Below are 72,089 nucleotides of genomic sequence, written 5' to 3' on the forward strand. Positions count from 1 at the left end.
CAGCTAAGATTTTTTGGCTTCTGTTTTGTTTGTTTGTTTGTTTGTTTTTTTATTTTTATTTTTTTATTATTTTTAATTATAAAAATTGTAAGGTTGAGGGATCCGTTGTGTGGGTACGAGTTGTAGTAGTAGAGGAGCATGTTCACTCTTCAAACCTCACTAAGTGCACTTCACCATCTTGTATATTTGATTTCATGTTTTTAATGAAGTTTTTCTTTGTTAATAAAATAAAATAAAATAAAAAGTTGGATTAGAAATGATGATAAATGATAAAAAAGAGAATTCTCTTACCAAAAGTTATAAAATTTGGTAGGAAACAAATTGATTGGTTATAAAATATCTATAATATTAAGGTTATCCCTTAAAATACAAAAATGAAGAAGAAATCTCACATATATCCCTCTCTCAAATATTTTTTTTTTTTTTTTACTCATCCAAACATGATAGTGTGAAAATACAATTATATCTTTTCTTTTTTCACCAAGATGAGAGACCACAGTTATTTATGTTCTTTTCTCACCTGCCAATCCAAACAGAGTGTTAATGAATGAGAAATCTACATGGCACAAAGGCTTCAGGACATTAAGTGAAACCTTTGCTTTATAAATGAATAATGTTACATACATATATATATATATATCAATTGGTGTATTAATTAATGTACTAACAAATGATGTGTCACATTTTTAAAAATTTAAAATTTTTGTAATTTGTATAATGAATGACTTATAGATAGATGTATACACAGAGACAGACCCAATCATACACATATGAACGAACACACACACACTGAGAGAGAGAGAGAGAGAGAGAGAGAGAGAGAGAGAGAGAGAGAGAGAGAGAGAGAGATTGCCTTTGGCCAAGTCGAATCCACGGTTTGTGAGCTCACGGGACTCTTGACACAAGGAGCAGGACTCGAAACAACAATGAACGAAGAAGTCTGCACAAGGACTTTCGCGCAGCTTGTATTGCTTCCTCATCTTTGAACGATAAGTGCATGAGTAGCAACATGCCCACCCTGTCACTATTTGTATTATCCCATATATTACTCCACTTGCTCCACAAGCTGCATGCACCATACAATAAGAGAGGCTTCATTTATTCTGCAAAGTATTTCTGAATAAGTGGTGTTGTTGGATCTTTGGGGTTCCGCTACTACTCTGACGATTAAAGCGTTCTTCTTTTTTTTTTTTTTTTTTTTTTTTGACTGTTCTTTTTGTTTGACTGTTGGTGTAGATAATTTAAAAGAAAATTTAAATTGATTCAATAATTATAACACACAATTTTCTTATTTTGTCTATAATAAAAAAAAATGGATGGTTTAGTTTTAAAATTATCTTCATTGCCTGTATTTTTTTTTGCTCATAAATATCATCAAAATATGTGATTATGATTATTAAATCAAACCGATTTTATTCATAGATAATCTACATGCATAATTAAATAAAATGATTAGTTCAAATTATCGTAATAAAATTTGTATTGAGCCCCACAAAACTCAACAACACTTCTAACAAAAATGCCTCCGTCCAAAAGAAAGTAAATATATACCTATTGATGTGACTATGTTAAAGTTTATTATTTTAAAATAAAGTGCATATTTTTTTTTTTTTTGATCGGCAAAAGAAAAGCTTTATTGATGAAAAACAAAACAAGTGTGATAAGAATACATCAATAAAGAAGAGGGTGCAAAAAGCATCACAGTGAAACATTTGGATCCCAACTAGGTTGGCACCAAAACGCACACCCAATCATCTGCTAGCACACACTCGAGGCTCCAAGATGGTGAGAAACCAACAAACAGAGCAGAACAAAACAAAACAAGACAAAAACAAGAAGACAACAGCCAAACACTAGCAGATCATCCCCAGCCACTGGACATCCATACAAACCCAGATTTCAACACAAAGCAGCTCGGAACAGTTAAGAACATCCTCTGATTTGGCGCCAATTGAGAGTTAAATCATCAACGGAGTAAGGAAGATCTTTAATAGATGCTTTCAGCCAAAGTACAGCTCTAATTTTGATATTTTCACTCAATCCAGAGAGACTAGGTTGAGCCTCTGCAAAGACACATTCATTCCTAAGTTTCCAAAGCGACCAAAGAACGATAAGGGGGATAGCTCTCCAAATTAACCTATCAAAATTTTTGAGCTTGACATTTATCCACCATTGGAGAAGATCATCCACTGATCCTTGAATGCACCAGGAGAACCCCCACTCATTAATTATAGATGACCAAATCAACCAAGAAAATGGGCAATGAAGCAAGATATGGACAGCAGTTTCAGGTTGAGAACGACAAAATGGGCAGATGAGAGAAGCAGAAGCATCTAAGATGCCAATTCTCTGCTATCTAGTTTTGGGTTTGGTAACAAATGGATCTCTTGGATGAAAACTTGTGTGTCTACAGTAAGGATTTCCATTCTTGTGAATGGTGCTCCAACTAAGGAATTCTCACCACAAAGAGGGCTTAGGCAGGGCGATCCGTTATCACCTTTCTTATTCAATATTGTGGCTGAGGGGTTAAACATTCTTTTGGTCAGAGCAATTAATCTTGGCATTCTTAGAGGTGTTCATGTCGGTTCCAAAGATGTCCTCTTGTCTCACCTACAATTTGCAGATGACTCAATTCTTTTTTCTGAGGCAGATTGGGATCAAATGGTACTTATCAAAAGAATCCTTAGGTGCTTTGAAATCCTATCTGGGCTTAGAATTAATTATCACAAAAGCGTGGTGTGTGGCGTCGGTGTGTCTGATTCTTTATTGCTCTCTTTTGCTCATCTCCTTAACTGTAAAGTACATAGCCTCCCTTTGAAATTTCTGGGTCTGCCTCTTGGTGCCAATCCTGGTAAAAAATCCACCTGGAAGCCTGTGATTGACAAGATCAGATCTAAACTCTCAGGGTGGAAGAGGAAACTGCTATCCTTTGCAGGTAGATTAACCCTAATCAAGTCTACTCTATCTAGTTTACCAGTGTACTTTCTTTCTTTGTTTAAGATGCCAGAAGGTGTGGCAAAAGAATTCGAAAAGATTGAGGCAGCTTTTTTATGGGGCAGTAATGATCTTAAAAGGAAAGTGCATTTAGTGAAATGGGGGGAGGTAACCAAAAGCTTGAACCAAGGGGGCCTGGGTATCAGAAGAATAAGAGATATGAATGCCTGTCTATTGCTCAAATGGTGGTGGAAATTTGGTACTCAAGTAAACTTTCTTTGGAGGAGAGCTATCTGTAGCAAATACAATATTGATGAGGCTAGTTGGCATCCGCCTTTAAAGTCCTCCTACAAACATTCTAGAGTATGGAAGGACATATTATCTATTGGGTTTCATAGCACAAATGTTTACAATTTCTACATAGATAACTGCCAAATCCAAGTGGGGGATGGGAGTAGGATTAAATTTTGGCATGACAGATGGTGTGGCAGCTCTAGTCTCAAGTCTTCTTTTCCCCTTCTCTTTAATCTTTCTACAGATAAAGAAGGTTCTCTACAACAGTTCATGGCAAGAAAGTCTAGCCCAAACAATTGGAATTTTCCTAATAGGAGAGTGCTTTTCAGTTGGGAATTGGTAGAAGAAGCTAATTTACTTGGTCTACTATCTTCAGCTCCATCTCTGTCAATTGACAGGGCTGATCGTCTTATCTGGGCTTCAGCATCTACTAGTCCTGGTGTATTTTCCGTGTCCTCTCTTTACTCTGCCTCTAACTCTATCCTAGGGCCTCATTCTATCATTTGCAAGCATATTTGGAATGGGGCTGTCCGAATCAAAAGCCTTTTCAAAATCTAGCTTTAGGATCAAACCATTCTTGTTGGTCTTCTTCCAACCATCTACTACTTCATTGGCAATGAACACCCCATCAAGGATGTTTCTTCCACCGATGAAAGCAGTTTGAGTTTCACCAATAATTGAGGATAGAGCTGGCTTCAGTCTATGTGTTAACACCTTTGCCAAAATTTTGTACAAGGAGCTTACAAGACTAATGGGTCTGTAATCAGAAAGGCCGGAGGGATTTTCCAACTTAGGAATTAAACTAATGAAGGTACTATTAATCCCATAAGTCAGTTTGCTATTTGCGTGGAAGTCTGCAAAGAATTGCATGATCTCAGGCTTCATAGTCTTCCAAAATTTCTGATAACACAACAGATTGAAACCATCGGGGCCAGGGGCTTTGTTAGTATTACAATCCTTAATTGCAGCCAACACCTCAGCTTCACTGAACTCTGCAACAAGATGGTGAGAAACATAGTCTGCCTCAATGGTGTTGAATGGCCCTCCCAAGACGGGTCTGTTGGCCCAATCCTCAGTAAACAACTTCTTGAAGTGTTGGTAGACCTCTAATTGAACCCTGCTAGGATCCTCATAAGACACGTCGTTAACTACTATAGAGCTGATCATGTTTCTACTCTGTCTGGTATTAGCAAAAACATGGAAGAATCTAGTATTCTTATCCCCATTTAGAGTCCAGTTCAATCTGGATTTTTGATGCCAAATCCACTCCACCATTCTGAGCAAATGCCACATTTCTCCTCTGACCACTCTTCTTCTTGACCGCCCAGAATCATCTAATAGTCCATCCTCTGCTAAGATGTCTAATGTATGCAATTCCGCCTCTAGAGCCTTGAGTTTGGATGTGACATGACCAAACACTTCAACATTCCATTTTTTTAACTCTGTCTTTAGCTGCTTTAATTTTTGAACAATTCTGAATCCGGCCCACCCTGTAACAGTAGTGCTGCTCCAAATGTTTACAAAGAACTTAGAGAAACTGGGATGGAGAGTCCAGGCATTGAGAAACTTGAAAGGCTTGGGACCCCAGTCTCTTTCATCTTCCATCAGCAGCAGAGGACAGTGATCAGAAACTAGTCGAGGCAGGCCCCATAACTTCAATCTGAAGCTAATCAACCATTCTGGGCTGAGGAGTACTCTGTCTATGCGGCTCCATTTCTCAGCTTCCTGGGCATTACACCAGGTGTATTTCCTACCATGAAGAGGTAAGTCATGGAGCTCACATTTCTCAATAAACTCATTAAAATGCTTCATCCCCATGTCTCTCCTGGAGCAGCCAATCCTCTCACCTATATGTCTAATTTCATTGAAGTCTCCACCCATACACCAAGGTGCAGGAAAGTGATCCTTAAGCTTGACTATACCCGCCCAAAAAGATGTTCTAGCAGAGGGGTTATTTGGTGCATATATGTTTATCAAAACACAATCAAAGGAATTATACAAAGAGCCAGAAAGTAGTATATACCTCCTATTGCAGCAGCAGCCAGATAATTGGAACACTGAAGGGTCCCAAATGCATAGAAGTCCACCAGCAGAGCCTACAGGATCCACAGACATGAACTCCATACTTCTGCAACCCCAAAGCTTTCTAGCCACATTTTCGGAGTCCACAGCTTGCTTGGTTTCTTGGAAAAAAACAATGTCAACATGCTTGTCCTTTAGCAATCTTTTAATTCTTCCCTTCTTCTCAGGTTTACCTAAACCCCTAATGTTCCAAGATAAGAGCTTCATAGATAAACAAAATGACAGGCTCAAGGCTCCCAAGACCAGAAGCTTATTTTTGATTCTGCCCCTTATCAGAAATTCTGTCCTTGTCTTTAAGCTCTAAATCAATTATCTTGCTCAACACAGTGTCATCTTTCCCATTGTATTTGATGCCTAAGCATTTCCCCAAGTGTAAAGTGGCTTTGGCCTCCTCCAATAGATCATTGTTCGAAGATGAGCTACCATCAGATAGATCAGATTGAGCAAAAGCAGAAGCTGCTGGACTGAAGATAACTGACTTAGAAGAGTGCTTGTGGGCTGCTGTTGCAGTTCTATAGCCGTGTAATCTAGCAAAGCTAGTAAAGCCCTCTACATGAGTCTTCTTCTTCCCTTTTTTCTTTTCAGGCTGCAGAGACTTTGTATTGAGGATGGGGGATTTAGCTTTGACCGAATGAATGAGGTTCATGGGTAATAACCCAGCAGGTCTTGGCTTGGAAAGGGGAGTAACAGAGTGTACATGGGCTGCTATGCCGTTACTTAGAGGATTAAAATTGACAGAGTCAATGGGCTGTGGTGGAATTTCGGAGCCACTAGGAGAGTGGGCCAAGAAGACTTCCAAATTAATGCCAGGCCCTATGCTAGGCCTAAGACTAGTAAGAGGTTCAATAGCCAAGTTTTCGTCCAAATAGTTATCAGGACCAATACCATTATTAAAATCATACCTGCTAATATGATCAGAAGAGAAAGCTTGCTGAGCACACCTCAACTTGCCATCATTACTTTTTGAATTTAGCTCTGACCCATCCATCGAAAATCCCTCAACGCATGCTGCTTTGTCTCTGCTAGAACCACCTTTGCAGGGGGTCTCCTCGACAACAGTTCCCACTTCATCAGCTATGTGACTGTCAGGAAGCTCCTTCCTCGGCACGACCTCATTTGTGCAAGCCAGGTCAGCACCAATCAAGGCTCTCCTTTCTGCCACCTCATCACCATCAATCTTCTCCCCAGCCGCTGCTGCTGGAAGGATCCTGTCCTCATCACTGAAACAGGTTTCTGAGGGGGTGGAGTCATTCAAGCCGAAGGGCTGCAATCTACTAGAGTCGGCTAGATGGTCTTCACAAACAAGTATGGGATGAGGATAGCCCTTACACTCTAGAGTAATAGTTTTGTTAATGAGCTCCATGCATACAGTAGCCACTCTAATCGTAGCATAAGCGAAGGATTTTGGGTGACAAACGTTACCGTCTATGTTGAGTATAGTGCCCCAGATATTGCCAATGCTGTTAAGAGTAGCCCTACTCCAAAGATGCAAGGGAATACCATAGCATCTCAACCACACACATCGCTCTTGTTGCAGATGATAATCTGGCCTCCATTCCATCACAGATTGGCTCCCATCCTTGAACCACTCTTTGAGCTTGCCAATGTTTGATTGCAAATCACTTGTAGATTTAAAGGAGATAATTACATCTCTACCTCCTCCTTTTCTGACTTCTACCTGCTCCATCCCTTTCTCCTCCAGGACTTTGAGGATGTTGTGAGTAGACTGTTCATTGTTGAATCTAACAATAGCACTTTCGTACAGCCAACCATTGCCCTCTGCTTTGGCTTTGATGGTTATGTTTGTGTTTGTGTTACCTTCCACTGCAGAGGTGTCACCCTTTAGGACTTCAGCAAAAGATCTGTGCCCAACCAGTGCGTCTTTACCCTTGAAGTTGATCATATCCGAGAATCTTCTGAGAGGCTGAAGCTTGTCCTTACTCTGTTTACTTCTACTATTTCTGTCGTAAGCAGCCAGTTTGACCTCTAGCATAGAGTCATCCACCAAGAGCCCATTTCCTTTTTGGATTGCGACAGATGCTGCAACGCTACAATTATACCGCACAAACCCGAATCTTGAATTGGTCACTTTCCTTCTTTTGAAAGGAATGTAAGTATCCTTCACAATCCCGAATTTGATGAAGAGTTTGTACAGAGCTTTGGCGTCCATAGTTGACGGGATGTTGTCCACAAAGACAGTGATAAGACCATGCTGTGCTTCCTTATTTTGTGCTCCACCTCCATTCCTTTGCCTCACTACCGGAATCCAGCCACCATCTCTTCCTCTGTTCACCAACATTTTTCCTCAGCTCTTGAGAGAAGCCCAATTTCATTTGTCTAAAATAGCATACAAATAATATCACTCTAAAGTGCATATTTAAATAATGATATATAAGCATATATAATTAGGTTGTTTTTTGTGATTCATTTATTTTGTCTATAACTCGCAATTGTTTTTTTGTGATTCATTTATTTCGTCAATGACTCACAATTTTTAGAGTTGTAAAAATAATCAAACTAACTACTTTAAAATTTAATATTGAATCTTTATATAAACTTGTTAAGCTTTTCTAATATATTAGTCTACTCGATAAGTATATATAAATTATAAAAAAAAAAAAAAAAAAAATCAACCTACTCAAATTATTAGAGATAATGAGTTACAGATTCTACATTGGATTTTTTGCTTTTTGACTAATGCAACTAATTGCCAAACGAGGGCTAAGAATTAATTTTCCCTCTTGTCAGTTTCTACGACGTACAGGTTTTTCCTTCGTCCACAATCTCAGCAATCTGTCCGAAAGTAATGCATGGGCACCAGCACGTCTTGCAACCTGTGAAAAAAAGAAAAGAGTTTATGTCAAATATTTGAGGATAAATTACATCGTTGGTTCTATCGTTGGTTCTTCTAATTTGAGTATGTTTTATTTTATTTCTCACAATTTTAGTTTCATCAGTTTAAGTTCCACACTTTCAATTGCATTTTAATATGGCGACTTCGTCACTTGTTAGCATTTTGGATGAAAAAAAAAAATTGCATGCAACTACCGTGAAAATTTCAACACTTCCCGCAAAAGCAAGAAAAATAAATAATACACTAGTGGTACTATTGTTGGGATCGGGGATCCCGCCCAAGACTTTTTAAAAATTATACCAAGCAGAAAAAACACACCTACACTCAAGGAGATACCATATTTAACATAGTTCGGCCTCAATGCCTACGTCCACGGGAGAATAGTCGGTTATCACTATAACAATGGATAGATTACAGAAATATTACAATAGAGGAGGACCTCACACTCTTCTCACTCACCCACTCATCCATCTTCTTTCCTCACACCAAGAGAGACGGTCTCTCCGCCTCACATCTCTCTCTCTTTGGTTTTCTCTATCTCTCTCATTTCCCTCTGCTCTCACCCTCTCCATTTATACACATGAAGATGGAAGAATGGTGGAGTCATAGCTAGCCTTGCACACGGCTAGCTTATTCCTTCACATGGCCAGCTCACCTTTGTGACTTTGTAGGTTGAAAGAAGCTGCAACACATGGAAAAGAGAATCACCCCTCACATGGGGTGATATCTAACAAATCACTCTCTGAACCCATGTGAGGTGATCCACTGCATACATTGTTGCTAATCTTGTCACACTCAAAAAATTTCAGCATTGTCAACTTCTCCTCACTGAGATGTTTGCACCCCTTGAAACTGAGATAATATACCAGAGATATAAGAAGATGAGGGAATCCTACTTCCTCAACTCAACTCACACTACTCTCTAATTTAGAGAGAGCCTCTGCTCCTATCTTCCACAAATCTCTTCCACGCTTCATGTCTCGGATGCCTTCACTTGCTGTGCTTGAACTTGTATAACCAAGATATTCGACACCCCCTGATTGGATGCCATACACCTCTTACTAGGATGCCCTTGACTGTTATGCATTACCTCGCAGGACCAGTCATTGGATCAATAGAAAACTCGTTGTTTATCCTATCAACGTCCTCTGTCTTCTTTGCTCGAAGCTTTTCCTCTAAACTATCAACATTTGCCATCTACACTTCTGAACAACCTCCTAGTGTTTCCATACGCTCGTCGTCTGTGCCTTTGTAATCCCTGATTTGTTGTCCAGTAGATTGATGGTTAACAGTAGCTCCATCTGTCAAAGCATCGTCAGCTATGCAATTCCTTGCATAGTGCTCGCACCCATGGCTTCTGGTCTCCCTACATCGAACTCGCCTGAGAGATCCGCATCAACTTTGTCCTCTGCTGCCATGGAACTCAAGAAACCACCATAGTGGAAAAAAAAAAGACTTACCACTCCTTGGCGCGCACTCTTGCATTTTATCCGTCTTAATTTATCTGTCTGGAAGTTCCTGTGAACTTTCAACAACCCGTTGCTACACACTCTTCTTGTGTCTTCTCTGCACTATATATCTGCACCTTGTACAACACTCTTAAGTACTCACTTGTGCTTTTGCACGTCTATGCTTGCGCTCAGTATGCTCCTCTACAACTATTGTTCTACACGTCCACGTACTACCAGTACCTACTCGTATACAGTAGCTCCAACAGCCACAACATTTCCCTGAGCCTGAACTGGTTGCCAAATCATCTATCCGTCGAAGAATGGTCTTCTCTTCTAATTGAACTAGATTTTTCGATGAACTTCGGACATAATCATCTCTATAATCCTTTGAACGCCCTTAACCAATCCTGATTTCCTTCAATTCGCCATTTGATCAAGCCTAATCTCCTTTGGTCTTCAACGATCTATCTCAATCTGTATATGGTTATCCAATCCGGTTAGAATCTACCCATTCTAACCTCTTCAGTGAACCCGCAGCGTTCCACAATATCCAGCAACCTTCCTTCGACTATTGAAGATAACAAACTTCCATGTTTTGACAATCTTTAAAAAAAAAAAACCGTTCAGAATTTAACTATTCTGACCTCGCGGCTGCGTCCGGAGCGGTCCATTTAGTTAGGACCAACTTTCGCTACACTTTCGAGGACCTCACTAAAAAACATCCCCGAAAGTTGGGCCACAGTACAATTTTCAAAAAATTCTGGGCCAAATTACAATATTCAGAAGTTTAGGGAATATTTCATGTTCCAGTAGAATATTCTGTCCTGGGAATATTTCGTGTTCTAATAGAATATTCCGTCTACTGCACCTGACGCCGTTTGCCACTTTGATCTTCCTTCTTTTTGCAATAACTCCGACTCAAAAAATCTGACCGTACGGATGTGTTCGGAATACTCTAAATAGTTGAAAAGCACATTGGATTGTCAGAAACGAAGTCCAAATGGCTTAGATCAAGCCAAAACATTTTGTACGCCTCAGATCTGCGGCTACACCTTAGCCGCGAAGCACTGGATCCTTTCTCCTACGGCTACACCTTAGCCGCGCACCACTGGATAGCTCTTCCGTGATGATGTGGCACGACCGTGCTGGCGTGGTGCTGACTGGACTGCCACGTATCGATGACGTGGACAACACGTGTCGATGCCTGGACGGCCACGTGGCGATAATGTGGATGACACGTGTCACTGACGTCTGCTGACGTGGCTCTGACATGGCGCCGCGTGGTGTGGGCATTTCTTACATGCGCTCCCCCCCTCACCTTCTTCCTTTCGCCGCGCGTGGAGCGCGTGCACGCGACTGGACCGACGCTCCGTTTTGTCTTTTGTTTCTGCGTCTGGACTCCTCTTCTCTAGGGCTTCCTCCTGGTATGCTCGAAAGTGGATTTCAGTCACTTCGAAATCTGGGCACTTTCGGAAAAAACTCGATTTTTCACCATCCGGGCTCTGATACCACTTGTTGGGATTGAGGATCTCGCCCAAGACCTTCTAGAAATTATACCAAGCAAAAAAAGCACACCCTCACTCAAGGAGACATCATATTTAACGTGGTTCGGCCTCAATGCCTACGTCCACAGGAGAGTAGCCGATTATCACTATAACAATGGAGAGATTACAGAAAGATTACAATAGAGGGGAAGCTCACACTCTTGTCACTCACCCACTCATCCATCTCCCTTGCTCACACCGAGAGAGACGATCTCTCCGCCTCACATCTCTCACTCTCTTTAGTTTGCTCTATCTCTCTTATTTCCTTTTGCTCTCACCCTCTCCATTTAGACACATGAAGATGGAGGAATGGTGGAGAGACATAGCTGGCCTTGCACATGGCCAGCTAACTCCTTCACATGGCCAGCTCACCTTTGTGACTTTGTAAGTTGGAAGAAGCTGCAACACATGGAGAAGAAAATCACCCCTAACATGGGGTGATATCTAACAACTATAGCTTCTTACAAATTTTATTTTGGTCGGCAATTGATTTAAGGATAACATTGAAATAAAATTAGAGGTGTAGGGTTTCAATTTATGAAACTAAAATTATGAAGACTAAAATAAAAATTTCATTGAAACTAGAAGAACCAACAATGTAATTTACTTATATATTGCATTTTAACCAAAAAAACAAAAAAAAAAAAAATAGTGACAAATATAAGAATAAGAAAAACATAAAAAAGTTGTTGTGATTCCACACATTTAGCTTATGTCCACGGACACAAAATTTGATTAAATACATAAGGAGCGAATTTTATTTTATACCTCTATATTCTATACTTAATTATACTCCTAACTAGTTAATTATTCTAGTCAATCCTCTAAATTTTGAGTCAAATTGTGATTGGTTGTAGTTTCATGACGTCATTTCAAAAACTAACTTAAGTATTAAACTGAAAAGACTAAAGTTGAATTTGGTATAAGTACAAAAATTCTATTTCTACACACTATTTTTTTTTATTAGCAAAAAAAAGGAACCTTTATTGATGAAAAACCATACAAGATATGAGATTACATCAAATAAAGGAGGAGAAGAGCAGCAATCGTCATAGCAAACTAACCCAATCCCAACTAGGTTGGCACCGAGAAGAGAGCCCAATCATCTGCAAGCTCAACCCCACTAATTTTTCTTATTGTACATACTTAATGAATACTTTCTCAGTAGGCACATCAAAAGAATAAAACTTGTCAATGCACATCTCTTTATTCCAATAATGTCCTCATCTTCAATTTTAAAATCTTAATTTTTTTTTTCCATTCATCCACCCACCCTTACTTCGTCGCCATTGCTGCCACTCTCAACCCTCTATCACATTACTATTGCCACTCCCAGCTTATCTTCTTCCATCCTAAACATCAACAGCCAATCTCAAAAGTTGGTGGTTCGCGGCAGAGGACTTGTGAGAGTTTATAGTTCATGGTAGAAGGTAATCGCAAGCGGAGGCAGAAAAAGGCAACATGAGGGGGATGGAGTAAGAAAGAGGTTGCAATAGCAATGGAGGATGGTTGTGTTTTAAGAGGACTTGTGAGAGTTTATAGTTCACGGTAGAAGGTAATCGCAAGTGGAGGCAGAAAAAGGCAACATGAGGGGGATGAAGTAAGAAAGAGGTTGCAATAGCAATGGAGGATGGTTGTGTTTTAAAATTAGGGTTTGGGTAGAAGAAGATAAAGGTGCTATGATAATTTTATTCTTAGACAAAATTGTAATTCTGAAAATTTTTATTAAGTGTATGAATTAAGAAGAATTAATGTGTCAAAATAAAACCATCCTAAGAACTACAAGGAACTAAAGTGGTATTTTAATAAAAGCATAAAAGTGCTAAGCATAACTACTATTATTATGTGGGCGTTTTTTTTTTTTTTTTTTTTTCACTGGAATATTATCATGTGGTTGTTCTTTATTAATTATCAAAATGGTGTTATACAAGACCTAATTGCTTTGACTCAAAGTCTGAAGGGTTGGTTGAAATAATTAAAATGTCAAACGATAAAGTGAGATTGAAGGTAAAATATAAGGGTGCGAAGTGAAATTATTCTAACATAAATCATGCAAGGGTTCATCAATGATTGAACCATAATCATAAGATTTATGTTCAATGATTGGATTGATCGATGGATCATGGTTAAACAGTTTTAGAGTGATGATGTTCTAGTGTACTCACAGTTGGGTACATCATCAAAGCAGCCAAAGAGGCCGGTGGACCAAGGGACCTCCTCGTCGGGTTGAGTTCGAATTGGATCATCAGAGTTTAGTGAAGGAGGAGCTGAGTATTTGTGAATGGTAGTGTAGTTTGTGGAGCTCATGATTCACCAATGGAGTTTTTGGGATATGGAGATGGATGGGCAGCCCACGAAGAATATATATATATATACAGGGATGGATCTAGGGGCCGATGACTGCAGACAAAAGTTTTGGAAAAAATTATAATATTATACTAGTAATTAATTTGTAGAAAATCCCGATAATATAAGATTTTGTAACCTCAAATTTGTATGTGTTATTACCCATAAGGCTATAGGAATTTGCTTCCATAAATTAACTATATTTACGAAAATCTAAAATTAGTTCTACTAATTAAATTTTATTAAATATTAGTTCCTGTTTTTATTTATTTTTTTCCTAGAATAAACTTTTTTGTTTAATATATGTACTATTGATTATATATATATATATATTATCATGAGTTGCTCGACTTTAATAATAATAATAATAACAAAACAGTTCTACTTTGATTAATTTAACAGTCTCACCTTGCATTCATTCAATCTCACCTTTATTTTTAATTTACTAATATTAGAAATCCGAGAAGTGATTCATTGAAGTTTCTATTATCATGAACAAATTTCGGACACAACTTTAAAGGGTAATTACAATTTAGTGAAATCTTTATAAAATAATTACATCTTTATGAAAAACTTGAAGAGTTTAATTAATCAATAACTTTCAATATACCACCTCATGTGTCAATCCATTATTAGTGTAATAGGTTTCACTATTCATATTTATGTCAAATGATATGCTAATATATGAGATGATACATTAAAAGTGATATAATAAGGTGGTAAGTGTAACATTTGTCTATATTGCTATACTTTTCATTCATCAAAAAAGTTTCTTTTTGCCAATGATAATAATTTAAAAAAAAAAAAAAAAAAAGTGTAGCATTTGTGTATAAATTTTACCATTAATTTAAAATTATTTTGTGAAAATTTCACTAATTTATGATTTTTCCAACTTTAAATGTCCAACTTTAATTGATAGAGACACGAAACATTAATTTGTTTTTTCTTTATAACTTAATGCAAACAACAGAATATCTTCAACTATAGGATAATTTTCTTACACTCAAATATGTTGACAAATAATGTTTATTTCATGGTAATATTATTAAATTTTATGATGATAGAAATTAATAGGATATTACAAAAAAAAATTATAAATTTTATTAATTGGGAATTACATATATTTGAGTAATGTTACGTTTAATAAAATAATAATATCACGAAAATCTTCTCCACTCTTTGATTAGTTTATGATATTTTATTATATGTTATATAATTATATACGCTAAGTTACATTCTATCAATTATAGAACACTATAAGGCCCCGTTTGTTTTCAGATGTAGAATAGAAAGAATTGATAGTAATGAGATTAATATTGAGGGAATTGATAGTGAGGAGATTAAGTAAAATTGTATTTGTTTTGATGATAATTATTAGTGTGGAGATTGTTAAATTATTACCCTATAAAAGAAATATAAAATATTAAAACAAATAAAATTATGATTTTTACGTAACCAAAAATACAAAAACATTAAACATTAATATTAAAAAAAAAAAAAAAAAAGCCTAAGCGAAATGACTAATTTCCTAATACAACTCCACCTCCTCCATCCCAATCCCAGCACCAAGGTCCATCTTAATCCCATGGGATTATGAATCCTATCTCCATCTCCCAAAATAAAGGGTAATCTACAAATCAGTTTTGCTTTTTTGAGTTATTACCTATTAGGTACTAGCTTATATTTTTATGTACCATTAAGTCCTATTATAATTTTCTTTCTCATTTTTGGCTGCTTCTTGTTGTTTTTTTTTTTTTTTCTTCTTTCTAGTTTCCCGTTTTGTTTTTGAACTCCAAATTGCGAACCACGATTTGGCCACCAATTGACAGCCAGCGACCACCTCTGACCTTAATTCCGCAACCATTACTGATCTCTGGCAACTACCTCCGACCTCTGACAATATTTTTTTCTGCCATTTTTTATCTCCGACACATCACTATCGCAACCACCTACTCAAATCCGGTGGTGATGAGAGAAAAAAAATAAAAAATTAAGAGAATGAAGGAGAGATATGCGAAGCCATTATCGGAGAATAATTATTATCATTTTACATTGTCACAAATCAAGAAAAAAAATCAAAAGTCAGATTCAGTGATAAATTTGTCATGTAACAAATCTCAGCCAGAGTTGTAGTGATAAATATATCACTGTTGAATTTGCTAAAAAATTTATAAATAGCAAACTTGATTTGAGAGAGAGAGGGGCATCGCAACATTCTATTATGAAGCATTGATAAATTTATTTATTTTGTACATGCTATGTCATTCCATTGATAAAAATATCCACACTTAAACCTACAAATCTTTAATTTGATAAATTTATCATTCATAAATTACTAAGTGATTGAATTAACTAACAAATTTATTAGATTAGTTGCACGTCTGTAGAAGATCAATAATACCTTTCAATGCACTGATTGGATACTTTGCATCCCAAACTAGTGATGGAGGACAATGGTGGCAACAACGATGTCGAAGATGGTAGATCGATAATGGAGACAGATGGTGGCAACAACGATGTCGAAGATAGTAGATCAATGATAGAGGATTGCGGTGTTAAAACTTACAGATGAATGATGGGAGAAGGAGGAGCGATAATGGCAACAAGGGAGAAGGACAGTGGTGTTAGGTGAGGGATGAGGAGAATGATGGCATTAGTTGTGGCGAGTGTTGTTGACAATGATAGATGAAGATGGTGGTTAAGCCGAGCGACATATATGGTGATGAAGGAGGAGGAGATAGTGTGCTAGTAACAAAATTAGGAGGGGAAGAGAGAGAGAGAGAGAGAGAGAGAGAGATGTGTTTGGGTTTATGATAAAATTACTCAATTGAATGCAAGGGATAGAAATGGAAGATGGGCTAAATTATTTTGGGTCTGGACTTCCTAGGAATTAAGTCCAGTCCAAAGGACTAGCCCGTAACTCTCCCAAAACAAACACAACATATAGTGAGTTCCATTTCTATTTTCATCTTAATCTCATTTCCACCTCTATCTTCCAAAACAAACGGGACCTGAAATAAAACTAAGTTTATATTATTTGCAAACTAAGATTTAAAATTAAAACATTTTTATGTTAAGATAAATCATTTTTCGTATTTTGTAACTTACCACATTAGATTATTTTTAAAAAATTCATAAATTTTTTTATAATATTTCTTTCATCAAATCTAACACTACTCTATATATACTTCCGCCCGTGTATAAGCCAAACAAAATTGTTTAGATAAGAATATAATTGCAGTCTTCAAATCAATATGTTATTGGAGAATGTTTGGAAGGAAGGAAAGTTAAAAAATCTGGTGCCAGCTATGCAAGTGTCTAAACGTCCTCGGAATCGTTTATTTCGAGGCAATGGTCCGTTTTGGGGGTAATTTCAAGGCCGGCTGTAGACAAGTATTTGGTATGTATTAAAAAAAGTATATATATATATTTTATATATACATATATATATTTATTTAGATAATATTAATTTATATATTTTTCTATCTATTTTTTTTATTTTTTTGCATAATTTTTTTTTATAAAAATAAAAAAATATACGTATTTAAAACATTTCAAATCACTCCTCTGTCTTTTTGTAGATATTTTAGGAAAGTCTCTTTTTATTTTTATTTTATTTTGTCTCTTTTTATTTTTATTTTTTTATATCTTAAGTTTTTGCTGCTCTCATGGGCTGCGTGGTGGTAATAAGGCTGCTGACGCGTTGGCTTGCATGGCGGGTAGGGTAGCGTGAATGAATGGCTTGCGAGTGTGAATGGAAGATGTGCATTCAGGATTATTCGATCTGAGTATATTTAGTTCTGCTTATTTATCTTCTTTTTTTAAAAAAAAATAAAAATAAGTTGTACAAAAGATTAATTTTATAAAATATTGCTAGGTACATATGAATAAATTAAATTTTATTTTTTAAAATGAATAATAATTATAAGTTTAAATTTAAACTATATATGTTATAAAACAAAATATGATTTAGGGGAAATTACACTGACATCTTTGAAATTTTTGTTTAATATAGATTCTCCCTTCATATTTGAAAAATTATGTTTTTCTTTTTGAAATTTGTAATCTCATTACAAATTACCTCTCAAATTGCTAATGTCATGTATTAAAATTTTCTAAATGACTATTTTCTCATTTTTTTTACTATTTCTTCTTCCTATTATCATAATTACATTCTATAACTTTCTTTCATTAAATTCTACCTGAACATATTCTTATTGAGTGATGATATACAAAATAAATTATATATAAAATTTTCAAACATAATAATATAGCTTAATGGTAACCTTTTACTTTAAAATGAAACACACCATAAACATGATTTACATTTACAACATCACTATCACAACATTGTTGGAAAATTTGGTTTATAAAGCTTATTTTGAGCCAACTTTGAGCCCAAAATTGAATGAGCCCCGAACGTCTTTTGGGACAGGTTCGAAGAGGTGAAGTGTTCCTTGCCGCGTGGCAAGTCACACGGTGAAGACGATTCATCAACACCATTTATAAGTGAATGGGAACATGACGTCGTTTTCGGGTTTGTGGAATGGACATTTAAATGTTTTAATGTGGGTTTCATTGTGAAGCTTGTCCCACATTGAAACTTTAAGAGAGTTTTGTTGAGTATATAAACTTTAGTCTACAACACTTGGGTTGGGCCCCAAGGGGCACCCCAAGTTCGTAGAAGGGAGGAGTTATAGACAAAGTGAACCTTAGCCCAAACCACCACTCGCGCGCGCCGTCGTCCAGCCAAGCCGAGCCGTACCGAGCACGGTTGTGGGTCGGTTCGGTTCTTGTATTAATTTTTTGGACAAAATTCATTTGAATTTTTTTAAAAAATATTGCGGGAATTTAATTCAACACTTGAATTTTTTGTCCAACACTTGAGTCTCCTTCTGTCTGAATTATGTAATAGATTAACTGCCCAACAGTTATAGTCCGAAACTGCACTGTTTGACAGATTCGAACAGTTCAAGCAGATCTACATTTCCAGCAGTTATCTGTTCATTTTGAAACCATATCTGTTCAGTTCAAATTTCTGCACTTGTTCGGCTCTATTTAATCCAGCACTGTCCAACAGTTTTGGGGATCCGAAAAAATAGTCTGAGAACTTCCTTTTGCTGTCCAAACTTTGTTTTGTTTACATTATTCTTCATTCTAGTTTTAGAGAAAAATAAAGAGAGTATTAGAACACAAGGTTCTAGTTCGCCAGACAAATTTGTTTGAAGTGCTACTACAAGTTTGTGAAGATCATTGTATCTTGGGAGATAGACGCCACTCAACGTAAGTACCGTAGCAGGGCGAATTTGTCTTAAGATTGTTGGATCAATCTTCTATGTAAATAAAATAAATTGAAACTAATTCAAACAAAATAAAATAAAACTTACAGAATTTATTTTGTCGAACCAAACGAAAATTAAAGACCAAGTACTACTGTGGTGGCTGCAATGACGCCAACCCTCTCTACTGTTGTAGCAGTACCGGTAAATCACGGTGAAAAGCCAGAGAAGTTCTCAAGAACTGATTTTAAAAGATGACAACAGAAAATGTTGTTCTATCTTACAACTCTGAACCTGTCTTGTTTCCTCCGTGAGGATGCTCCTATTTTGAAAGAGGATGAAACCGACCGGCAAGTGGTTGCTGCGATTGATGCCTGGAAACATGCTGATTTCCTTTGCCGGAACTACATCTTGAACAGACTTGACAACACATTATACAACGTCTACAGTCCTATCAAGACAGCAAAGGAACTTTGGGAGTCTTTGAAGAAAAAATACAAAACGAAAGATGCCGGCTCAAAGAAATTTGTGGTTGGCAGATTCCTAGATTTTGTAATGGTTGATTCAAAAACTGTGATCAGCCAAGTTCAAGATTTTCAACTCATTCTGCATGACATCCACGCATAAGACATGTCTCTCAGTGAATCCTTCCAAGTTGCAGCATTAATTGAAAAATTACCACAAGGCTGGAAGGAATTCAAGAACTACCTCAAACACAAGCGCAAAGAAATTTCTATGGAAGAATTAATTGTGCGTTTGAGGGTTGAGGAGGACAACTGCAATTCTAAAAAGCGGGCTGGTAAGCATCCTATGGAGTCTAAGGCAAATGTGGTGAAACATGCTTCAAAAGTCAAGAAACGAAAGTCTTCTGGAGAAAGTTCATCACAAAGCTTTAAAGGAGGGGGGGAAATAAATGTACAAGTTTAATGGCAAATGTTACATCTGTGACAAAGAGGGACATCAGGCAAAAGATTGCAATAGCAGAGGCAAAAGCAAAAGAAGAACAAGCAAGAAGCCTGCTCAAGCCCATATGACCGAAGTGGACAAAATTTCCAATGGTGTAGATGACATCAATCTTTCTGCAATTGTTTCCGAGGCAAATCTTGTCGGAAATCCTAAAGAATGGTGGGTGGACACTGGTGCTACCCATCATATCTGTGTTGACAAAAAGATGTTCACATCTTATTCTACAGTGAACAATGGTGAACAACTTTTTATGGGCAACTCCTTAACCTCCAAAGAAGTTGAAGGACAAGGAAAGATTGTACTTAAGATGACATCTGGAAAGAAACTCATTCTCAACAATGTGTTGTATGTACCGGACATTCGCAAGAATCTTGTTTCTGGATCTCTGTTGAGTAAGAATGGGTTTAGGCTAGTATTTGAGAGTGATAAATTTGTACTTACTAAGAATATGATGTATGTAGGAAAATGTTACATGTCTGATGGCCTTTTCAAATTAAATGTAATGACCGTTGTACTCTCAGTTATTAATAATAATACATCTTCTTCTTACTTGCTTGAGTCTTCAAATTCATGGCATGGTAGACTAGGACATGTTAATTATGGATCTTTGCATAGATTAATTAATATGGAATGTTTACCTAAATTTGACATTGATTCAAATCATAAATATGAAATTTGTGTTGAGACAAAATTATCTAAAACTCCTTTTCATTCAATTGAAAGAAGTACGGAACCACTTGAATTAATTCATAGTGACATTTGTGATTTTAAATCAATTCAAACTATAGGTGGGAAAAACTATTTAATCACTTTTATAGATGACTATACTAGATATAGTTATGTTTATTTAATTCGAACCAAGGATGAAGCTTTGGAAACTTTCATTCAATATAAGAATGAAGTTGAAAATCAACTTGGTAAGAAAATCAAGAAACTTAGAAGTGATAGAGGTGGTGAATATGAATCACCTTTTGGTGAATTTTGTAAAGAACATGGAATAATTCATCAAACCACCGCTCCTTACTTACCTCAGCAAAATGGAATTGCTGAAAGGAAAAATAGGGCTTTAAAAGAAATGATGAATGCCATGTTAATAAGTTCTGGATTACCTCAGAACTTGTGGGGGGAAGCAATACTTTCTACTAATTATATTTTAAATAAAATACCCCAAAAGAAAGTGAATCAAACACCTTATGAATTGTGGCATGGAAGAGTACCATCCTACAAATACTTAAAAGTGTGGGGGTGTTTGGCTAAAGTGGCTATTCGTAGTCCTAAAAAGACTAAGATAGGTCCTAAGACCATTGATTGCATTTTCATTGGTTATGCCAAGAATAGTAGTGCATATCAGTTTTTGATTCATAAATCAGAACATTCTGAAATGCATGTAAATACTATTATTGAATCTCGAAATGCATCTTTTTTTGAACATGTATTTCCAAATAAAACTGGACAAGAGACTGGTAACAATAAAATATCTCATAATACTATTACTAGTCAGGATCAAGAACATGATCAAGAACAAGAGTTAGATCAAAATGAGGAAGGGGAACTTAGGCGTAGTAAACATGCTAGAACCTCAAAATCTTTTGGTCCAGATTTTCTAACTTATTTGTTAGAAAATGAACCTTTAACTTTTAAAGAGGCTATGTCTAGTCCTGAAGCTCCTTTATGGAAAGAAACAGTCAATAGTGAAGTTGAATCCATCTTGCAAAATCACACTTGGGAATTGGTGGATTTGCCACCAGGTTGTAAACCTCTTGGGTACAAGTGGATTTTCAAAAGAAAAATGAAAGCAGATGGATCAATTGACAAATACAAGGCAAGACTTGTGGTCAAAGGTTTTAGACAAAAAGAACGTCTTGATTATTTTGACATATACTCACCGGTTACTAGAATAACATCCATTAGAATGCTAATTGCCATTACATCTTTATACAATTTAGAAATTCATCAAATGGATGTAAAAACCGCTTTCTTAAATGGTGAGTTAGAGGAAGAAATTTACATGGAACAACTAGAAGGGTTTTCTGTTCCAGGGAAAGAAAAGAAAGTGCGTAAATTGGTTAAATCATTATATGGTTTAAAACAAGCGCCAAAGCAATGGCATGAGAAATTTGACAAGGCAATGATGTCAAATGGATTTAAAATTAATGAGTGTGACAAATGTGTTTATATTAAAAACACAGACAAAGGTTATGTCATTGTATGTCTTATGTAGATGATATGCTCATCATAGGTAGTAATAATGACATGATTAAAACTACCAAGAAAATGTTGAATAAACATTTTGACATGAAGGACATAGGCATTGCTGATGTAATTCTTGGTATGAAAATTATCAAAACATTAGAAGGATATACTTTGTCACAATCTCATTACATTGAAAAAATACTTGACAAATTCAGCAAAGATGATGATCATCTTGCTAGAACACATGTAGATGTTAATTTGTTTTTATCTAAGAATGTACAGGAAAGTATTTCTCAATTAGAGTATGCCCAGATTATTGGAAGCTTAATGTACTTGATGAACTGCACTCGCCCAGATATAGCTTATGCAGTAAGTAAATTAAGTAGATATACGAGTAATCCGGGAGTAGAACACTGGAAAGCAATTATAAGGGTTCTAAGATATCTCCGATTCACTCGTAACATTGGAATGAATTATACAAGATATCCAGCAGTACTTAAAGGATACTGTGATGCAAATTGGATATCGGATACTAGAGACTCGAAGTCCACCAGTGGGTATGTCTTTACTCTTGGTGGAGCGGCTATATCTTGGAAATCTTCCAAACAGACTTATATTGCTAGGTCTACTATGGAATCAGAATTCATAGCTTTAGACAAAGCAGGAAAAGAGGCAGAATGGCTTCGCCACTTCCTTGAAGATATTCCAATATGGCCAAAACTGGTGCCTGCTATATGCACACATTGCGATAGTCAATCAGCAATAGGTAGAGCACAGAGTCATATGTATGACGGTAAGTCACTACACATTCGTCGTCGACATAACACCGTGAGACAACTACTCTCTAATGGAATTATTTTCATTGAATATGTTAAGTCTAAAGGCAACATAGCGGATCCACTAACCAAAGGGTTAGCAAGAGAGTTAGTTGAGAATTCATCGAGGGGAATGGGACTTAAGCCTATTAAATAAGAGTTATCACAACGGCAACCCAACCTAGTTGACTAGAGATCCCAAGATCTAGGTTCAAAGGGACAACCGAGTTGTGAATGACTCAGAAGGATCACTGGAGAGTCTAACTCCTACCGATTTCTATGATGAAATAAGTGATGTCTGCAGCGTTTTAGGTTAAATAAAATTTTAATGATTCTTATATCTAAGTAAATCTAGTGGAGTATGGCAGGATACTCTTCATAAGAATCACCTATATGAGTGTGAACTGGGCCGGTTCTATAAGATTTATAAAGGGCTACAAGTCTTTAGAGCACTCATGAAAGACAAGGTTGTTCAGGGCCAAAATGAACACAATAGTGAGAACTAAACTGTGTCTGGGAATATGCTGTGTGAGTTCTATTGCCTTGGCTTACACAAACGGCTGAACAGTTCAAGACATCATGTTCACTGGCTAGCTAGTAAATCCGATAGTGTCTCACAAAGGAAGGTTCAAAGCCAAAAGCTACCTATCTTTTGCAGAATATTTCTAATCATGTTGTTGCATTTTCTCTCCGTCAAATTCTATTCATGTGGGGGATTGTTGGAAAATTTGGTTTATAAAGCTTATTTTGGGCCAACTTTGAGCCCAAAATTGAGTGGGCCCCGAACGTCTTTTGGGGCGGATCTGAAGACGTGAAGTGTTCCTTGCCGTGTGGCAAGTCACATGGTGAAGATAGTTTGTCAAAACCATTTATGAGTGAATGGGAACACGACGTCGTTTTCGAGTTCGTGGAATGGACATTTAAAGGTTTTAATGTGGGTTTCCTTGTGAAGCTTGTCCCATATTGAAACTTTAAGAGAGTTTTGTTGAGTATATAAATTCTAGCCTACAACATTTTGGTTGGGCCCCAAGGGGTACCCCAAGTTTGTAGAAGGGAGGAGTTATGGACAAAGTGAACCTTAGCCTAAACCACCACACACGCGCGCGCGCCGCCACCGCCGTCCAGCCTAGCCGAGCCGAGCCGTGCCGGGCGCGGGTGTGGGTTGTGGGCCGGGTCGGTTCTTGTATTAATTTTTTGGACAAAATTCATTTGAATTTTTTCAAAAAATATTGCGGGAATTTAATTCAAATTTGAATTCCAATTTTTTGTCCTGCACTTAAGTCTCCTTCTATCCGAATTATGTAACAGATTAACTGCTCATAACTGCTCAGCAGTTATAGTCCGAAACTGCACTGTTTAACAGATTCGAACAGTTCAAACAGATCTACATTTCCAGCAGTTATCTGTTCAGTTCTAGAATGCATCTGTTCATTTTGAAACCATATCTGTTCAGTTCAAATTTCCGCACCTGTTCGGCTCTATTTAATCCAGCACTATCCAACAGTTTTGGGGATCCGAAAAAATAGTCTGAGAACGTCCTTTTGTTGTCCAACCTTTGTTTTGTTTGCATTATTCTTCATTCTAGTTTTAGAGAAAAATAAAGAGAGTATTAGAACACAAGGTTCTAGTTCGCCGGACAAATTTGTTTGAAGTGCTACGACAAGTTTGTGAAGATCATTGTATCCTGGGAGATAGACGCCACTCAACGAAAGTACCATAGCGGGGCGAAGTTGTCTTAAGGACAGAGTGTCACACACTCGACTTGGTCTTTTAATTTTCGTTTGGTTCGACAAAATAAATTCTGTAAGTTTTATTTTATTTTGTTTGAATTAGTTTCAATTTATTTTGTTTACACAGAAGGTTGATCCAACAAACATTTGTATAATATTTTTTGTATAAATTTTTATATATAAATAGAAATTTTCATTTTTATTCCAATCATCGTTTTTCTTTCTTGTCTATTCATTCACATTTATTACAGTATTATCAAACATCATTATTCACATTTATTACAGTATTACTAAATTTTGTATTTTTGTATATTTTTTATTTTTTGCATTTGCCGAATTTAAAAAAAAAAAAATCACAAAATATTATACTTCTTAAGTTTATCTAGATTAGGTATATCTAAAAAATAAAAATAAAAAAATTCCTAAAATATTAAAAATAAAAAACAAGAAAAATAAAAAAATAAAAAATAAAAAACTCAAAATTTTTTATTTTTATTTTTATTTTTTGTGTGAGTTAAACTAAAGAATATGATTGTTTTTTTTCTTGAAATGATATGAAAAAAATATCAATATTATTTTATTATTTTACATGTATAAATGTTATAGAGCAAATATGTCATTTTAATCTGACAAATGGATAAGTGTAATTTTTCAAACGTGAGGAAAGACTTGTATTAAACAAAAATCTCAGGGGTGGAAGTGTAATTTACCCCATGATTTATTTATATATTAATTGATATTCGATATACCTGATTTTTTACACAGACCATCTTCACTACAAGGTTTACGAAATGAATAGTTTGGTTTATCGTTGTGGGCCCAAAATATGACTTATAAAATGAATTAAAGAATATGAATGGTAGTGGTATAAAAATAAGTCATTTCTCATAATATTAATTTTTCACAAATTTAACTTATTTGTTATGTCATTGTGATTGAATTGCAAATTATAAATTATTGACCTCTAACATTTCTTAATTATTTATATTTAATCTTAGGGCTCAGCTTGTCATCTGGACTGCTTAGCCCAACCATGTGGGAAAACTATGGATACTATTTTGACGATCTGATCTAATTAATTTTTTAAGTCTCGATGTGCAAATCATCCACACAAAAAATTCAAATGATCCAATAATTATAGTCACATCATTTCATCACATGTCTTCAAAAAAGTTACTGATAATTATGACAAATGCTAACAAGTGCCTCCTAAGCAAAGCAAGTGTGTAAAAAGTATCATAAAAATATGTGAAAATATTTAAAAAATATATTAATTTCAACAAAAAAAATATTGAATTTAATAAAGTGAGTATTGTGAAACAAATAAAGACCAAAATAGAATTTGAGTAAAAGTTTTTAAAATTTGTTTTCCCGCTTTAATGCTCTTAAAACACGCTCATATATATGACCATTATGTGAGCATTTTATGTCAATGACTACATTAAAATAAAAATTAGAACATTTAATTGTTGTAATTAAAAATTAAAAAATCAAAATAAAATTTGAATGAAAATTAAAAGGTAAAAATTTTAATTTACTCTTTTTTAAAAAATAGTTGTGTTGGCTATTTTGGCTTTCGAAGGTTAATTATGTAATTTAAAATGTGCCAGCACGGATCAATAAGTCTTTACGGAATTTAAATTGATAACCAATTATCAAACGATTGTGTTGAAATTCTTTCAGCTTTAATGAGGATAACTTTTACTGATTGCTTTTTAGGAGAAACTTACAAATGATCACAGATACAAAATAGTTCGGAAACTGAATTTCATTAAATAAATAAGAACTTACAATGAAATGACCCAGCCTTGAAAAGGTTTATAGCAGCGACTGCTTAAGACTACTCCTAGGAAATGAAGCACAATACAGGAATTGAAGAACTGAAAATGTAAAACTGGAAAGAAAATATGAAGAAAATGGCTATTTTCTGGATTTGAGTCTGGGTCATTCATTTTGGGGCCTTTTCTTCTATTTATACTTTCCAATGGTAACCGTCAAAGTGGGCTTCCAACCATCGAAAGGTCCTCCCATGATCCTTGATCATGTTCTCTCACAGTTAGCCTCCATTACGCCATTCTTGCAGTTAGGCTTCCCTCTTGAATTTGAATTTGAATTTGTAAGTAATCGTTGGGCCATATTATCTTACGCATTCTAGCTGCTCTAATGCTACGTGGATTCAGTATTATCAATATGAACTGCCACGTGTCTATTGCTGATTGGAAGCTTACATTAACTCCTCAAATTACCCTTTACGTGCCACGTGTTAAGTTGGGATTGACTTATACAAAATATGTAGCCAACATTACCTCCCGCACTAATATAGCCAATACTTGGTGATATTAGTGAATCAGTGCACTCTATCCACGTCCTAGGATGTGCATGGACTTTGTTTATCTTAGATGTGTAACCGTCTTCTTAGAAATGAAGCACTGAATTTCATTAAATTCTCTTTTACGCTTGAACACTTCCTCTACTATCTGTGTATCCGAAAAGACTGATACATCTTCAATGGCCAATCAAGCCCTCTCCTACATTGATCGAGCATATGAGGAGGTGTTTGATAATGATAACCGACCTTGAAAGAACGTTCATGTATTTATTGGCCACACTTGTCTGCCCCCATTCATACAAGTTATAGAAGTTTTTGTAGCTTACGAACCTCTGGACCAAGTATTTGCACAAATGGATCTTGGAAGATCTTCATCTACTCCAAAACTCTCTACATGGGACGAAGCTGCTTCATCTTCTTCTAGAAATACTGGTTGGGATGCTTGGCCCACACCCACTCAACCTTAAACAAGGTAACAAATCCACCATCGATTTCCTAAATTTGATGACCCCATTGCAATCCATCCCTCTATGCGCAGCTCTGTAGTATATCCATAGTAGATCATCTTTGCAATCTTGAAGACAACTTGCTTTCGACATGGTATACTTCTACCTTGCCATCCAAAGTAGTGCGAAAGACTCGCCCCCATTGAAGCTTTGGGAATCAGCCTTGCATTCTTAGCCAATAAAGCAAAACTTTACTCCTCTGATTGGCTAGAGTGCGTGAACAAGCCCTATTTCCACCCTCATTTGGAGGGGACCCAACTGCTCCTTCTCTACCTCCTAATCCTAATTGGATTGAGGAATTGAAGCTCACCCTCTTTGAGAGCCAACATGTCACTCTCTACCAGCCTCTAGTTCCTCCAATTGCTTATTAGCAGTATAAAGCCCAAACTCTGGTTGTTGTTTTCTCTCACTTATCTTTTGTGGTCCTTCGAGATGACATCTCTCACAAGAACTTTTCATGGGCTTGTGACTTTGTCTCTCAAAGCCACATTCTCAACCCTGTGACCCAGGCAGAACTTCATACTTTCTTGGATATGCTATCTCTCATACTCAACTGGCACAAAAATGTTTCCGCCATTAGTGTGTCCCTAAAGAAGTTCTTTCCTGCTCATATTCACACTCAGTATGAAGCAGAGAATCTTCTAGAAAAGTATGAAGACTTCAAGAATCATGACTCAGAGTATGCAGAAGACAAAGATACCAACAAGGATAGTACGCATGAGAGAGAGGAGATGGACGAAGTGGAGAGAGCTTTTAAGCAAACAGAATTTGAAATGAAGGCTCAGCAACTCTTCTTCCAAATAAGGGCTCCTCAATTAGATAAACCGAATTTAGATTGGATAGATGATAGGCTAGAAAAGGAATATGTATTTATTGAATTTTGTTGGACAAATTTTCACAATCTTTTGAGTTTCTCCATCCCATACTTTTACAAAATTGAAAATGTAACCAAATAGGTTTTCCCAATGCGAATATTTATATACTAATAAAACTAGGATTCCCTTATTTTAATTTCCATGATCTGGTTTTATATTCCAATTGTATGGCTAATATGACTTTATTCCTTACTCTATGTAATCTATGAATAACAGCTTCGAAGGAACCAATTTGCTTTGATGCCTGGTTTTAAAGGTTTCGAAGCATGGAGCTTTTTTTTTAGACAACATCTGTTATTTATTTTTTTATTTTTATTTTTATTTTTATTCCAGTTAGATGGTCAATTCAATATGTGCAAGAAACTGTTTTGACTTAACCAATCTTGCTTTGAAGCCTGGTTTAGGTGTTTCGAAGCATGAAATTTCTCTTAAGAACGACAACATTTGCCTTCGAAGGGTCCTATCTAAGAAAAAAAGGTGCAAGAAAGTGGTTTTATGCATAGATAAGTCCTTTGGTCTTTGAACTTTCCATATTGCTTGACCAAGAACTGGTTTCACAGTGCTTATTTATGCTGAAAGACTAGGCAAGAACCATATTCTAATTACAGAACAGTACAAAGACCCCTTCGAAGTAAATTTCCTTTGATGGAAAGTCTAAAAAGCATACCTCCAAGACTTTCAGAGTGAACAAATCCCAGCTATGCTTGAATTTAAGGTAAAAGACTGGCTTCGAAGCCAGCTACCTGTTTTTAAAGCTAAGCTAAGTATTTGAAAACTAGCTTTGAAGCCAACTAACTGTAGACACCCCATTTTTGACCACCTTGAGACTCAGACGTCACCAGTTGAGCACTCGGTGATATTTCATATTGTGCTTGCTCAGAAGTTTCAGAGTCTCGACTGCGAGCCTTGCCTCCGGACTTTCGGGCTCTTTTGTGCTTTGCATCGGTTTGCGAACCAGGCTCTGTTTTCTCTATTTTCTCTTACCGAAGGGAGGGAGAGGTCTCGTAGATCATCTCTTAGTGGCCGTAGGCTACGTTTCGTGGTCGTAGGCCATTTTGCCCGTTTGGAGCCTGGTTTCCGGTTTTTCGGAGCCGTTGGCCGTGTGCCTCGGTTCGGGACCGCTTAACCACCTCCGTTTGCCCCGATTTTTGGCATACATCTTATTTGCTCCCTTTTGAGGGACACTGTGGTCTGAGAGACCAACTTCATGGTCGAATACCACTCCCGGTGCTCAACAGTCAGTTTTCGGGGCCCCGAACTGCGCGTTCCGGCCCCCGAACCTTCATTTTGCATCGGTTTTGGTTCATTTTTGGCAGGGACCTCTGTTTCATTACTAGGAAGGCCGTAGGAGGGTGGGAGGCCAGTAATTGTTCTGTCAGCCGACTTTATCCCTTCATCGCCCTCCGTTGCCCGTTTTTCCTCACTTCAAAGCTAATGTTGACCACCATTGGGCTATTTTCTTGAACCCTAAACCCCATATTTGTGATGTACACATCTGGGAGGCCACCAATATTTGGTGGCCGGCTAGTAATTGTTGTTGACCCTTTTGAACCCCTTTGAAAAGTGGGTTGTTCTCTCTCCTGGTTCGGTATTTCCAGTGTTTAACCACAGGGTTGTGTTGTGCACACATCAGAGGCTCTCTTTCTGTGGTGGCCAGCCATTAATTCTCATTGACCCTTTTGACCCCTAGCCGGCCGGCCATGGGAAGTAGCCGGCCGGCCACCTAAACCCTAGATAACTGGCCGGCCAGAATCCTTACATCATCTACAGTGTAGATACAACCTCTTTTTCCCCCCAGATTCTGCATCCGGGGGGCTGCATTTTGGAGGGAAACTTGGTTGGTTTTCCCTCCATTTTTTCCCCCATTTTCCCCCCCATTTTTTCCTATATAACAGGAGCTCCAGCTCTATTATTAGGGTTACAAAAATCCCCCTCAAGCCCTTTGCATTATATCTCTCTCTCTCTCTATTCCAAGCTCAAAACCTTCCAAGTCCTATACCCCTTTCCACACCACCACCAAGCTCCACTCTTCCATCCTTCATTCCAGCAGCTGGAGGTTCTTCTTCAAGGCCTAGGAGTTTTGCATCTCAAGCCAAAAGGGTGCCAAAGTTTAGTCTACAAGGGTAAGCTCTATTTCCCTCTTTTTGGTCCATATCTTGCATCCTTTCTAAGCCATACTTTCTTGTTGTTTTGGGCTCCGACCCTAACTGGAACTAAACTTATTTTGAGCTCATTTTCACTTTTTTTTAATGGCCTCTCACTGTTTGAGGCCTTCTTGTTGCACTTGCTTCATTATCCCTCTTGTATGCCATTTTCTTGTGTAGTATTTTTGGCCTATGTATAAATTGTTTTGAGGCATGTCATAAACTGTAAAAGGGCTTATTTTGAGACCTTATTCAACATTTTTGAAGGGATAATTTCTGTTTGAGGCTTCTATCTTCCACTTGCCTTTATACCTCTCTTTTGGCCCCATTTTTGCATGATTTATTAGCCTCTTGTGCTTCTGTTTTTGGACTTTGGTCCGAACTTAAAACAGCCTTAGTTTGACCCCCTCTTCATGTTTCATTAAGGGTAATTTGTTTTTTGAGGCATCCTTTATATACTTTGTGTTATATCTCTCTTTTTGGCCTTATTTTGCGAAGTATTTTAGGCTTGCATGCATACTGTTTTGGGTCCGGACATCAACTTTAAAGTGTAATATTTTGGACCCCTCTTCAACATTGTTGAAGGGACCCTTTGTGTTTAAGGCCAGAAACCACCGCTTGCTCCTTTGTCCCTCTTTTGGCCCTTTTCTTGCATGAGAGCTTAGCCTTACCTGTGTTGGTTTTTGTGGTTTGTTGTAAACTGAAAAAGGTCATATTTTGGGCCCCTCTTAAACATTGTTGAAGGGCCCTCATCTTTTTGAGGCCAGCAGCTGTGACTTGCTTCATTACCTCACATTTGGGGCCATTTTTGCATGCTAGTTTAGCCTCATTCATGTTCATTGTTTGGCTTTGCTATAAACTGGAAACATGCTTTTTTTGGGACTGCCTTGAACCTGTCTTTACATTTCATGTTCAAATAATGCATGCTTGATGTAGCTACAAGTCATTTCATGTGCTTAATCTTGCATTTCGGGACCATTTCATGCATCGGGTGCTATATTGTCATGATTCGCGACTGTTTCGGGTCATATTTTAGCACTGAAATTTGCATGTTTGCATATCATATTTCATGCCTTGCCATGTCTTGTTAGAGTGGCATTTGGTGCCTTAGTATCGGTCCTCGATTTGCGTGCATGCGTGTACGCATCTCGAGTGTCTCATTTTCATCTCATGGCCTCTTATGTGAGTGTGGCTGAGGTCCACTCAAGTTGGTGTAAGTCCATTATGCATTGTGTATGCCATTTCATTTCATAGCATTGCATATGCTAGGTTGTATGTTAGCGCATTGTGTATACCATGTTACCTCGTGCATTGTGTATGCCATCTCATAGTATTGTGCATGCTAGGTTGTATATTAGTTGCATTCATGCATGTCATGCATATTGCATCGTGCTTGGGATAGGAGTTAGCCCGAGCACGGGAAACGAGGTACGTTTCGTACTCCGAGTGACGGAACGTATCTCAATTCCCAGTCGCCAACACTCCGGATTATCCATGATGGAGTCTAGGTTTTGTTTTGTTTTCATGTGCATTCATTCTATATTGAGCTGCACAATTCGACTCCTCGGCCATCATGCATCGAGATGCGTGATTGGTGGCACGAGGATCGAGGCATGCATACATTTGTGAAAATACATTGCCATGCCCTTTTCCTGCTCTCTGTTGCAGCAAATCAAGAATCAGCAGTCTTCCGGGGCTTGGCGCGCTTTCCAAGAAATCAATCGCAAACAGAGGCCAATTAGGGCATCGCAATGGATTTCCGCGCAAGGCAGCCCAAACATACATCATTCATCAGAGTCAAGGCAGTCCCTGGCTTGCATGCCAGTTTATAGCTTTCCTAGATTAATTTGTAAATTAATTAGAATTTTTGTAATTATTTGGACTATAATATTTATTTGGGACTGTATATTATTTTATTCGGACCCTCTGCGCGAGGGCACAATTGTAATAAGTGTGCGTGTGTGTGATGTATGTCTTCCAACCCCACGTCTTTCTCCCTTTTATTTACCCGCTTATGATGGTTAGATTAGGCATGTTTCAATTAGCATACAGTATGATAGCATGTTTGCATTCATTCATCTGTATTGCATGCACCGGGCTCGACGCATCATACTTACTGCATCGTATTTTCAATTCCAAGTTGAATACATGCTAGCTGTAGCATTTCATATGCCATGTCTAGAATAGCCGAGCTTGCTATAGTTGCATTTTGCATGTGTTGCATTAAGCATTTCTGTATAATTAGGATCATGCATGGATTTCTAATTAGCTTCTGTTTTGGCTTGGAGTACTCGGTAAGTTTTATGCTTCAGCATCCTTGCATGCGTGTGAGTGAATGCCATGATAGCATACTTGCCATGAGGCTATTTGCTTATGTGATATAACTGCCTGAATGCTTGTGGGTGAAGGTTGGGTTATTTGGATTGGAACAATTCATTCACTGTGTGTTTTAAGCCCACTAGATAGTGGCAAAATCATGTTTTCTAAGCCCATCTGAGGGTGGCAAATCCATGTCTTAGCCTACTTGCGGGTAGCACCATCAAACCATTTTCAAATAAACAAACATGAAATGTTTTGTTCCAATTCAGGTGATCCAATCTATACTTGTATGCTGTGCGCATCACATAGTAAATCTAGGCTAATAACCGGAATAAGAACGCATAATGTTTTAAAAAATAGACATCATGGTTAGTAGAGGCCGATCTTTGATCGGGCGAGCGGGGGTGCTCACGAAGTGACCTTCCCCAATCGTACCCAAGTTCCCGAGCCGAGGCAACTTTGGTGATGACGGACACGTGGCCTTAGGCAAACGAGTCAGGATTTCCTAAATTTCCCCAAAATAAAACATTTAGGTGGCGACTCTGTATCTGGCAAAGCAGTCCATGTTTGGCACTTCTTTCAAAAATCTGTTTTCTCAAAACGATTTGCCGGATTTGGACTCTTTGTTTCAGACTTAGAACCGTGACAATTTGAGAGTCCTGAGCTGTAGTGACCCCAAATAAACAGAACGGGATTTCCCTCCTGGGGCGTTCGGGGACGTCTACAGTTTCTGGCGACTCTGCTGGGGATTTAGAGAACTTGACTCGAACTCATGATATCTTGTTTTGCCTACACTTGTGTGTTTCTTTGCATTGCATTTGCATTGGTGCGCCTAAGACACCGTGTTTGCCATCTGCTATTCCTGAACGGTTTGTCGGAGGCTTGTCTTGTCAAGGCATGACCATAAGGCTGACCGGTTGTGGGCTCTGCCAATATGGGAACACAAACCCTGGTTTTACCGGGGCACTCTTTTGACCATTCGACCTAGTGCATATTCGGAATCCGTAGTGACCATTCCAAACTAGGACAGGTTGCTTACCCGTTTATAGGTTGTTTGAAACCGCTGCGTGCGTAGTGAAACCGTAGCTCCTGACAAAATAGGACAGGGAAACCCTACCCCAACATAGGGGTGTTTTGGCTCTCACTTATCTGTTATGTGCTTTTAGAGTGCGTCTCTACAGGGAATGCATGTATCAGTGTATGAGTTTGGGCATCAGGCCTGTGGGCATCAATCAGTGATTGAGAATCAGTTATCTGCGGGTATCAGAGATTCAGTTTTTGGGGACAGTGATTCAGGGATAATAATCAGTGATTGAGGACAGTGTGTATTCAGCTTATCGACTATGTGTTGTTATGCCCGGCTGTGTGTTATGCATTTACTTTACGCTGTTATGTTGTCCGTTTATCTGTTTATTTATTTCCTTATTGCTTTATTTATCTTTTTACTAGGGCAGTTTTGGCACAATTGCTTCCAACCCATCAGATATTCCCCAAGCACTTTGGACACGAGGTCGTCGACTCAATCGATCCGAGGATCTAATTGATGGACAGCCAGTGTTCCATTCTCTACCCCCCGTTGTCAGAAGAAGGCCAAGAAAGCGCAGTGTGTCAGAACAGAGGTTGTCAGAACAGTGGGTTACTCCATCAAAGGGCAATAGGACTGAGGTCTCGATTGTTGCTATAGAAATAGACATACCAGTTAGTCGGATGGATCAGTAAAATACCTCAGGGATGGAAGCCCTGATGCGCCAAATGCAGGAGAGCATGAGACAAATGCAGGAGGATGCCGCCCGACAAGCAGAGTTCTCCAAACAGCAGGCCGCGATCATGGCCCAGCAGGCCGAGCTAATCACTAGACTGCAACAGCAGAATGCGGCATCTGCTACACATCAAATTCCTCCTCCGCCAGGGGCTTCGTTACCCGAGCAAACACCTACTGTCCAAAATGCTCTGCCAAACACCCAGAACACTGTGCCAAATATCCAGAACATACAAGAGGACACGAACCTTCCAACGGGGCCAGCTCCGCCCCCGCTTCCGCCTCAACTGTCCAAGACCCATACACCCAACCACCCGGACTCTCCCTTCGAGTTCAAAATAGACCATACAGCTCTGAAGCTGAGCAAGCTCGAGAAGCTTTTCAGGAAATCACAAGGGGTAAAGGCTATTCCGGATATCGAGGATGGATATACCAACGTGGCCGTGACATTACCCGATAGGTTCAAGATGCCGCAAATTGATCGTTTCGACGGGTCCGGGGACCCCATGGTCCATCTTCGGCTATTCTCAGATATACTGCGGCCAATGGGCCTAACCCGACCACAAAAACTTTCGCTGTTCGGCCGAACCCTGTCGGGTGTAGCCGCCATCTGGTACGCGAAGTTAGAGGATGAGGTGAAAAGAAGCTGGGATGAAATGGCTGAGGCCTTTGTCGCACAGTACTTGTACAACACCCAGATCGAGATTACAACTCGTGATCTCGAAACGACAAGGCAGGAGCCCAAGGAAACTTTCTTAGATTTTGTAACTCGGTGGAGGGCAAAGGCGTCGATGATGACTTTGAGGCCCACTGATAAGGACCAAATCCGGATGATTGTGCGCAATCTCCAACCAAAATTGATGCAGAAGATGATTGTACTCCCCTTTCCCACCTTCTCAGATTTACACGAGATGGGGGTACAAATCGAGGATGCGATGAAACAAGGTCTGATTGACCAGGATAGGGAACAACCGAGGAGGACTTTCAACCGTAACAATAATGCAGGCCCGAGTGGCGCTACAACTGCAAGAGTTTTGGAGGTCAGCATGGTCACCACCATTCCCCCTCCCCTTCCAAGGCCCATGGCAGCCACACCCTTCTCCAGTGCATCTGGAAGCAATACTCAAACCTCGAAATACCAGCCCAGAGGCCAAAGAACCTTCACCCCACTATACATGCCTTTGTCTAAGGCTCTGGGGGTCTTGACCAGAAAGGGGCATCTCAAACCCCTAGAGTCGAGGCCATTGCCGAATCCACTCCCTCCCTCTCACAACCCAGCTAAGTACTATGCATACCACCAGCAGCACGGTCATGATACTGACCAATGTTTCAGGCTGCATCACGAGATTCAAGACCTCGTTGACAAAAATGTGATTCTACCTCCAGAGAAACCTAACGTCACAACCAATCCACTCCCTACACACAACCAAACTCCACCTCCCAAAAGAGTTAATCTTATCCTGACCGGGGTCGTGTCTTACGATCCTAGCATCTATATTACTCCTACCCACCTACCTAAGCCGGAGGTGCTCCTTCCTGACTGCACTGACTCTTTGTGCATGTTGGACATCTCCACAACCCAACCAGAGCTGACGGTGGTGACCATCGAAGATGGGGCAAGGCAGACTTCAGAAAAGGATGGAATTGTTGAGTCTGGGATTGAACAGAGTTTTGCTGGGGAAGCCTATGATCCGAGTGAGTACATCTTGTCAACAGGCCAGATTGGGCTGGGTATAGAATTACCAGAGAAGGGAGAGCTGTGTATGATCCGGGGGGATGGATTTGAGCAAGGGGTAAATGATCTGACAGCCGTAGAGGAGGACTTCGCCAACCTACAGTTTTTCGATGACCAAGAATCAGCGGGCGCAGCAGTCAACTGGTTTGATTATGAGGAATCGGCAGAGGCCACTGGATGGCTGGATGATCAGCCAGATGTAGTGGAAGAATCCCAACCAGAACAGGGCCCGGTAGGGGCGAGAGTATCAACTGTGGCCGGAAGGGCTAGAAGTCAAGTTACATTGCCGGAGAGCGCCGGTACGAAGAATTTCGCTCAGGACGGAAGCATTGTGAATGCAGGGAAAGTTGAACAACAAACTGCACGGACGCAGGTAGAACAACAGGGTTCTGAGGGAACCGGGAAAGCCAAAATTCATGAGGGAATCGAAAGTGCTGTGGGCACAAGAACAGAGGATGCTGAGGGCATGCAGACTGAAAGTGCTGTGAGTACAAACATGTCCGAGCCAGACAGGTGCCTTTTGAATGCCAACGGAATGTGGTGGGAAGACGATGACTTATGTCTTGCCCACACAGACGAAGACTGGGGAAGCAATCAACCGGATGACACCTGGTACCTCGATGAGGTGGATCACATGACAAGGAGCGGGCGGTACTTCAAGCCCCCACACCTAGACCAACCCGAGACATCTAGGAAAGACAAAGAAGCCGAGAGGCAAAAAGAGAAACAGATCGAAGAGGAAGCTGTACTGAAACAGCTAAAGAAGATACAAACAGACATCTCCATCTGGGGACTGCTTATGGCGTCGCGAGTACATAGACAAGCTGTCTTATCTGCTATGGACAGGGCCAAACTCTCTATAGATACTACACCAGAACAGTTGGTTGGGCTGGTTTTTCCGGGAGGAGGTTCCCCGGCATTAACCTTTTCAGACAAAGAACTGCCGCCTGAGGGCACAAATCATAACAAACCCCTCTACGTTTCTGTGGAATGTAGAGACAAGTGGATACCGGTGGTACATGTTGATACCGGGTCTGCCATCAATGTCTGCCCAGCCAGAACAGCATATGCAATCGGTTTAAAACCCGCGGACTTCGTGCCGACTACTCAGGTGATTAGAGCATATGACAATACTAGCAGGGAAGTGATGGGGACTGTCAAAATTCAGACTCAGGTTGGTCCAGGGCAACACAACATTGAATTCCATGTCTTGGACGTTCCCGCAACCTTTAACCTACTTTTGGGGCGACCGTGGTTGCACCAGGTCAAGGCAGTCTCTTCCACTTTGCATCAGATGCTGAAGTACCCCCACGGGAAAGGGGTAACTATTGTCTTTGGGAATTCATCAATCCATCCGCCGCCGGAAGTGTCCACACCAGTCTTAGAAATCGAGCATGGCACTGAGGATGTGTTCTTATCAGGGTTCATTTTGGCTGAGGCTCGAGTGGTGCAGAATATTATGGCTGTGAATGAGGGGATGTACGTCAGTGCTCAATCCGTCTACCTCATTAACAAATTGCAACACATCCCCGGGATGGGATTGGGAAGGAGCGGCCGGAAGGGCGTCTCAGCATTGGCCGAAATGCCACACAACCCTCATACCTTTGGCTTGGGTTATCTGCCCACCAAAGAGGACTGAGTGAGGAAGGGAAAGGAAATGGCCGGAAGGGCCAGAGCAAAGCAGGCTGGGAAGCCTTTCGAATTGATGCATAGACCCATTTGGGGTACCCTGAACGGACGCTTCGTCCGGGAGGGGGAGGACTTTCCGTTTTGTGGTTTCCCAGAGCTGTGGCTAAACGCGGAGAAGAAGCGCGTGCCAGGTTTCGAGATCTTCTTCGACCTGTAACTACCCGGGGATGACGTTGCCGAAAAGCAGACAGACCCATCAGCAGAAGTTGAATAGAGTAAAAAAGTACAGTCTGAGGACACCGAACTTGAAATGGGGGTAGCACTGGCGAGTCTACTCTCAGATCCTCCGATCGACCATAAGTGCTTGGGGGATAACTTCTCGGTATGTGTGATCGGAGATGAAACGGCTGTGGGCCTAGCAGCAACTATTTTGGATGTATCTATCGCACCCTCTCTTACTTGGCAATACGAAGAGGGATTCTTGTCCAGCAGCACCGGGTCAGGTAGTGAGCCGGAATCTGATTCCACCGAGTCCTGTGAGTCAGAATCAGGTTCCAGCTCGACTGAGCCTGAGTCTGGTAATCCTGGGGATGATAACCCAGATACCACAGTTATGTCCAGGTCGTCTTTCTCTTTTTCATTTGAGTCTGTTGTAACCGAGATTTCGGACGATTTGGATGAGCTTAATGAGAATCAAGTGACTGTGGTTTCTGAGTACTTTTCTGTGCCCTTAATTTATTGCATAAACTCAGACTTTCAAAATTTTGATGAAAACGACGAGGAAGAAATTCCTCCGGTTTTGCAACGTTTAATTGAGCAGGAGTAGGAGAGATTTGTCAAACCCCTAACTGATGAAATCATTACCGTGAATATTGGTACTGAGGAAGACCCGCGGCTGGTCCAGATCGGGTCCACGTTGTCTTCGGAGGAACGCGAGCGCTTAGTCGCTTTATTAAAAGATTTTAAAGATGTTTTCGCGTGGTCCTACGAAGATATGCCTGGGATCGATCCTGAGATTGTACGGCACCGGATTCCCCTTGACCCCGAGGCCCGACCTGTCAAACAGAAACTCAGAAGGATCCGCCCCGACTGGGTTCTCAAGATTAAAGAAGAGGTCACCAAGCAAATCGATGTAGGCTTCCTGCTGGTTTCCGAATACCCGACTTGGTTGGCCAACATCGTTCCAGTGCCGAAGAAGGATGGCAGGATCCGTGTATGCGTGGATTTCAGGGATTTAAACAGAGCTAGTCCGAAGGATGACTTTCCCTTACCGCATATTGACGAGTTGGTGGATTTCACAGCAGGGCATGCTTTGCTCTCATTCATGGATGGCTTCTCGGGGTACAATCAGATAGTAATGGCACCAGAAGACAGAGAAAAGACTGCTTTCACCACCCCGTGGAGGACTTACTGCTACAGAGTAATGCCGTTTGGGTTGAAGAATGCCGGAGCTACTTATCAACGGGCCGCGACCACAATATTGCACGACATGATCCACAAAGAGGTTGAGGTGTATGCGGACGACATGATTGTCAAGTCCAAAGAAAGAGAGGGCCACTACACCGCCTTGCAAAAGTTCTTCCAAAGGATCAGGGAATTCCGGTTGCGGCTGAATCCTCAGAAATGTACGTTTGGTGTTACAGCGGGAAAAATGTTGGGATTTCTGATTACACAAAGGGGCATCGAGGTCGACCCTTCAAAAATCAAGGCCATCTTAGAAATGCCACCACCAAGGACTGAAAAGGAGGTGCGAGGCTTTCTGGGCAAAGTGCAATTCATAAGACGGTTTATCTCAAAATTAACCTTGACTTGTGAACCACTTTTTGGTCTCCTGAAGAAAGGCAAGAAGTTCCAATGGGACGGCCGATACCAAGCTGCTTTTGAACAAATCAAAGAATACTTGCAGAACCCGCCCGTGTTGTCGCCGCCAGAGCCGGGGAAACCGTTGATATTGTACCTCTCAGTGACTGAGACCACCATGGGCTGCATGCTCGCACAAGAATCAGAGGATAAGGTGGAGAGGGCCATCTACTATCTGAGCAAGAAGATGTTAGAGTATGAGACTCGCTACACACCATTAGAGAAGGCTTGCTTAGCTTTGGTATGGGCTACCAGGAAGCTGCGGCACTACCTGTTAGCTCACTCCGTAATGTTGGTTTCACAACTGGATCCCATCAAATATCTTTTTGAGAAACCGGCACTTACGGGTAGGCTAGCTCGTTGGCTGCTGTTGCTCTCCGAATTCGACCTGAGATATGTAACACGCAAGTCAGTCAAGGGAAGAGCAGTGGCAGAGTTCTTAGCCGATCATCCAGTGGAAGGAGGTGAAGCCGTTGAGTATTTATTCCCAGATGAAGCCATTTTGCACATCGGCGACGAATATTGGACGATGTACTTTGACGGAGAGTCAAATCAATACGGGTATGGGATAGGAGTGTTGCTGATAGCACCCGACAATTCCCGTATCCCTCTAGCCTTCAAACTCCGGTTCAAAGTCTCGAACAACGAAGCAGAATATGAGGCATGCATTGCCAGTCTAGAAGCAGCCTTGGAACTAGGGGCAAGACGGTTGGACGTCATTGGGGATTCAAACTTGGTTGTATTGCAAGCAAACGGAGACTGGAAAGTCAAAGAAGAAAAGATGATGATGTACCACCAGACCTTGGACTTGTTAATTCCTAGGTTCGAAAAGCTAAACTTTGCTCATCTTCCAAGAGAGAACAACAGGTTCGCAGATTCTTTAGCAACTCTATCTTCTATGATAGACATCCCGTTTGGAATCCGGATGCGTCCAGTCGTCATTGACCAGAAATTTGCACCAGCCTACGAGTCGATTGCTGCTATAGATGAGGTTCAGGACGAAAACCCCTGGTATTATGACATTTGGAATTTCTTAGAGAATGAAGCATACCCACCAGGGGTAAATGCCAAGGATAAAAGGGCAATCAGAAGAATGGCCGTTCAGTTCATCATCTGTGGGGGTAAGCTGTATAAGAGAGGTCATCTGGGAATGCATAAGCTGTGTGTCGAAGCCGAGGAATCGAAGCGCCTGATGGAGGCCATCCATGGAGGAGAATGTGGTGCACACATGAACGGAGTAATGCTAGCACGGAAGATCCTCAGACAGGGATACTACTGGTCCACCATGGAGGAGGATTGTATCGGTTTTGTCCGGCGATGCCACAAGTGTCAAATTCATGCAAATCGCATGAACATCCCATCGTCGAAGCTGTACAACATGACTTCGCCATGGCCGTTTTCAGTTTGGGGAATTGATGTGATCGGGGCTGTCACTCCGAAGGGGTCGAATGGGCATGAGTTCATCCTGGTCGCGATAGATTATTTCACGAAGTGGGTCGAGGCCCAATCGTATGCGGTGTTGAAGGCGTCACACGTTGCAAAGTTTATCAGAAACAACATCATTTGTCGCTATGGGGTCCCAAACGAGATAATTTCAGATAACAGTTCCCACTTCAAGAAGGAAGTGATTGACTTGTTGGAAAAATACAACGTGGCTTTTCATAAGTCATCCATATACCGACCGCAAACCAACGGAGCGGTCGAGGCCGCCAACAAGAATATCAAACACATACTGCAAAAGATGGTGGAAACCTACCGGGATTGGCCAGATAAGTTGCCATTTGCTTTGTGGGGCTACAGGACTTCAATTAGAACTTCTACCGGAGTGACTCCGTATTCATTGGTTTATGGAATGGAGGCCGTTCTACCTATCGAGATTGAGGTTTCGTCATTACGAGTATTGGCTGAGTGTCAAATAGCCGAAGCAGATTGGCAGCAGAGCAGGTTTGAGGAACTCATGCTTTTTGATGAAAGGAGACTGAAAGCACTGTACCATGTTCAAGGTTATCAGCGCAGAATTGCCCGGGCTTTCAACAAGAAAGTTAAGTCCAGGAATCTAAAGGAAGGAGATTTGGTGCTCAAAGACAACCGAGCTCCCATCCACGACCCAAGGGGCAAATTTAGACCTAATTGGACTGGTCCCTATATTATCAAAGCTATCTGGTCAGGTGGAGCTGTGGTTCTGATGGATCTAGATGGCTTGGAGTTCTCACAACCGATCAATATGGACAAGTTGAAGAAATATTACCCTTGAGAGGCGCGCTAGGCCGAAAACCCGAAAGGGCGACCTAGGCAAAAGTTAGAGCACAAAAAAAAAATTGGAAAATATAAAAACTGAGCTCGCAAGGTTGAAAACCCGCAAAGGGCGACCTTGGCGAAAGTTAGAGCGTAAAAGGAGAGTGAAAATACCCGAGTGAACCTAAGCCTGAACTACGTAAGGCTTGATTCCCATCTTCGGGATACGTAGGCAGCTTCACCCTGAAGTTCAACCATAAACTTTTCCCCGATCAACTTTGTCCATTTTGACCATCTCAGTCATCTTTATCCATCAGCATTTATCGCAATCTCCGGTGCAGTGCTATTCAGACTAGGGGCAACTTTCCATTGCCACACGCTGTCGCGGTACTATTCAGACTAGGAGCAACTTTTCGTTGCCACACGTTGCCGTGGTACTATTTAGACTCGGGGCAACTTTCCAGTTGCTAGGATCCGAGATTGTGCATCTCAGTGACAGAACTTAGGCGTGTCCAGTTCTGATCCATATCGAAAATGATTTTGAAAAGTTTTAATAAAAGTTGACTTTGTTCAAATTAATCTCTTTACAACCAAGACCATTTTTGGACCAAAGCGAAAATTTTCAGTACCACAACCTTCAATTTCATTGATTTCAAAACAGAGTTCTCCTGCTCTTGCATACAATCGAAGTTGCTTTTTATTACATTCATAAAGAAAACTTGAAAGTACTAGTAAAGCAATAAATCCGGGGCATAGTCAAGTCAAGTATCCCTGCGCCCCCTCCCAGAGCTGGTCGAAGCCTCTGGTGCCAAGCTAAGCCCAATCTGTGCCTCCTCATTCAGCCAATCCAAGCACTCGTCAGACAAAGTGCAACTGAAAGTGGGAGCAGGGGCCAGGAGCTCTCTAGTCCTCCATGCTGTGGCATATCGGGCAAGCTGTGCACCTCGAACCAGGAAAGCAGCCGGGTACTCAATCCCCTCTGGCGGGCAAATCTGATCATGACCGAACTGGCACAGGAACCGGAACGGAAAGTAGAACACACAGTGGGTTAGACCAATCAATTGGATCCCGATCAGCCGGGACATGCTATAGCTCATTGCCGGGAGATTGAGCCAAGGACAACGCCAAGCAATGCGATCTGCGGACAAATTGCACATCCAGTCGAACCACCACCTTTCATTAGGGGCATCGACTAGGTGCTGTCGAAAGAAATAGCCTCGAGCTGAGTAGGCCGGGCAAGAGTCCACAACCTGCAATTTGTCCATTAACCATACCTGGGGAGGGATGAAAAATGAGAGAATGAAGAATAGAGAGATGTACAGTGAGAGAAAAGTGAGAAAAGGATTTTGTGAGAAAAATCGAGCCTGAAGGCCGAGTGATGTGAGCAAATACATATGTAAGATTGGATGGGAAACATTACCTGCAGCAGCAGTGGACTCCCAGCAAATCTAGTTGTCTCCCGGCGATGGAAAGCATCCAAGCCCATCAGCGTCTTGGCCAAGGTCATGGCGATGCAACTCTTCCCTTCTTTCAAACCTTGAGCAACTTCAATCAGACGGATGCTGGATCCGCCAAGGCCCGGGAAAAGCAGAAAGTGAGACAGCAGGCACAAGCAAATGGCGTGTTGCTGGAAACCTTGCCAATAATGGTTGCTGCGGTCACCGGCGTCAGAAAAGCGATGAATCAAACCGAGGATATCCAGTTCCCTATTACAGATCAGAGATCGAGCATCATGCGCGGTGAGTCCACACATCCGCCCCAAAGCCTGGGCATGGCCGAAGCGGAACTGGGGCAAGATCTCTTTAAGACCTTCAGATTCCATCAAAACTTGAAAATCTTCAAAAGTCGGACATACCTCTTGCCCGCCAAAGCTAAAGACATGCGTCACCGGGTTCCAAAACCTCGCTGCGGCATGAAGGAAAGGAAGGTGCAGCGGAGTGCGACTCAACGTGAACAGTGCATTCAAGCCAAAACCCCGGAAGTTCTGCTTTTTCGAACCATCTAGAGAAGCGATCCAAGCTGTGAGATTTTCAACGAGAAACGCCTCCATTTTTGGTGCAAAACTAAGGTGAATTGAATGAACCACGGAGCTAAGGCTTTTAAAGAGGGAAAGCACACTATTCGGGGGACAAGTGTCAAAAATTTGACGGTTGCTGGACTAAGTGGCCAGCCGGCCACCTTTTCTGGCAGGCCGGCCATTTCCTTTTTCAAAAATTGGCCGGTGGCCCCCCATTGCAATAAACATGGCCGGCCGGCTCCAAAAAGTAGCTGGCCATGCTCCAATGTGTGTCTTTAGCCCTGTTTTACCCTCCAAGAGAAAGTTTCAAGCGTTTCCCTGCAACGGGTTGTCGAAGGCCTCTATTTCCCTCTATTTTGGATGCGTTCCGATTGCCCAGATCGTCCGAAGTACACTTTGTGTTGTTGTTTTGTTTATCGAGTTGTTGTTTTGTTTATCGAGTTGTCGTTTTGCTTATCGAGTTGTTTGTCGAGCTGTCGTGTTTCGTGTTTTTGAGTTGTTACTCCCTGTTTAAGCTTTTTTTGTTTAAGTCTTGTTTATTTGAGTTGTCAATACTATTGTGTTTTGCTTATCGAGTTGTAAACTTACTAAGGTTTTGTTATATCTTAGGAAGTTAAGTTGTTGCGTCGGTTCACTACCTGACGGGGCAAAATGCACAATGCACATTTCCATTGAATCTCATTTTGGTGCAAAATGATGCGATGATGCTAAAAGTTTAAAATACAACACTTTTTTTCAAAAGCTGTTTCATTCCATCATGCCTCGTTTGTTACAACATTTTACAGACTAAGGCACAAGTTTTACAAAAATAAAACTGCCCGATAATGTACAAATGTGCTACAACTACTAGCAAAAAGATAAATAAAACAGGAACAGCTGCATCTGTGCTCTCAAGAGCAGTAATAAGAGGCCCTCTTCGTCCTCTTCTACGGGATAGACTCTCCGCCACCATCGCCATCGCCATCGTCTGAACCGGAGCCGTCATCCTCGGGATCCCCCTCAGCCTCGCCTCCACTCCTGGAGCCAAGGCCGGAGCCGTCCTCTCCATCAGCAGATGTCTCCGACTGACGGTCTGCAACCTCCTCCTCCTCATCCTCACCAGGCTCCTCCTCCACAATATGTGCTCTGCATCTACGAGACGACCCCTCCCCTCGAAAAGGCCTGGATGGCCCAGCTCCGTGAAAAGGCCCGAATGGCCTAGCTCCCCGAGAAGGCCCAGGTGGCCTGGCCTGCGGCTGAGCATATACCGGGGGCATCTGAAAGTAAAGAGTTCAATTCAAATACATCAATCTAAATATGTACATCAGATGCAGATACAAGCAAAAACTACATGAAATGGGTGCATGTAAACACAGTGTACAAGTGGGGTGTGTGTCAGATGTGCTCTACACAAGTAGCCTATCAATGCAGTAGAAATCAGCATGTCATCAGAAGTATGATAAATGCCAGAAAACTAAAGGGTACCTGGAAGCCCATGATAGACAACTGTGCCTCCCTCCGCAGGACCATCCCCTCAAGTGAGGCCACCAATCTGATCACCTCCTCCATGTACTCTCTGGGTGGCTGCAAACACGAGCTCATAATCATCAGTGAATAAAGGAATGTCTAAGTGTTTGAATGATAGATAAAAAAAAAAATAGTGGGGCATACCGGCGGTGAGTCGGGATCAATGACGTATCGATGACCGGGCATCGGAGGCTCTATCGAGATCAGAATTGGAGAGGTAGTCCCATACTGCCACCCCATCAGCTCAGTCGGCATGTCCGGCCACCCAGGGTGAGGAAGAGTCAGAGGAATCGGGGGAACCGATCCACTCCCACCTCTAGATGTACCAGCCCTGCTGGTGGAAGGGGCGTCTACAGCCCGAGCCCGGGCCTGGCTCAAAGATGGCATACCAGCAGGCCTCATCATTGGAGCGTGAACTCCCGTCAATGGGGGCATCAGGTATGTGTGACGGTAAGTGGCGTAGTCCCCCTCCTCAAGATATAGCAAAGCATTAGTACCCAGCATAGCATTAACGACATCCTGGGAAATGAGAATATCAGCAATCCGCATATCGACTGGGGGTGCTGAAGGAGGATCCTGAGAGGTGTACCCCCAGACCTGACGCAAGAAGCACTCTCCCAAAAACCAGGCCCTGCCAACTGGCCCTTCGAACAGGATCCTGTACCGGGAGGCACCCCACTCTCCGGCAAACTAGAATCGGAGGCCCTCACCTAAAGGTGCCCATGGCTGCCATGTGATCTGCGGATAACAAATGCATAAATCAAGCAGAAATCAATAATGTACTGGACAAATCAAAGGTGAAAACAGAAAGAACTGAGAGTTCTGAAATACCTCCGTCGACCGCACTGTGTCGAAATACTGCCGCAAATAAAGGAGAGACTCCCGAGGTCTTGGCTGGTGCTGGCCTTCAAATACCAGTGAGTATGGGGTCACGAGAGGTTCCGCTACCAACATCTCCGGGGCCAATGTCGGGAAATACACGTAGACCCACAACTGTGGAAAACAGAGCAGGATACGAAGTGCTGAGGGCAAAGTGCACGATACAGAGTATAAAGTGCGCCGTGTGTGCAATGTGCAAGTTATAAGGAGCAGAAATGTAAATCAAGAGGGCAGAAAGTACCTCCCAGGCTCTCCAGTAGCCGCCAAGTAAGTCCCCCCGCCCGCAGGAAGTCGCGCTCATATAGCAGTAAAGGGTAGCCAGGCCGGCACCACCCTAGTCGTATCGCCTGACCTGTGATAGGTCCGCCAAAGCACTCAGCAGATAGAGCCCTACAGTGTTCCCCCTGTCGGCAAACAAAGTGGTCTCGAAGAGGAACATCTGGAAGCCGCGGGCATACTGCGCCGCTTCATCAGGAGTCTCGGGCTCCATCTCCGCCCGCCGGAAATGGGAAGAGAACCAGGTGTATCGGACTCTCCCTGAAGCTCTGTCAATAGGCGGGCGAGCCCCCAGCAAATATATCCAGGCCGCCTCCCACTGACCCATGTCCTCATCATAAGGGATAGGCCAACCTCTCATGTCCAGGCCAGTCAGTTCGGCGAAATCAAAGGGGGTCATGGTCAAGTCCCCCGTAGCGGAAAAATAAAAGGAGTTGATGGTGTCCCACCATCTCTCCACTAAGGCAGCCATCAGCGTCCTCCTGGCAGGGCAACGGGATAGCCCAGAACAGAAGGGCCCAAACCCCGTCAAGTCAACCAAATCCCGGACGGCCTCCAGGAGCTCAGCATACCAGTCTCTCGCCGCAGTGGAGCCATACCCCCGCACATTGCGGGAAGTCACCTGCACTCAGAATAAATAGGTGTTTCAGAAATGAATAAGCTGCGTGCAAATGAAATGAATAAGCTGCGTGCAAATGAAATGCATAAGCTGTGTGCTCAGAAAATCAGTGTGGGCTGTGTGTTCACAATCAATTTGGACTGTGTGTTCAGAAAATCAGTGTTTGGACTGCGTGTTCAACTCTCAATCAGTGTGGGCTGCGTGTTCACCTTCAATTTGGGCTGCGTGTTCACCTTCAATTTGCGCTGTGTGCTCAGGAAATTAGTGTTTGGGCTGTGTGCTCAGAAAATCAGTGTGGACTGCGTGTTCACCTTCAATTTGGACTGCGTGTTCAGAAAATCAGTGTTTGGACTGCGTGTTCAACTCTCAATCAGTGTGGGCTGCGTGTTCACCTTCAATTTGGGTTGTGTACTCAGGAAATCAGTGTTTGGGCTGTGTGCTCAGAAAATCAGTGTGGACTGCGTGTTCACCTTCAATTTGGACTGCGTGTTCAGAAAATCAGTGTTTGGACTGCGTGTTCAACTCTCAATCAGTGTGGGCTGCGTGTTCACCTTCAATTTGGGCTGTGTGCTCTACAAATCAATGTTTGGGCTGCGTGCTTAACTCTCAATCAGTGTGGGCTGCGTGTTCACCTTCAATTTGGGTTGTGTGCTCTAAAAATCAATGTTTGGGCTGCGTGCTTAACTCTCAATCAGTGTGGACTGCGTGTTCACCTTCAATTTGGACTGCTTGTTCAGAAAATCAGTGTTTGGACTGCGTGTTCAACTCTCAATCAGTGTGGGCTGCGTATTTACCTTCAATTTGGGCTGTGTGCTCTAAAAATCAGTGTTTGGGCTGCGTGCTTAACTCTCAATCAGTGTGGACTGCGTGTTCACCTTCAATTTGGACTGCGTGTTCAGAAAATCAGTGTTTGGACTGCGTGTTCAACTCTCAATCAGTGTGGGCTGTGTGTTCACCTTCAATTTGGGCTGTGTGCTCTAAAAATCAGTGTTTGGGCTGCGTGCTTAACTCTCAATCAGTGTGGGCTGCGTGTTCACCTTCAATTTGGACTGCGTGTTCAGAAAATCAGTGTTTGGACTGTGTGTTCAACTCTTAATCAGTGTGGGCTACGTGTTCACCTTCAATTTGGGCTGTGTGCTCTAAAAATCAGTGTTTGGGCTGCGTGCTTAACTCTCAATCAATGTGGGCTGCGTGTTCACCTTCAATTTGGACTGCGTGTTCAGAAAATTAGTGTTTGGGCTGCGTGCTTAACTCTCAATCAGTGTGGGCTGTGTGTTCACCTTCAATTTGAACTGTGTGTTCAGAAAATCAGTGTTTGAGCTGCATGTTCAACCCTCAACCGGTGTGTGCTGTGTGTTCACAATCAATTTATGGGCTGAGTGTTCAGAAATTCAAGTGATTGAACCGTGTGTTCAGAGTGCAAACAGAATACAAGGAAAATTCATAATACGTTACAGAAAAGGTAAAAATGAAGTAAATACCTCTCGTGCCTCATAGGAGAGATGATACTTTGGCTCCCGCAGAAGGAGATCCCCGGGTGCTCGCTCATTGAACTCGGTGAAATGATGAAAAACAGCCCGCGGGAGAACGTGTACTGGTGGATCATACCTCTCGGGTATGAAGGGGCGAACCCTCAGAGGTAGAGACATGATGTCAGGCTCACCTCCGGCGCCTGGAGAACCTCCGCCGTGAGGAAATTGACCCACCATTTCCAAAAAATCTGCAAAAGGGGGAAAAATGAGCAAAAATGAGCCAAAATTGGAAAAAGTCAACAAAAGTCAACTCTCGGGAAATGAAAAAGTCAACAAAAGTCAACTCCCGAGAAAATCTTCCAAATATTGAGATAAACTCACCCCAAGTGGTGAAAATGAGAAAAGAAGCCCCGAAACCAAAATTTAATCGGTTCAAAGTGTTTGAAACTGAAAGATTTCGCGATAACAACTTGCGTGGGACGTTGGAAAACGCGTATAGGGCACAAATCTGAAGGAGAAAATGGTTTGGGAACGTAGAGAGGAGGATTTCGAAGCTGCAAAAGTGAACTCATAGTGTTTGGGTGGATGTATTTAAAGAAAAGAGGCTAAAAGGACAAAATTGCCCCCGGATTAGGCAAAGTGGCCGGCCGGCCGTTTACTTTCCAAAAACTAGCCGGCCACCTCCCTCTCCCCATAAAACTGGCCGGTGGTGTTCCCCACATGCCACCCAAGGTCCCTGCAAATTTTGAGGAGGATTGGAGTCCCCGGGACCTGAAAAAGTACAAGAGAAGTGTACTTCATGTCGCGAAATCGCTCCGCCGGGACCTCAGCTTCAACTTCCGATGTGTCTCATCATTACTCATCAGAATTGAGATGTATCCTTTTAGAACATGTTGTAACCTCTCCGGGAGATGAACCTGAGGCCGCGATCGAGTCGCCCTTGCCGAAATGCGCATTTCCTTGCTCATTGTCTTGTGATGAACATGCATCCTAGTTTACGCTTGTTCTGCAATATCATACGCATCACTTGCATTCTCATGCATATACTTGCATTGTTATGCACGCCTCTTTGACATCACCGAGCCTCCGTGCTTGAACCCGCGTTGTCACGCGAGTTTCTTCCCGCATTGCGATGCACTTTTCCATCACCACCGCGATTGTCTGCATTCGATATCACATTGAACATATGTTGTTAGATATGTTGTGCTTGTTGATGTAACAAGCCCGCGGGGGACCTCGCTACAGCTCGGACTCGATTTGTAGTCACAGTTCTAAGTCTGAACCAAAGAGTCCAAATCCGGCAAATCGTTTTGAGAAAACAGATTTTGAATGAAGTGCCAAACATGGACTGCTTTGCCAGATACAAAGTCGCCACCTAAATATTTTATTTTGGGAAATTTAGGAAACCCTGACTTGGTGCCAAAAGGCCACGTGTCCGTCATCACCAAAGTTGCCTCGGCTCGGGAACTTGGGTACGATTGGGGAAGGTCACTTCGTGAGCACCCCCGCTCGCCCGATCAAAGATCGGCCTCTACTAACCATGATATCTATTTTTGAAAACTTTGTGTGTCCTTATTCCGGTTATTAGCCTAGATTACTATGTGATGCGCACAGCATACAAGTATAGACTAGGTCGCCTGAATTGGAACAAAACATTTCATGTTTGTTTTTGAAAGGTGGTTTGCTACTCGCAAGTAGGCTTAAAATGCAGATTTTGCCACCCTCGGGTGGGCTTAGAGAAGATGGTTTTGCCACTATCTAGTGGGCTTAAAACTCGCATTTTATGATTTATTCCAATCCAGATAACCCAACCTTCACCCACAGGCATTCAGGCAGATATATCATGTAAGCACATAGCCTCATGGTAAGCATGCTATTCGTGGCAGTCACTCACACGCATGCAACGATGCTAAAGCATAAAACTCACCGAGTACTCCAAGCCAAAACAGAAACTAATTAGAAATCTATGCATGATCCTAATTATACAGAAATGCCTAATGCGACACATGCAAAATGCAAACTATAGCAGGCTCGGCTATTCTAAACATGGCATATGGAATGCTACAGCTAACATGTATTCAACTTTGAAATTGAAATACAATGCAGTTAGTATGATGCGCCGAGCCCGGTGCATGTAAAACAGATGAATGAATGCAAACATGCTATCATACTGTATGCTAACTGAAATATGCCCTAATCTAACCATCATAAGCAGGTAAATAAAAGGGAAGAAAGACGTGGGGTTGGAAGACATACATCACACTCACGCACACTTATTACAATTATGCCCTCGCGCAGAGGGTCCAAATAAATATACAGTCCCGAATGAAAGAATATTACAGTCCAAACATTACAGTCCAAATAATATACAAATTCCTAATTAATTAACAAATCAACTAAGAAAATAAATAAAACTGGCATGCAAGCCAGGGACTGCCTTGCTTTTGATGGATGATGCATGTCCGGGTTGTCTTGCGCGGAAATCCACCGGGATGCCCCAATTAGCCTCTGTTTAGCAGTTATTCTTGAAACGCGCGCCAAGTCCCGAAAAGTTGCTGATTCTTCATTTTGCTGCAACAGAGAGCAGGAAAGGGGCATAGCAATGTATTTTCACAAATATATGCATGCCTCGATCCTCGTGCCACCAATCACGCATACCGAGGCATGATGGCCGAGGAGTCGAATTGCACAACTCAATATAGAATGAATGCACATGAAAACACAACTAAAACCTAACTCCATCATGGATAATCCGGAGTGTCGGTGACTGGGGAATTGAGACGCTTTCCGTCACTCGGAGTACGAAACGTACCTCGTCTCCCGTGCCCGGGGCTAACTCCTATCCCGGATACGATGCAATATGCATGATATGCCTGAATGCAACTAAGATACAATCCTAACATACACAATGCTATGAAAATGAGATGCCTCAAAATGCGTGCACACGGGCACGCAAACCGAAAAAATGACAGAATGCGATCTAAGATACAACCTAGCATGCACTATGCTGTAAAAATGAGATGCCTCGAAATGCATGCACACAGACACGCAAACCGAGAAAATGACATACGCAATGCAAATGACATGGAAATATGATATGGGCTTACACTAACATGAGAGAGACTCAGCAACACTCACGTAAGAGGCCGATGGATGAAAATGAAGTGCCTCGAAATGCGTGCACACGGGCACGCAAACTGAGGCGATGGCATACGCAATGCAATGGCATGGAAATGGCCTATAAAATGTAACGTGGACTTATACTAACATGAGAGAGCCTCAGCCACACTCACATAAGAGGCCGATGGATGAAAATGAAGTGCCTCGAAATGCGTGCACACAGGCACGCAAACCGAGACGATGACATACGCAATGCAATGGCATGGAAATGGTATATAAAATGTAACGTGGACTTATACTAACATGAGAGAGCCTCAGCCACACTCACATAAGAGGCCGATGGATGAAAATGAAGTGCCTCGAAATGCGTGCACACGGGCACGCAAACCGAGGCGATGGTATATGCAATGCAATGGCATGGAAATGGCATATAGAATGCAACATGGACTTATACTAACATGAGAGAGCCTCAGCCACAGTCACATAAGAGGCCGATGGATGAAAATGAAGTGCCTCGAAATGCGTGCACACGAGCACGCAAACCGAGGCAATGGTATATGCAATGCAAATGCATGGAAATGGCATATAGAATGCAACATGGACTTATACTAACATGAGAGAGCCTTAGCCACACTCACATAAGAGGCCGAAGGATGAAAATGAAGTGCCTCGAAATGCGTGCACACGAGCACGCAAACCGAGGCAATGGTATATGCAATGCAAATACATGGAAAATGATATGCAAACATGTTAATGGATTTTCAGCAATGAAATGTGGGGAAAAACAGGCCCGAAATGAGGCGAAAACACACCCGATGCATGGAATCTCTCCTGAAATATGAATTTTGGCACCCGAAATGGCCTATAGCTATACCAAACATGCACAATATGGACATGCAATGAAAATACAGAAGCAAGGAAATCCCAAGATAAGCATTTTTCCAGTTCAAAGCATGGCCAAATAGCAAGCAAAAACAGTGCAAAACTAGCATGCAAGAAATGACCCTAAACATGGGATTAAGAAGCAACTCACAGCTGCTGTCCTCAAACAGGTTAGGGCCCTTCAACAAAGTTGAAGAGGGGCCCAAAATATGATGTTTTACAGAACTGTAAAAACCCTCAAAACAAACACAGGTATGGCTGCACTCCCATGCAAGAAAAAGGGCCAAAAGGTGGCCAAAGAGGCAAGTGGTATATGCAAAGCCCAAACTGAAAAAGTCCCTTCTACAAAATTGAAGAGGGACCAAAAATATGACTATTTACAGAACTGTAAAAACTCCAAAACAGTATACAAACATGCTAGAAATGCAATGCAAAATGAGGCTCAAAAGTGGCTATAACACAAAGTATGCAAAATATTCATCAAACAGCCAAAGACCCTTAATGAAACATGAAGAATGGGCCAAAATAAGACTATTTTTATTACTGTAAAAAGGCCACAAACCGAAGCAAGATAGGCTAACAAATCATGCAAAAATGGGGATTAAAAGAGAGATATGACATGAAGTGTATAAAATATGCCTCAAACCATGAAAGGCCCTTAATGAAACATGAAGAATGAGCCAAAATAAGAACTTTTATAGCTCTGTAAAATGACCAAAAATGGAACCAAGATAGGCTACCAAGTCATACAAGAATAGGGGACCAAAGATGGATATAAAGACAAGTGGTACATGGAGGTCCCAAACAAAGATGAGACCTTCTTCAATGTTGAAGAGGGGCTCAAAATAAGCCTAATATCAGTTCATGAGAAACTCCAAAATAGATCACACGTAGGCTAGAAAAAGCATGCAAAATATTGACATACAAAGATGGTATTGAAGCAAGTGCAAGATGGAGGGCTCAAACAGGGTTGAGCCCTTAATGAGACATGAAAATGAGCTCAAAAAAATGACCTTTTCAGTTTTGGTCGGAGCTCAAAACAATAAGCATGTATGGCTTGCAAAAGATACAAGAAATGGGCCAAAAAGGGGAAATTGCAACTCACCCTTGAAGACCAATTCTTTTCTTGCTTCTTGGACCAAATTTGTTACCTCTTAGCTGCTGGAATTCCTCTCCTTGCTGTTGTATTGGAGTGGTGGTGGTAGAGCTTGGTGGTGTAGAAGAAATGGTAGTGTAGAACTTGAAGATTTTCAAGGAAATGAGGGAGATGGAGAGGGAGTTTTGTATTCAAGCTTGAGGAGCAAATTTTCTAACCCTTGTATGCAATGTTGCCAGCTGATTATATGGACAAAAAAAAGGGGGAGTAAAGGAGGGGCAACAGGTGGGGGAAAATAGGCAAGTTTTCCCTCACAAAATATCCCCCGAATTGGGATATTTTTTGGGGGAAACAGCTATACAGCTGTAAAGTTGATGTTGCAAGGAACATGGCCGGCCCCTTTTTGGAGCTCCAGGTGGCCGGCCGGCCACCCCACCTAGCCGGTCGGCTAGGGGTCAAAACGGTCAAGTTGAAATAGTGGCCGGCCACCACTTTTTAAGGTCCTCCCATGTGTGTACATCACAGATATGTGGTTCAAAGTTCAAGAAAAATGGCCCAGGTTGTTCAACATTAGCCCGGAAGGAGGGGTTCAAAAGGGTCAGGCAACATTACTGGCCGGCCTCCAACTTTTAGGATCCTCCCAAGTGTGTACATCACAGATATGTGGTTCAAAGTTCAAGAAAGTGGCCCCAAGGTGTTCAACATTAGCCCGGAAGTGTGAAAAACGGGCGTCGGAGGGCGTCGGAGGATATATAACTGGTTGCTGCAACAATTACTGGCCTCCCACCCTTCAGTGACCTTCCCGGTGATAAAACAGAGGTACCTGCCAAAAATGAACGAAAACCGTTGCAAAACGAATGTTCGGGGGCCAAAACGCGTAGTTCGGGGTCCCGAAAATGGGCTGTTAAGCACCGAAAGTGGCATTCGGCCACGAAGTGGGTTTCTCAGACCCCAGTGTCCCTCAAAAGGGAGTAAAAAGGAAGTATGCCAGAAATCAGAACAAACGGAGATGGTTAGGTGGTCCCGAACCGAGGCACACGGCCAACGGTCCCGAAAAACCGAAAACCGGACTCCGAAATGGGAAAAATGGCCTGCGGCCACAAAATGTAGCCCACAGCCACTGAGAGATGGTCTGTGGGACCTCTCCCTCCCCTCAGGAAAAGAAACAGCGAAAACCGAGCCTGGTTCACAAACCGAGGCAAAGCACAAAAGAGGGTTCGGAAGTCCTGAGGCAGGGCTTACGGCCGTGACTCTAAGACTTCTGAACAAGCACATTATGTAATATCACCAAGTGCTCAATCGGTGACGTCTGAGTCTTAAGGTCGGTCAAAAATTGGGTGTCTACAGTTGCCCCTCTTTGACAGAACTCGGAAGTCACAAGTGACGGGAGTGAATGTCAAAGCCCAGAGACGACCCATTTTTGACAAGGCCGAAGACTTAGACAAACGTACAAAGTAAACAGAGACGTGCCCGCAGGCATGCCCGCAGGCAGGGGGGGCAAGATGCAAAACAATGCAAGAAGATTTTGAAGATTGGACTTATACGCTACGCGAAGCCGGTTTTGAAAGTTGGACTTATACGCTACGCGAAGCCGATTATCACTCATGATCATGCAAAGAGAGCTGTAATGAAGCAATTATGCGAAATAAATGCGACATTTTAAGCGAATGCTAGGCAAGCAAGTAAACTCGAGCCAAACTACACTTCGTGCAGAAAGGATGTAAGAAAATTATGGAATTCTCACTGCAAATACAGTGTGCATGTGTGATAGATACACAGAGCGAACATGTGATTGATACATAAAAAGGTGAACACAAAGTATGATAGATGCACTAAGTGAACAAGTATGATAGATACACAAAGCGAGAGTGTGTGATTGATACACAAAAAGGTGAGCACAAAGTGTGATAGATGCACTAAGTGAGCAAAGCGAGTATGTGATAGATACACTATTTGAGCAAAGTGTAATTGATATACAAAGGGTGAAGCGAGCAAGGTGTGATGGATACACTAAAGGTGAACACAAAGTGTGACAGATGCACTTAGTGAACAAAGTATGATTGATATACTAAAAGGGAACACAAAGTGTGATAGATGCACTTAGTGAACAAGTATGATGGATATACTAAAAGCGAACACAAAGTGTGATAGATGCACTATGTGAATAGAGTGTAATTGATACACTAAAAGTGAACACAAAGTGTGATAAATGCACTACGTGAACAGAGTGTGATTGATACACTAAAAGTGAACACAAAGTGTGATAGATGCACTATGTGAACAGAGTGTGATTGATACACTAAAAGTGAACACAAAGTGTGATAGATGCACTATGTGAACAGAGTGTGATTGATACACTAAAAGTGAACACAAAGTGTGATAGATGCACTAAGTGAGCGAAGTATGATTGATATACTAAATGTGAACATGAAGTGTGATAGATGCACTTAGTGAGCAAAGTATGATTGATATACTAAATGTGAACACAAAATGTGATAGATGCACAATGTGAGCAAAGTATGATTGATATACTGAATGTGAACACGAAGTGTGATAGATGCACTTAGTGAACAAAGTATGATTGATATACTAAATGTGAACACAAAGTGTGATAGATGCACAATGTGAGCAAAGTATGATTGATATACTGAATGTGAACACGAAGTGTGATAGATGCATTTAGTGAACAAAGTATGATTGATATACTAAATGTGAACACAAAGTGTGATAGATGCACAATGTGAGTAAAGTATGATTGATATACTAAATGTGAACACGAAGTGTGATAGATGCACTTAGTGAACAAAGTATGATTGATATACTAAATGTGAACACAAAGTGTGATAGATGCACAATGTGAGCAAAGTATGATTGATATACTAAATGTGAACACAAAGTGTGATAGATGCACAATGTGAGCAAAGTATGATTGATATATTGAAAGTGAACACAAAGTGTGATAGATGCACAATGTGAGCAAAGTATGATTGATATACTAAAAGTGAATGAAGTGTGATAGATGCACAATGTGAGCAAAGTATGATTGATATACTGAAAGTGAACACAAAGTGTGATAGATGCACAATGTGAGCAAAGTATGATTGATATACTAAAAGTGAACACAAAGTGTGATAGATGCACAATGTGAGCAATGTATGATTGATATACTAAATGAATGAAGTGTGATTGATACACTAAACGAAAGAAGTGTGATCGATACACAAAATGAGAATGTATGTGATAGATACACAGAAGTGAATGAAGAAAAGTGTGATAGATACACTAAAGAAATGATCTTAAACCAAACTTCTTTGAACGAACCGTACATACAATATCGTGCATGAATGAGAAAGAAACTTGATAGGTACAATGCAATACAATGCATGATGTTTAATGAACGCAATAAACAAGCGTAGCGGCGCTTTAGAAAGCACCTCATGAGGTGAGTGGCGGTGAACCGCTCTTCTCCGATGGGGATCTCCCCTTGTTCTCTTCGAACACTTACCTTCAATCTTACAGTATAAAGGCTCTGAAATATTGACAAGGATTCTTCATGTAGAACACTTTGGACGTTGCCTTTCTTCCTGATCATATTCACAACTTTCCCTATTCTCCAACGGGGTGACAGACTAGGTTGGTTCAGTATCCAGAATTGAGGTGCATACACGCTATCTCAACCTATGGGGCTTCCATGCAGATTTCAAGCCGAGGACACGCCTCTGGGTATTTAAACCAGACTTTAGTCCCGGAAATCCCGAACCTTTACGTTCTAGGCATCAGCCATTCGAACTCTAGTTTCCACCGTCGCAGTTGGTCTCCTAGGAACTCATTGCGAACACAGCCAAGATGCCTCTGGCGGGGAATGGTACTCAGGGAGAGCACTTTGATCGCCATTTTGGCTTGAAGCAGACTTGATCTTGAGCTTGAGGTAGAGGCACACTCACACTTCGGAGCTTTGGCAAGACTTGAAGAGGTACACACGGAATGTAGTCTTGGAACTTACTGAAGTTGAAACAAACTCAGATACTCAAGGGTTGAACCCTGCGGTTTTATGAAAGAATGAATCTTATTTTGCACAGATGTGGAGAACGGCACGGCACTCGGAGCGCAAAACGATTTTATTTTTGAATTGATAAATGAGCTTTTGACCGGGTATCGAGCCTACGACTGAACACAGCAAAATGACTCAACAAGGAAATAAAAGGCACACAACCTAGACACATCGAGTAACACTCGAAACGACTCAAAACAAGAATCGAGATAAAACAAAAAGACACGACACTCAGACGTGCACAGGAAGCCTGTTTCACCGGGTAGTGTTTCCCACCCTTTCTCATTTGTGGTTCTCACATTACTCCGCCCTCAAGCTCTGTTTTTCTGAAAAAGCCCTCTTCTCACTTTTCCTCTCATCGCACATCTCTCTATTCTTCAATCTCTCATTTTTCATCCCTCCCCTGGGTGGTTGATGGATAAACAGCAAATTGTGGGCTCGTGCCCCTAGCATTCTGCTAGATTCTATTTCTTCCACTCACAGCTAGTGAATTCCTCCCACGGAAAGGTTGCGCTACAACTGGGTGTGTAGCAAGTCTGCAGCTAACATCAGTTGATGATGCTTTGCTGGGGAGTTCGGACATGATACGATCTGTCCAGATGATGGAGTGGAATATCTTGCCCCATTCTAGTTCGTGCTTTGCACCTGGCTTGATACCTCGTTGGTTGGAGGATGTGAGAGCTTTCTGCCCTTTGTTGTGCCCTTTTCTGGCGAATACGGTGCCCTTTCCGACAAGTAGAGTGCCCTTCTTGGCAAGTAATTTGACAAAGGGGAAAAGACAGAAAGCCCGACTCAACTGTGCCCCTAGTTCATCATTTTGACCATTTTTTGTTTTTACTTTCTACTAAAACAGTTTTGACCAACATGAGAGTTAGATTAACATGCTTGTTCAATTTTCTGATTTAAAATCATGCAAGTTAGGCTGTGAGCACTGAAAATTTCCTCTTTTGGGTCCAAGAAATGGTCCAGTTTTGAAAGTTGAATACTTTTCGAAAAGGTTAGTCAACCTCAGTAAAAATTCTCAAAAACTATTTTTGCAAACGACCACTGCTCAACGAGCACGGAACCTACTCTTGAGATGCACAACTTCGGATTCGAAGGAAGATTGCCCCTTGCTTGAGGGGAACTGCATGGCAACGGAAAGTTGCCCCTTGTTTGAACGGCACTGCGGCGCATTGAATGGCAACGGAAAGTTGCCCCTTGTTTGAATAGCACCGCAGCGCATTGAATGGCAACGGAAAGTTGCCCCTTGTTTGAATGACACCGCGGTGCATTGAATGGCAACGGAAAGTTGCCCCTTGTCTGAATGGCACCGTAGTGTATTGTAATCAGCCCTCAGAGCGATGATTGCAACCGAACTCCCGGATACAGAAAAGACAAAGATGACCAGAACCATCGCATGGACACAATCGAATTGTTTTACGGCTGGACTTCAGAATGAAGTTGCCTACGTATCCCAAAGATGGGAATCAAGCCTTACGTAGTTCGGGGTTAAGGTACACTCGGGTATTAACCTCTCCTTTTTAGGCTCTAACTTTTGCCAAGGCGCCCGTTGCGGGTTTTCGACCTTGCGAGCTTTGTTCTTCTTTCTTTTCATCATTTTTCCTTTTTTTGATTTTTTTTGTTCTTTTCTTTGCATTTTTTTGCTTCTCTTTTTTTGTATTTTTCTCTTGCTCTAACTTTTGCCTGGGTCGCCCTTTCGGGTTTTCGGCCCAGCGAGCCTCTCAAGGGTAAAAGTGTAGCTTTGTCCATGGCAAATGGTTTTGAGATCCTGAAGTCATCTGAATCTAGGAGAATGGTTGCTGTTTTGCTTTGTAAGCTTCTTCTGATGAGATCTGATCTTCTTGACCTGACTTTCCTGGCCTCTTGTTCGAGGGCTGCTTCAAATCCGGCCACACAGGCCTCACATCATAGTTGACCGTTGAACCTTCTGAATTCAAGTTTCAAGGTTTGGAAGCGAAGGGGTTGAGTCTCGAGGCTAAGAGCGATCCTAGGCTGCACAATCTCAAGAGTGATTCCACACAGGTCTTCGCAGGACCGCGCAAAACATTTTGTGTTTGAAAGTTTTTAAGAAAGCGACAAATCACTCGTGCTGAAGATAGTATGAAACCAGTCTGGATCAAGCCAGGGTCCTTCTCAGTACTCACGCTAACAAGCATGATTTCATTCATTAAGGGCTTAGCACGCCTCTCTTTCTGTCAAATGATCAAAGTTTTGCAAATCCCGAGGAATTTCTTCCTCCTCGTTTTCACTGTAGTGTTCAAAAAGTTTTGGAAAACTTAGGTCGATGCAATGATTCTGGGGCACAAGAGAGCAGGTGGAATGCACTGCCATTTCATTCAGATTCCGTCACAACTAGCACAAGGCAGAAGCGAACACAGAAGTGTAAAAATTACTGCTGTTTCATTCAAATCTTCTGGTGTTACTGGCTCCTTGGCAGAAACAGACTCAAAACAAAACGAAAAAGATAGACACAAAACAAAATGGTGATGCCCGAGGTAACACCCCCCGGAATCACCCGACTCCTTTACAACAGGACTGACTTGATACAACAAGATAGACCCAAAACAAAAAGAGACTGACTCAAAGCAAAAAGACAGACTCAAAATAAAACAACAAGACGGACCCAAATACCCAAGTCAGAAACTGGCATTCACAAATGCTGAAAACAGTGCCTGTCCTTCCTCCATCTGGAGTAAATCGAGTGCCACCCGCAGCCGGTTCAATCTCTGATCAGATCACATTATCCCCCCACAAATTCACTGATCGAGTGCCAATAGACTTTGCTGGACTGGCGCGAGAATGACCCCGTTGTCAAACAGATCTTGTACATCATGGCGCAGACGAAAGCAACTGTCAGTGTCATGACCAGTTTGTTGATGGTAGGCGCAGTATTTAGTCTGATCATGCTTTGCAGGGATAGGATCAGGTAAAGGCCGTTGTTCTAATGGCTTCAGATGTCCTTTTCGGATTAAGGCCTCTAGAGCTTTTGACAAAGGCATATAAAGCGGGGTGAAAACCCTCTTGACTCGGGGTGGATATTTGGTTCCTTGTGAGCTACTTCCGGACGCACCGGTGAATGAGGTAGCTGTTTTTGATACGGTGGTAGCCACCATGCCCACATCAGAAGATCTTGCAGCTGCATCACCACTGGTGGTCGCATTCGAACTGCGGGAAAACGCCCTCCTGGGCTGATCCTTCTCCTGGTCAAAAAGGCCCTGCTTCATAGCATCCTCGATCTGTACTCCTATCTCAGGCAAATCTGAAAAGGTAGGGAAGGGGATCACAATCATTTTCTGCATTAGCTTGGGCTGGAGATTGCGCACAATCATCCGTATTTGATCCTTATCCGTTGGCCTAATGGTCATCATTGAGGCCTTGGTCCTCCAGCGGGTCACGAATTCTGAGAAGCTCTCCTTCGGTTCCTGCCTCATCGTCTCAAGATCACGGGTCGTAATCTCGATTTGGGTATTGTATGAATATTGTGCGACGAAGGCCTCGGCCATCTCCTCCCAGCTTTGTTTCACTGAATCCTCCAATTTGGCATACCAGGTGACTGCAATATCCGACAGGGTCCTGCCAAAAAGGGAGAGCTTCTGTAATCTTGTCAAGCCCATCAGGCGCAAAACATCTGAAAACAAGCTCAAGTGGACCATAGGATCTCCCGACCCATCAAAACGATCGATGTGAGGCATCTTGAACCTGTCCGGCAGAGTTACAGCTGCGTCGGTGTACCCGTCCTCGATGCCCGGGATGGACTTTACCCCCTGAGATTTCTTGAACAACTTTTCAAGCTTGCTCAACTTCAACGCTGTGGGGTCGACCTCGAACTCGAAGGGAGAGTCCGGTAGATTGATAGGTGTTTTGAATAGTTGGGGTAAAATTTGGAGCGGATCCGGCCCTATCGGAATGTCCGTATCATCCTGGACATTTGGCGTCTCCCCAGGTGTTGGAACTCCTGCTGGGGGAGGAACTTGTTGTGAAGCGGACGCGCCGCTTTGCTGTTGCAGCTTGGTGATGAGCTCGGCCTGCTGAGCCATGATCGCAGCCTGCTGTTTGGCAAATTCCTTCGACGAGCAGCATCCTGCTGCATGAGTTTCATGCTTTCTTGCATCTGGCGCATCATGGCCTCCATCCCTGACGTGTTCTGCTGTTCCATCTGACTGATTGGTATCTATCCCTGCAGTAGAAACTGAGACCTCAGCCCAACTGTTTACTGGTGGGATGGATAAGGGCCACTGATCTGGTAACTGCTGAATTGGTGATTTGTGCCTGACTAGCCCTTTTACCCTGCCTCTGGCAAAGGAACACTGATTGCCCTTGAACTGAGTCTCTGACCTGACAAAGTCTATCAGCACAAGTCCGATGAACCTCGGGGGATATCGGAGCCTTCTGAAGCTATGGTTCCCAGACTATCTAGCAAAAGAGAAAACAGACAGCATCTCAACCTGATTCCATCTGAACAGATACGAGCATAGTTGAATGAGCGTGCCCTCTACTGAATTTTGTCCCAAAATTCGGCCTCAAAATCTGAGTCTGATACCCACAGGTAAAGCTGACTCCCAAATACTGATAGTAATGCCCGCAGGCCTGATGCCCAAACTCATACACTGATATATGCATTCCTATAGAGACGCACTCTAAAGCACATAACAGATAAGTGAGAGCCAAAACACCCCTATGTTGGGGTAGGGTTTCCCTGTCCTATTTTGTCAGGAGCTAGGGTTTCACTACGCACGCAGCGGCTTCAAACAACCTATAAACGGGTAAGCAACCTGTCCTAGTTTGGAATGGTCACTACGGATCCGAATATGCACTAGGTCGAATGGTCAAAGAGGGTGCCCCGGTAAAACCGGGGTTTGTGTTCCCATACTGGCAGAGCCCACAACCGGTCAGCCTTATGGTCATGCCTTGACAAGACAAGCCTCCGGCAAACCGTTCAGGAATAGCAGATGGCAAACACGGTGTCCTAAGCGCACCAATGCAAATGCAATGCAAAGAAACACACAAGTGTAGTAAAAAATAGATATCATGAGTTCGAGTCAAGTTCTCTAAATCCCAGCAGAGTCACCAGAAAACTGTAACAAGCCCGCGGGGGACCTCGCTACAGCTCGGACTCGATTTGTAGTCACGGTTCTAAGTCTGAACCAAAGAGTCCAAATCCGGCAATTCGTTTTGAGAAAACAGATTTTTGAAAGAAGTGCCAAACATGGACTGTTTTTCCAGATACAGAGTCGCCACCTAAATATTTTATTTTGGGAAATTTAGGAAACCCTGACTCGGTGCCAAAAGGCCACGTGTCCGTCATCACCAAAGTTGCCTCGGCTCAGGAACTTGGGTACGATTGGGGAAGGTCACTTCGTGAGCACCCCCGCTCGCCCGATCAAAGATCGGCCTCTACTAACCATGATATCTATTTTTGAAAACTTTGTGTGTCCTTATTCCGGTTATTAGCCTAGGTTACTATGTGATGCGCACAGCATACAAGTATAGACTAGGTCGCCTGAATTGGAACAAAACATTTCATGTTTGTTTTTGAAAGGTGGTTTGCTACTCGCAAGTAGGCTTAAAATGCAGATTTTGCCACCCTCGGGTGGGCATAGAGAAGATGGTTTTGCCACTATCTAGTGGGCTTAAAACTCGCATTTTATGATTTATTCCAATCCAGATAACCCAACCTTCACCCACAGGCATTCAGGCAGATATATCATGTAAGCACATAGCCTCATGGTAAGCATGCTATTCATGGCAGCCACTCACACGCATGCAAGGATGCTAAAGCATAAAACTCACCGAGTACTCCAAGCCAAAACAGAAACTTATTAGAAATCTATGCATGATTCTAATTATACAGAAATGCCTAATGTGACACATGCAAAATGCAAACTATAGCAGGCTCGGCTATTCTAAACATGGCATATAGAATGTTACAGCTAACATGTATTCAACTTTGAAATTGAAATACAATGCAGTTAGTATGATGCGCCGAGCCCGGTGCATGTAAAACAGATGAATGAATGCAAACATGCTATCATACTGTATGCTAACTGAAATATGCCCTAATCTAACCATCATAAGCAGGTAAATAAAAGAGAAGAAAGACGTGGGGTTGGAAGACATACATCACACTCACGCACACTTATTACAATTATGCCCTCGCACAGAGGGTCCAAATAAATATACAGTCCCGAATGAAAGAATATTACAGTCCAAACATTACAGTCCAAATAATATACAAATTCCTAATTAATTAACAAATCAACTAAGAAAATAAATAAAACTGGCATGCAAGCCAAGGACTACCTTGCTTTTGATGGATGATGCATGTCCGGGTTGTCTTGCGCGGAAATCCACCGGGATGCCCCAATTAGCCTCTGTTTAGCAGTTATTCTTGAAACGCGCGCCAAGTCCCGAAAAGTTGCTGATTCTTCATTTTGCTGCAACAGAGAGCAGGAAAGGGGCATAGCAATGTATTTTCACAAATATATGCATGCCTCGATCCTCGTGCCACCAATCACGCATACCGAGGCATGATGGCCGATGAGTCGAATTGCACAACTCAATATAGAATGAATGCACATGAAAACACAACTAAAACCTAACTCCATCATGGATAATCCGGAGTGTCGGTGACTGGGGAATTGAGACGCGTTTCGTCACTCGGAGTACGAAATGTACCTCGTCTCCCGTGCCCGGGGCTAACTCCTATCCCGGATACGATGCAATATGCATGATATGCCTGAATGTAACTAAGATACAATCCTAACATACACAATGCTATGAAAATGAGATGCTTCGAAATGCGTCCACACGGGCACGCAAATCGAGAAAATGACAGAATGCGATCTAAGATACAACCTAGTATGCACTATGCTGTAAAAATGAGATGCCTCGAAATGCGTGCACACAGACACGCAAACCGAGAAAATGACATACGCAATGCAAATGACATGGAAATATGATATGGGCTTACACTAACATGAGAGAGACTCAGCCACACTCACGTAAGAGGCCGATGGATGAAAATGAAGTGCCTCAAAATGCGTGCACACGGGCACGCAAACTGAGGCGATGGCATACGCAATGCAATGGCATGGAAATGGCATATAAAATGTAACGTGGACTTATACTAACATGAGAGAGCCTCAGCCACACTCACATAAGAGGCCGATGGATGAAAATGAAGTGCCTCGAAATGCGTGCACACGGGCACGCAAACCGAGGCGATGACATACGCAATGCAATGGCATGGAAATGGTATATAAAATGTAACGTGGACTTATACTAACATGAGAGAGCCTCAGCCACACTCACATAAGAGGCCGATGGATGAAAATGAAGTGCCTCGAAATGCGTGCACACGGGCACGCAAACCGAGGCGATGGTATATGCAATGCAATGGCATGGAAATGGCATATAGAATGCAACATGGACTTATACTAACATGAGAGACCCTCAGCCACAGTCACATAAGAGGCCGATGGATGAAAATGAAGTGCCTCGAAATGCGTGCACACGAGCACGCAAACCGAGGCAATGGTATATGCAATGCAAATGCATGGAAATGGCATATAGAATGCAACATGAACTTATACTAACATGAGAGAGCCTTAGCCACACTCACATAAGAGGCCGAAGGATGAAAATGAAGTGCCTCGAAATGCGTGCACACGAGCACGCAAACCGAGGCAATGTTATATGCAATGCAAATACATGGAAAATGATATGCAAACATGTTAATGGATTTTCAGCAATGAAATGTGGGGAAAAACAGGCCCGAAATGAGGCGAAAACACACCCGATGCATGGAATCTCTCCCGAAATATGAATTTTGGCACCCGAAATGGCCTATAGCTATACCAAACATGCACAATATGGACATGCAATGAAAATACAGAAGCAAGGAAATCCCAAGATAAGCATTTTTCCAGTTCAAAACATGGCCAAATAGCAAGCAAAAACAGTGCAAAACTAGCATGCAAGAAATGGCCCTAAACATGGGATTAAGAAGCAACTCACAGCTGCTGTCCTCAAACAGGTTAGGGCCCTTCAACAAAGTTGAAGAGGGGCCCAAAATATGATGTTTTACAGAACTATAAAAACCCCAAAAACAAACACAGGTATGGCTGCACTCCCATGCAAGAAAAAGGGCCAAAAGGTGGCCAAAGAGGCAAGTGGTATATGCAAAGCCCAAACTGAAAAATTTCCTTCTACAAAATTGAAGAGGGACCAAAAATATGACTATTTACAGAACTATAAAAACTCCAAAACAGTATACAAACATGCTAGAAATGCAATGCAAAATGAGGCTCAAAAGTGGCTATAACACAATGTATGCAAAATATTCATCAAACAGCCAAAGACCCTTAATAAAACATGAAGAATGGGCCAAAATAAGACTATTTTTAGTACTATAGAAAGGCCAAAAACCGAAGCAAGATAGGCTAACAAATCATGCAAAAATGGGGATTAAAAGAGAGATATAACATGAAGTGTATAAAATATGCCTCAAACCATGAAAGGCCCTTAATGAAACATGAATAATGAGCCAAAATAAGAACTTTTATAGCTCTGTAAAATGACCAAAAATGGAACCAAGATAGGCTGCCAAGTCATACAAGAATAGGGGACCAAAGATGGATATAAAGACAAGTGGTACATGGAGGTCCCAAACAAAGATGAGACCTTCTTCAATGTTGAAGAGGGGCTCAAAATAAGCCTAATATCAGTTCCTGAGAAACTCCAAAATAGATCACACGTAGGCTAGAAAAACCATGCAAAATATTGACATACAAAGAGGGTATTGAAGCAGGTGCAAGATGGAGGGCTCAAATAGGGTTGAGCCCTTAATGAGACATGAAAATGAGCTCAAAAAAATGACCTTTTCAGTTTTGGTCGGAGCTCAAAACAATAAGCATGTATGGCTTGCAAAAGATACAAGAAATGGGCCAAAAAGGGGAAATTGAAACTCACCCTTGAAGACCAATTCTTTTCTTGCTTCTTGGACCAAATTTGTTACCTCTTAGCTGCTGGAATTCCTCCCCTTGCTTTTGTATTGGAGTGGTGGTGGTAGAGCTTGGTGGTGTAGAAGAAATGGTAGTGTAGAACTTGAAGATTTTCAAGGAAATGAGGGAGATGGAGAGGGAGTTTTGTATTCAAGCTTGAGGAGCAAATTTTCTAACCCTTGTATGCAATGTTGCCAGCTGATTATATGGACAAAAAAAAGGGGGAGTAAAGGAGGGGCAACAGGTGGGGGAAAATAGGCAAGTTTTCCCCCACAAAATATCCCCCGGATTGGGATATTTTCTGGGGGAAACAGCTATACAGCTGTAAAGTTGATGTTGCAAGGAACATGGCCGGCCCCTTTTTGGAGCTCCAGGTGGCCGGCCGGCCACCCCACCTAGCCGGCCGGCTAGGGGTCAAAACGGTCAAGTTGAAATAGTGGCCGGCCACCACTTTTTAAGGTCCTCCCATGTGTGTACATCACAGATATGTGGTTCAAAGTTCAAGAAAAATGGCCTAGGTTGTTCAACATTAGCCCGGAAGGAGGGGTTCAAAAGGGTCAGGCAACATTACTGGCCGGCCTCCAACTTTTAGGATCCTCCCAAGTGTGTACATCACAGATATGTGGTTCAAAGTTCAAGAAAGTGGCCCCAAGGTGTTCAACATTAGCCCGGAAGTGTGAAAAACGGGCGTCGGAGGGCGTCGGAGGATATCTAACTGGTTGCTGCAACAATTACTGGCCTCCCACCCTTCAGTGACCTTCCCGGTGATAAAACAGAGGTACCTGCCAAAAATGAACGAAAACCGTTGCAAAACGAATGTTCGGGGGCCAAAACGCGCAGTTCGGGGTCCCGAAAATGGGCTGTTAAGCACCGAAAGTGGCATTTGGCCACGAAGTGGGTTTCTCAGACCCCAGTGTCCCTCAAAAGGGAGTAAAAAGGAAGTATGCCAGAAATCAAAACAAACGGAGATGGTTAGGTGTTCCGAATCGAGGCACATGGCCAACGGTCTTGAAAAACCGGAAACCGGACTCCAAAATGGGCAAAATGGCCTGCAGCCACAAAATGTAGCCCACGGCCACTGAGAGATGGTCTGCGGGACCTCTCCCTCCCCTCAGGAAAAGAAATAGTGAAAGCCGAGCCTGGTTCGCAAACCGAGGCAAAGCACAAAAGAGGGTTCGGAAGTCCGGAGGCAGGGCTCACGGCCGTGACTCTGAGACTTCTGAACAAGCACATTATGTAATATCACCAAGCGCTCAATCGGTGACGTCTGAGTCTTAAGGTCGGTCAAAAATGGGGTGTCTACAGTTGAGTTTCTTTATTTTGCAGGCACGATATTGTATGTACGGGTCATTTGAGGCTGGTGCGACCAGATGAATCGCGCAGGTATCGTATCTTCTCCGTGTGAGACGTGGCGAGAATTGAATAATTCTCCGCATTCTTAACTGCATGAAATGTAGTTGTTGCTTTGCATTCTTGCTTAAAACTGTTGCATCTATTTGCGAATACTTGCTTCATTACAGCTTGCTGCATTTGCATGATCACTGAGTTACCTTCGGCTTCTTGCATTTTCAGTTGCATTTTGCCCCTGCCTGCGGGCACATCTATGTTATTTTGTATGTTTGTCTAAGTCTTCGGTCTTGTTAAAAATGGGTCGTCTCTGGGCTTTGACATTCACTCCCGTCACTTATGACTTCCGAGTTCTGTCAAAGAGGGGCAACTGTAGACACCCCATTTTTGACCGACCTTAAGACTCAGACGTCACCAGTTGAGCGCTCGGTGATATTGCATATTGTGCTTGCTCAGAAGTTTCAGAGTCTCGGCTGCGAGCCTTGCCTCCGGACTTCCGGGCTCTTTTGTGCTTTGCCTCGGTTTATGAACCAGGCTCTGTTTTCTCTGTTTTCTATTACCGAAGGGAGGGAGAGGTCTCGTAGATTATCTCTCAGTGGCCGTAGGCTACGTTTCGTGGTCGTAGGTCATTTTGCCCGTTTGGAGCCCGGTTTCCAATTTTTCGGAGCCGTTGGCCGTGTGCCTCGGTTCGGGACCGCTTAACCATCTCTGTTTGCCCCGGTTTTTGGCATACACCTTATTTGCTCCATTTTGAGGGACACTGTGGTCCGAGAGACCAACTTCGTGGTCGAATACCACTCCCAGTGCTCAACAGTCAGTTTTTGGGGCCCCGAACTGTGCGTTCCGGCCCCCGAACCTTCATTTTGCAACAGTTTTGGTTCATTTTTGGCAGGGACCTCTGTTTCATTACTAGGAAGGCCGTAGGAGGGTGGGAGGCCAGTAATTGTTCTGTCAGCCGACTTTATCCCTTCATCGCCCTCCGTCGCCGTTTTTCCTCACTTCAAAGCTAATGTTGACCACCCTTGGGCTATTTTCTTGAACCCTAAACTCCATATTTGTGATGTACACATCTGGGAGGCCACCAATATTTGGTGGCCGGCCAGTAATTGTTGTTGACCCTTTTGAACCCCTTTGAAAAGTGGGTTGTTCTCTCTCCTGGTTCAGTATTTCCAGTGTTTAACCACAGGGTTGTGTTGTGCACACATCAGAGGCTCTCTTTCTGTGGTGGCCGGCCATTAATTCTCATTGACCCTTTTGACCCCTAGCCGGCCGGCCATGGGAAGTAGCCGGCCGACCACCTAAACCCTAGATAACTGGCCGGCCAGAATCCTTACATCATCTACAGTGTAGATACAACCTCTTTTTCCCCCCAGATTCTGTATCCGAGGGGCTGCATTTTGGAGGGAAACTTGGTTGGTTTTCCCTCTATTTTTCCCCCCTTTCCCCCCCCATTTTTGCCTATATAACAGGAGCTCCAGCTCTGTTATTAGGGTTACAAAAATCCCCCTCAAGCCCTTTGCATTATATCTCTATCCCTCTCTATTCCAAGCTCAAAACCTTCCAAGTCCTAGACCCCTTTCCACACCACCACCAAACTCCACTCTTCCATCCTTCATTCCAGCAGCTGGAGGTTCTTCTTCAAGGCCTAGGAGTGCTGCATCTCAAGCCAAAAGGGTGCCAAAGTTTAGTCTACAAGGGTAAGCTCTATTTCCCTCTTTTTGGTCCATATCTTGCATCCTTTCTAAGCCATACTTGCTTGCTGTTTTGGGCTCTGACTCTAACTGGAACTAGGCTTATTTTGAGCTCCTTTTCACTTTTGTTTAAGGGCCTCTCATTGCTTGAGGCCTCCTTGTTGCACTTGCTTCATTATCCCTCTTGTATGCCATTTTCTTGTGTAGTATTTTTGGCCTATGTATAAATTGTTTTGAGGCATGTCATAAACTGTAAAAGGGATTATTTTGAGACCTTATTCAACATTGTTGAAGGGATCATTGCTGTTTGAGGCTTCTATCTTCCACTTGCTTTTATACCTCTCTTTTGGCCCCATTTTTGCATGATTTATTAGCCTCTTGTGCTTCTGTTTTTGGACTTTGGTCTGAACTTAAAGCAGCCTTATTTTGACCCCCTCTTCATGTTTCATTAAGGGTAATTTGTTTTTTGAGGCATCCTTTATATACTTTGTGTTATATCTCTCTTTTTGGCCTTATTTTGCGAAGTATTTTAGGCTTGCATGCATACTGTTTTGGGTCCGGCCATCAACTGTAAAGTGTAATATTTTGGATCCCTCTTCAACATTGTTAAAGGGCCCCTTTGTGTTTAATGCCAGCAACCACCACTTGCTCCTTTGTCCCTCTTTTGGCCCTTTTCTTGCATGAGAGCTTAGCCTTACCTGTGTTGGTTTTTGTGGTTTGTTGTAAACTGAAAAAGGTGATATTTTTGGCCCCTATTAAACATTGTTGAAGGGCCCTCATCTGTTTGAGGCCAGAAGCTGTGACTTGCTTCATTACCTCACATTTAGGGCCATTTTTCCATGCTAGTTTAGCCTCATTCATGTTCATTGTTTGGCTTTGCTATAAACTGGAAACATGCTTGTTTTGGGATTGCCTTGAACCTTTATTTACATTTCATGTTCAAATAATGCATGCTTGATGTAGCTACAAGTCATTCCATGTGCTTAATCTTGCATTTCGGGACCATTTCATGCATCGGGTGCTATATTGTCATGATTCGGGGCTGTTTCGGGTCATATTTCAGCGCTGAAATTTGCATGTTTGCATATCATATTTCATGCCTTCCCATGTCTTGTTAGAGTGGCATTTGGTGCCTTAGGATCGGTCCTCAGTTTGCGTACATGCGTGTACACATCTCGAGTGTCTCATTTTCATCTCATGGCCTCTTATGTGAGTGTGGCTGAGGTCCACTCATGTTGGTGTAAGTCCATTATGCATTGTGTATGCCATTTCATTTCATAGCATTGCGTATGCTAGGTTGTATGTTAGCGCATTGTGTATGCCATGTTACCCCGTGCATTGTGTATGCCATCTCATAGCATTGTGCATGGTAGGTTGTATATTAGTTGCATTTATGCATGTCATACATATTGCATCGTGCTTGGGATAGGAGTTAGCTCGAGCACGGGAAACGAGGTACGTTTCGTACTCCGAGTGACGGAACGTATCTCAATTTCCAGTCGCCGACACTCCGGATTATCCATGATGGAGTCTAGGTTTTGTTTTGTTTTCATGTGCATTCATTCTATATTGAGCTGCACAATTCGACTCCTTGGCCATCATGCATCGAGATGCGTGATTGGTGGCACGAGGATCGAGGTATGCATACATTTGTGAAAATACATTGCCATGCCCTTTTCCTGCTCTCTGTTGCAGCAAATCAAGAATCAGTAGTCTTCCGGGTCTTGGCGCGTTTTCCAAGAAATCAATCGCAAACAGAGGCTAATTAGGGCATCGCAGTGGATTTTCGCGCAAGGCAGCCCAAACATACATCATTCATCGGAGTCAAGGCAGTCCCTGGCTTGCATGCCAGTTTATAGCTTTCCTAGATTAATTTGTAAATTAATTAGGATTTTTGTAATTATTTGGACTGTAATATTTATTTGGGACTGTATATTATTTTATTCGGACCCTCTGCGCGAGGGCACAACTGTAATAAGTGTGTGTGTGTGTGTGATGTATGTCTTCCAACCCCACGTCTTTCTCCCTTTTATTTACCCGCTTATGATGGTTAGATTAGGGCATGTTTCAATTAGCATACAGTATGATAGCATGTTTGCATTCATTCATCTGTATTGCATGCACCGGGCTCGGCGCATCATACTAACTGCATCGTATTTTCAATTCCAAGTTGAATACATGCTAGCTGTAGCATTTCATATGCCATGTCTAGAATAGCCGAGCCTGCTATAGTTGCATTTTGCATGTGT

The sequence above is a fragment of the Camellia sinensis genome, chromosome 11 (genome assembly GCF_055761805.1).
Source record: "Camellia sinensis isolate YWXY chromosome 11, ASM5576180v1, whole genome shotgun sequence".
Classification (NCBI taxonomy): Eukaryota; Viridiplantae; Streptophyta; class Magnoliopsida; order Ericales; family Theaceae; genus Camellia; species Camellia sinensis.